Genomic DNA, 70,381 nt, shown 5'->3' with positions numbered 1-70,381 from the left:
CAGCCTGACCAACATGGAGAAACCCCGTCTCTACTAAAAATACAAAATTAGCCAGGCATGGTGGCGCGTGCCTGTAATTCCAGCTACTCGGGAAGCTGAGGCAGGAGAATGAACCCAGGAGGCAGAGGTTGCGGTGAGCCGAGATCGCGCCACTGCACTCCAGCCTGGGCAAAAAGAGCAAAACTCTGTCTCAAAAAAAAAAATAATAATAAATATAAAAACATAAAATGTCTTCCTCACTCTTCATGTGGACATTTTTCCAAAGTGCCTCAGAGAGAGGGAAGGGATGTCATTTCTGTTTGTCAAATATTTTGACTCTTAAAAAACAAAATAGGCCGGGCGCGGTGGCTCAAGCCTGTGATCCCAGCACTTTGGGAGGCCGAGACGGGCGGATCACGAGGTCAGGAGATCGAGACCATCCTGGCTAACATGGTGAAACCCCGTCTCTACTAAAAATACAAAAAACTAGCCAGGCGAGGTGGCGGACGCCTGTAGTCCCAGCTACTCCGGAGGCTGAGGCAGGAGAATGGCGTGAACCCGGGAGGTGGAGCTTGCAGTGAGCTGAGATCCGGCCACTGCACTCCAACCCGGGCGACAGAGCAAGACTCCGTCTCAAAAACAAAACAAAACAAAACAAAACAAAGCAGTTTGTCCACCAGCTCAAACTTCCCATTCTGCCATGGCTCTCCACTGGGGTGTGCTCCATTGGGGTGTGCCAGGGAAGTGACCTTTTTGCGTTGTCTCCCAGGGAGGGTGGCATCCTCAAGTCACGCATTGTCACCTGGGAGCCCTCAGAAGAGTTCGTCAGGAACAACCATGTCATTAACACCCCTCTTCAGACAATGCACATCATGGCAGACCTGGGGCCCTATAAAAAGTGAGTGGCGCTTCTCACTGCCAGCTTAGAGCCTCATCCTTTTCTCCTCTCACCAGCTCTCCCCTTCCTGTTAGTATCATCCTGGGTTATAGGGGAGGGAGGGACGGACTTTTTCTTCCTTTTTTTCTTAGTTGCGAGTGAAACTTCTCGCTGCCAGCTCAGATCCTCATCCTCTTTTCCTCTCACCAGCTATCCCCTTCCTCTTATCATCCTGTATTAAAGAAGAGGGAGGACTTTTTCTTCCTTTTTTTCTTAGTTGTACTTGGAAGAAAGTTTTACCATGACAGCTCTCCCTATAGCCTCTGTTCTCTCCCCTGAAGTGGGCTCAGTATCTCTTCCTCTTTCCCTGGAGGACCATTGACCTCAACCTTGGTGTTTTCCTGATTTCTAGGCTTGGCTATAAGAAGTATGAACACGTCCTGTGTACTCTGAAGGTAGATAGCAATGGTGTGATCACAGTAAAGCCTGACTTCACGGGCCTCAAAGGACCCTACAGGTAAGGAGAGGAAGAAAGGGGTAGTGGAGACTGACATTCCTTCCCTTGGTTGCACTTCTTGTCCCTAGTCAACTAGACTGTCAGAAAGTCCTTCATCCGTTCTAACTTTTACATTCCCAGGCAATGGTTCGTATTCTGTTCCAAGTCATGGGCCTTAGGGAAACCGGGAACTCCTTTCTCAGAAAATGTGCACCTGCACTAATTTGAAAGGGATCACTTCAGTGGTACATTTAAGTGACAGTGATTCTCTGTGCTGCTGAATGTAGGACCTGACCAGAACAGAGTGGGGTGAACTCAGCCAGGCTTTTCCTGTGGGCTGACTGTTCCTCATCTCTGTATCTTGGAAATGACAGAAGTGTAAATTAGAAATTATCTGGACCAACCTGTCCATTTTTCAGGTGAAAGAACTGGGTGGCAGGAATGTTGTGCCTTACAGTTTGACTATAACTTCAAGCCAGAAATGGGCCCAGAACCTATACTGTCTGAGTCTAGTCTGGTGCCCTCTCTGCTTTATCCTTTTGTTTCTCTTTCCTGGTCATCAATACAGCCATTTTTATCATCATATACTTCAAGTGAGGTATATGGCCCCTGATCGCTTATCCCTGGGCTGGGAGCTATCCCCAGGCCCATCTCTCATTATTAGAGTCGCTCCTTTCTGTGGCTTTGACCTTACAGGATCGAGACGGAGGGAGAGAAGCAGGAGCTGTGGAAATATACGATCGACAATGTTTCTTCCCTCGCACAGCCAGAGGAGGAGGAGCGGGAACGGCGAGTGTTCAAGGATGTGAGTGCGAGTTCATTCCAAGTATCGAAGGGATGAGCCTCAGTGCCTGGAGCTGAGACCGTTTCTGGACTTGATGTCAGCAGTTGCTTGGGAAAAGCCTTGCCCTTCATAGCCCCTTCTCACTTAGGCAGCATTGCTGACATATCAGAAGTTTTTGATCATATTATAATAATAACAATAACCATTTATTTGAGCACTTACCATGTTCTGTGCTAGGTACTTTATATACCTTATTTCCTTTAGTCCTTACAACAACCCTTTGAGGTGAACACTTTTCTTATTACCACCTTATAAGTGGGGAAACCGAGATTGAGGAGCTAAGTAGTCTGCCCAAGTTTACCTAGCTTGTAAGCACGAGAGTCAGGATTCTGCCCTAGACCAGCTGACTCCAGGGCCTCTGCTTCACAGTAAAATGGCGGTGGGTCAGGTGCTTGTGCCTCCAGCTCTTGGTGATCCTTCCCACTATTGTTTTTCTTCTTCTTCCCATTCAGAACCGAACTTTGGTCTAGCCTGGGTTGCATCTTGAGTTTTGGTTTGGTTTGTTTCCTCAGCTTTATGGCCGGCACAAGGAGTATCTCAGCAGCCTCATAGGCACTGACTTTGAGATGGTGAGTAGCTTGGCTTCCTGCAGCACTGTGAGCTGTGTTTAGCCGGAGCATTCTGACTGTGGATGGGTTACAGCACTTCTCTTAAAGGCCTCCAAGATATACTCTACGGGGTGAAAAGGAAGGCAAAGAATAGCACATATAGTCCTTGTTATGTGTTTTGCAACATTGCATGTTGATAGAGAACTGTTAATGCCGAGAAAAAGGCCTGAAAGGCTACACATATGCTGTGGGTGGCTTTTGTGGGGAGGGTGGGATTAGATGTGGTAGATGGGTAGTGGGTGGTGAGAGGGATATATCAGGGAGTTTTGCTTTTTATTCCCTAAACTCAGGTAGTTTTGAATTTTTATCAGTGGTAATATATTTATGTATTATTTTATAATTAATTTAGAAAATAAATATAAGGATGAAAAATGTCTTCTTCACCTTTCATGTGGATATTTTTTCAAATATCCCCATAGAGAGGCAGGGGTGCGATTTCTGTTTGTCACATATTTTGGCTCTTAAAAAATATAGGCCCGATGCGGTGGCTCATGACTATAATCCCAGCACTTTGTGAGACCAAGGTGGGAGGATCACTTGAGGCCAGGAGTTTGAGACCAGCCTGGGCAACATAGTGAGACCACATCCCTACAAAAATTAAAAAAAAAAAAAATTAGCAAGGCATGTTGATACATGCCTGTAGTCCCAGCTATGCATGATGCTGAGGCAGCAGGATTGCTTGAGCCGAGAAGTTGAGTTTGCACTGAGCTATGATCACACCACTGCATTCCAGCCTGGACAACAGATCAAGACCCTGTCTGAAAAAAAAAAAGAAAGTGGTTTAGTTCAGCTATTCTGTTGTGCTGTTCTTTGTCTTTTCTCGTTCTAAATGTTCCATCTCTAGACCTGGAAACAAGGATAGAATTACTGGTCTCCCTCTCTTTCTCTGAAAAATTAACCTTCACTGTTTCCATATTGCATAAGCAACAGATATTCAGTATTTAAAAGTTAGATAAGACAGATGCACAAATAATTAAAACAGAAAACTCCCTGGTTTCTTGACCTCAGCTATGTAAAGGGAACCGGGTGTTCTGGCTTCCTATTGCACACCACAGGGCAGTTGCTGTTGCTTGGTTAATTTCCCATAGTGCATTGCCCTTACTGCCATTTAAATTATGTACTTTCCCCTTACATTATGTATCTTAGGAATGAAGGAAACAGATCTGTGGAGAAGTGTCACGGTGGGGAGAAAGTGCAGTAGCGACACCCAGGGTCTGACCCCCAGTGTCAGGTTGTCTGCAGATTTGTAGATGGGGCTGGAGGAGAAGTGCCAATTCCCTTCAGGCCTGCTGATCCTTTCCCACTTCTCTTCACCTTAGACTGTCCCAGGTGCCCTCCGGCTCTTTGTAAATGGAGAGGTAGGTAAGTGTCTTGCTAGCATAGATCTCTTGATGCTAAGGCACGTGCCTAGATGTAGCTGTGAATAGTCTCCTCCACCCTGGTAGAGGCCTTGTCTGCTGTACTTGGAAAACTCAATGGTGAGTCTTTCCTGGAAATGCAGAGGGTTCCTGGCCCTCAAAAGACTTGCTCTCAGGGTGTGTTGGACCCTCAGGACTGGGTTGGGTGCTGAGGGTGGTAGGATAAAAAGCTAAAATAGCTTCCTGTTTTCTCTCTTAGTTTCAGCCCAAGGCTATGAGTATGACAATCTCTACGTCCACTTCTTTGTGGAATTGCCAACTACTCGTAAGTAATATTCTTAAGTCTCTCCTTTTATACCCATTCAGACAGATCTAGAGGCATTTGGTCAGGCTTCCTTTCCCACTCCTCTGCTGAAACTCTTACTATTCTTGTCAAGGTTGTAGATCACATCCACTTTGCCAAACCCAGTGGAAACTTTCCTGCTTTCACCTCGCTTGACCTTCCTGAAGCATTTGCCAGAGCCCACTGTGCTGCGTGACACACTTCTCTGGCTTCTGGCTCCACATTTCTCTCTCTTATCTCACTGGTGGCCCCTCACCTTCCTTGGGTAATGCCTTCTCTTCTGCTGATCTTACACCGTGAGGGTACCCATGGCTAAGCCAAGGCCTTCTGTTCCTCGCTGTCTGCAGTCTTCCTGGGTGACGTCATCCATCCCATGGCTTAATACCATCCATATGTCTCACACTCCCAGGTTTCTGCCTCCAGCCTCAACCTTTCCCCTGGACGCCAGACTCGTATCCAGTTACTTCTTTGTCATTTCTGTCTAACATGATCAAAGAGAACTCTGGATTCCTCCTCTTCTTTCAAACCTCTCCTCCCTGGTCTTCCCCATCCTAACAGAATGGCAGTGTCATCTACTGAGTTGCTGATGCCAAAAACCTAGGGGACATCCTTGATCCCTCACTTTCCCTAGCTCCCTATAGCCAGCCAGTCTGTCAACAGTTCCTGTGCATTCTGTCTTCAAAAGCTGTTGTGAACCTGTCTGTTCTCTCCAGCACCCTACACCAAGCCACCACCGTCTCTTGTCTAGGCCAATGCATTCAACTTCTGACTTATCCCCCTACTTCCTGCCTTGCTCCCATTTACAGTTCATTTGCCACAGACACCAAAGCGAAGTTGAGTTTTAAAAAATGTAAACAAGTTATGTCCCTTTTGAGCTGAAAACCCCCAAGAGCTTCCCCTCCCACTTAGAGTAAAATGTAAACTCAGTACCCTGAGTGAGCCGGCCTCTGCCTATCTCTTCCTTACAACATTCCAGTCATTCTTCCCAGCCAGGTTCATTCCCCTCTTAGAACCTTTTAAGGGCCATTTCCTTGGTCTGAAAGCCTTTCTGCCATATCTTCGCATGGCTGGTTCTTTCTGAGTTTAGGTCTCAGCCTGTGTCGCTTCTGAAAGGCCTTCCTTACCACCCGGTCTAAATGAGCCTCCCAGTCACTCAGTCCCTTCCCGTTTTGTTTGAATAGAGCACTCATCACTGCCTAATAGTCTCTTGTTGGTTTGTGTTTTGTCTCCCTGCTTCCCCCAGAATGTCAGCTCCATGAGAGATGGGGATCTTTTCTATCTAGTTACCAAGATACCCCTAAGATATACTAGCACATAGCAGGCACTCAGGAAATGGTAAATGAATGATAGATTATGTGAATAAATGAATAAAGAAACTTTGTCCTTTTCTGAACGACTTGCTTTGCTCCCAGGTAAGCTTACTATATTTGTTCTTTGGCTTTCAGACTGGTCAAGCCCAGCATTCCAGCAGCTCTCAGGAGTAACACAGACATGCACCACCAAGTCCCTGGGAATGGTATGGAGAATGAGAGCGGGTATCTGGAAGGGAATGAGATCTGCTCCTGGGATGGCATTTGAGGTTTTGTTAGGCCAAGTGCTGTGCACCCTGGGGAGGATTCCGAGTTGGGTGACTTGTATGTGGGTTCTGCAGGGCTACCTGGCCCGGAGGTCCTCTCTGCCTTTTTGAGCATGGCAGCAGCTTGTATTTGGGTGTCCCTTTGCATCTCAGACTCCTATTTCCCACCTGGGTGATAATTTTTCTTTTTCCCTTGTGAAGATAACCTTGTCATTGGCCACAAGGAGAACAAATTCCAAGGGATGGCTTGCCCACCCTATGACACTCCTTTTTATAGGACAAGGTGGCTCACTTCTCCTACCCATTCACGTTTGAAGCCTTCTTCCTCCATGAGGATGAATCTTCTGGTGAGTAGCTCAGCAGTTGATCCTGGGCCTTGGTTCCCCTCAAGCAGTGCTGTCTTGGTGAAGGCCCGCCTGTGACCTGGCCGCTTCTCTCATTTCTCCCAGATGCACTCCCGGAGTGGCCTGTGCTCTACTGTGAGGTCCTCTCACTGGACTTCTGGCAGAGGTACCGTGTGGAAGGCTATGGGGCTGTGGTGCTGCCTGCCACTCCAGGTAACTGCTTGTCCCCGCCCTTCTGTGGCTCACATGCCCTAGGCCCTAAGAGCAAGACTAACGCTCGAATGCTTCTGGTGAGGGGTGGGGATAGCTGGGAATGAGAAGCATTTGGCTTGAAAGAGTTCCTGTTCCTCTGAGGACTTTCTGCCCCACTCCATTAGAGACAATAACGTGGCCTTGGCACTGACTTCCTGACAGTCTTTCCATGTGCTTCGTGCTCCTCTGATTGGACTCAGGGTGAGAAGCTGTATGGCAAAATTGGCTCATAGCATGTGTGTATTGAATGAACCAGCATTCAGTTTGGAATAAAAGCATCTGCCTTTTACTGTGTGCCAGGCATGGTGCCGTACTTCTCACTTAATTCTCCCAGCCACTCTGTGAGGTGCACGTGGTGTTATTTCCATTTTACTAGATGAGGAGAATGAACTTCAGAGAGGTTACGAAACCTGTCCTGGGTATGCAGGTAATAACTGGCAGAGCAGAAATTTGAATTTCTCCCTGATTGACTTCCAAACAGGTGCTATGGGTAACCATGATAACCTTCACCAGAGGCCAGGTCATCACCAGACCAGGTGTTTTAGCGAAGTCTAGGCCTGTGTCATTGCTGGGGAGTCAGTGAGGGGCCACATGCCCTTTCTGGACCTGGCCCCAGTCTCCTCTTCCCTTGCACAGGCTCACATACCCTAACAGTCTCCACATGGAGACCTGTGGAGCTTGGCATGGTGGCTGAGCTGAGGAGGTTTTTCATTGGCGGTTCTCTGGAACTGGAGGACCTCTCCTATGTGCGGATACCAGGATCCTTCAAGGTGACTTTTGTCTTTGGAGCGACTTCATGCTGGGAACTTATGGTCCTGTCCTTCTGTTCTGTAGGAGGTGGGATCTGGGTCAAGACGCCTTAGTTGTGCATTGCTTCAATATTAGCCCCTTCCTTCCTATGGCTTAAGCTGGAAGTCATGACCACATTTTGAACCAGGTTGCAATATCTACACTGCTATCATAGGAGGTCTCTGGAAAATAGTATAGTTAGAGATTTCCCTTGGTCCCCATCAGAATAACAGGCTCTTTCTTTCCCCTGTCACTGAAGGCCTCAGTAATCAGATGTGGGAAGGATTCACAGTAAGCATGTAAGACCGCTGCCTCTCAAATGAGGTTGGAATGTTCCCTGGTATAGTTGGGGGAGCCCAGTAGCCCAGTATTAGCCTTGAGGTAATAGAGTCTGGGTGATGGAATAAGGTTTCCCCAACAGAACTGCGCTTCCCAAGAATGGGAATAAGAATGGGGGCAAGGCCAGCATACTGCGGGGGTGTCTAGAGACTGCAGAAACCTGATGCTCTCCCAATGGCATGCCGCAGGGGGAACACTTGAGCCGCTTTGGACTCCGCACAGAGACCACAGGCACTGTCACCTTCCGCTTGCACTGTCTGCAGCAGTCCAGGTGAGGGACCTGGCCCTCTGTCTTGGGACACCTTATCCCTGAGGGGTGGAGAACAGCCGTAACCATGTGGCTGGCTTTCCTGCAGGGCCTTCATGGAATCGAGCTCCCTTCGGAAAAGGATGCGGAGTGTGTTGGACCGTCTGGAAGGTTTCAGCCAGCAGAGTTCCATTCACAATGTGCTGGGTATGTCCCCTCCCCAAGCCACCCTGGGTCAGCATGGGCCTGTTTCTCTCTGCAGTGCAGAGAGAAATACCATATGGCAGCCAAATACCATATCTCCTTTCCTTACAGAGGCCTTCCGTCGAGCCCGGCGCCGCATGCAGGAGGCCCGGGAAAGCCTCCCGCAGGACCTAGTGAGCCCCTCTGGAACCCTGGTCTCCTAGCTCACAGCAACCCTGGGCCACAGTGCAAGAGGACAAGATGGGGGATATTTGAGGCCAGTGCTCTCCTGCCTCTTCGTCTGTCTGATCAGAGACCACGTTGGTCTGCTGAGAACCAGAAGAGCTGGGAAATTCTCAGCTGGCCCCTCTGACTAGCCTTCTGCAGGGTCTTCTCCCTACCCTGAGGAAATAAAGCCAGAGACCCTGTGGCCCACCCCCGCCTTCATATTTGCAGTCACTGTAAATGGGCATCACAGCAAGGCAGGCTTTTTGGTCTGAAGCTGTTTGGGGTGACCCCATAGTGAGTGTGGCCTTGACTCACTTTTCTGGCTTGTCTCATAGTAGCAGGGGGATGCAGGGATCTGCTGTTCTCCAGCCTTTAAAAATGGAGCCTTCCTTCTTGCAAGACCAAAGAAGAAGGAAGGTGGACGGTGAGAGGGGTCTTAAATCCCCAGCCTGTGAGTCTCAGCCTCCTCTTTCCAGGGCAGCCTCATTCTACTGCTTAGGGCTTGCTGAGGTTGAGATATGTGTTATTTCTGAGTAGGTGAAGGTTGAAGGCAGTGCCGAGTCCTTTCTGCTAGCTGGATGGTATCTTTTACTGTGTTCTTTTTGTTTTCTGGGTTTTTTTGGTCCATAAACCCCTTTTATCTTGACTGATGTTCTGTTGGCTGTTTGTCTGCTCAGGTTGCTGGTATGGCTGGGGTGTTCTTCTTAATGTCAGGCCCCTACCATGTCTGCCCTTCCCCTTTTCTGCCTTTCCCTACTCCACAGTGTTTCTTTGGGCTCTCCTAATTCAGCCCCCAGGAGAGGCTGAGATGGTTGTGCCAGCGTGCGTGTTAGCAGCACTTCTCTTAAACACCTGGAGCCAAGCATGGAACGGAGGTCACGTCCTCCCTAGCCCAACACAGAAACAGCAGCCCCTGCCCTTAGCAGTGCTTTATTGGTAGAAGCAGAGCATGCTGCCCAGCCTCAGGCTCAGAGGAGGACTGTGGGGTGTCTGGAGGCGAGGACTGAGTGGTCTCTCAGTCACAGTGAGGGAGGGGAGGGAGGGCTGGGAAACAGTAGAAAGTGCTATAAACCCTCCAGCTGACTTTTCTTGCCTGGGGTGCAAGACCACATAGCTTGGCTCCCAAGCCTTTGCACGTGGCACTGATTCATAACCTAATACCTAAGAGACTCCCATGGCGGGAAGGTCCATTGCTGCTAGGAGTCCCCAGCTCACTCCCGGCTGGGGAACCCAGCTCTGAGCTGTAGCCAGCAGAAGCGTCAGCAGGCTGCAGTTGCTCCAGGGGGACAAGGCAGCTTCATGGTCCTCCCCTTCTCCTTGTCTCCAAAAGTTGGAGGCTTGGGATAGACTCCTGTGGAAGTAACAGAACGGATAAGTGAGGAATTTACTGGACATTTAGAAATGGAGCTGTTTTCGGGTATTAGTGTGTGTGACCAAACTGAGGATAGTTGGATGCTCCTAATTTCCTCGCCAAAGTCCTAGGGCCTGGGATTGACTATCAGCCCAGAAGCTAGTACACTGGGAAGCCACTTGGAAAGAGTACTGTATCCCTCATGACAAGTTCTGTTTTCTCTGCTTAGACACCTAAGAGGACTCAGCCATCCATCCAGGGAAGGATATGAGGGCTTAACCCAGCCCAGGGTGCTGGAGGTGGCCTCCCCTTACCTGCAGAAGCCTCATTTCCCCCGCCAGGCTGACAGGTTCAACCTGGGGATACAGCTGCAGCTCACAAAGCCCCGGGGATAGATGTTGGCTCTGAAGATGTCCCTTGAAACCATGGTGATACCGGTATTGTCACATATAATTCGAGACAAGGAAATTCTGCTCAGGGCCTGGCGCTGTCTTTTGGTGAAAACACCTCGTTTCTGCCACCAGAACCTACCAGGCAGTCAAGAGATGTGGGTGAAGGTTGGGGAGGAATTACCTTGTAATGAGCACCTGTTGTGTGCCAGGCACTTTACATGCATTATTCCATTCAGTTCTCACAAAAATTCCTGCAAGATTGGAATCTTAGAAATGAAACAAATTCAGTGGCCAGATAAATTGCCCAGTATTCAGTGCACAGTAATTTAAGTGGCCAGGGCTGGATTTGAACTCAGGCAATACCAACTCCAAATAAGGAGTCAGGTCTTAAATCACAAACTCACTGGAGGGAAACCAGATTTAGCCCTTTCTGCTCATGTTTTCTGGGATCTACCAACCCAGAACAGCGAGGCTGCCAGGCTACCTCCTGGGTTTAAGATGACTCTGGCTCAGGCAATATGGGCCTTGCCTGGGTCAGTGTCTCTCTTCCTTTAACCCAGCTTTCCAGAGAGGAGCCTCCTGATTTCAGATCCTGTGAACTTGGAAGAAATGATACTAAAAAGAGCAGTGATCTTCAGTGTTTAGTCTTGAAATGCTAGTGTTTTTCTGCTCTGCCTCTTGTGCTAATGTCTTTTATGATAGGGTCACTGACCTGTCTCCGTCTCGGGCTCTCCTGAACTGGTTCTCGAACAGACAAGCCAGAAGGGGCCCCACTCGAGCCCCCGGCAAAAGAGGCTCAGCGATGGCCCCAATCCAGATGTCAATGTTGTCAGGTGTTCCATACAGATTCAGGAACTTCCTTGCCAAGTCCTGGTTTTTCAGCACCCGGCTAAGCTGCGCCAAATTCCGGGGCTGGGAGAGCCCACAGAAGCGCCTCCAAGCATTGTACCCTGCAGGGGAACAGGGAGAAGCAGTTTGAGTCTTGCTGACCTCCCATTAGCTTCTGCTTCTCTCCACCAGTCCTCTGGGAGGAAGCTGTGGCCAGTCAATATTGGGCAGACCCAGAAGATCCTGCTGGCAGAAGAGGCCCTAAACCTTCCAAAGACCAGGTTTCTGTCCTCTGATTAAAAATGTGAGTGGACAACCGTGCTCAGTGTGCATCAGACTAAGGAGTGTGTCCTAACCTAAAAAGCTGTTTTAACCCAAAACACATAATCACAAATCCAACACTTAATGATATTATTACTGGGCTCGAGTGCATTCATTAGACACAAGTAAGACGGTACCCACAACATAAAAGACTCTCCATCAGGTTTGTAGAATGAATGAATGAGTGAAAGAATAAATGAATGAACAAACCAACAAATGGAGAGCGTGGATAAAATTCATCTACTCAGAAAAGGACGACACACTATGATTCCTTTGATATGAGAGGTCCTGCATAGGCCAATATAGAGACACAAAGTTAAATTAAGAGGTGATTGGGGCTGGGGTCAGGATGGGGATTGACTGTTCTTACAAGGTTTCTTTGGGGAGTGGTGGAAATGATGTGATATTAGATCATGGTGGATGGCTGCATAACTCTAAATACACTAAAATCATTGAATTGTCCATTTCATATGGGTGAATTTTATGGTATATCTCAATAAAGCAGTTTTTAAAAAGTTTTCAGAAACTTCCAAAGACCAGCCGTACCAATTTGTCAGCCATCAGGATCCCACACAGGGCCAAGCCACATCATAAGATGTGACAATCAAGGTAGGAGATAGCTTGGCCATGTCCCAAAGGGATACCAGCCCAACATCATCCATTGAACCACAACTCACACACACCATCCCCCAGCAGAACACATGAAAACCACACAGGGTTTTACCATACTGAGCACTGGGGTGAATATCTCAGGACCCTCACAGCACCTTTGTGAGGTGCTTTTATGGCATGCTAACTATATCTGCTATGTTTACTAAAGTTGAGCAACCATGGTCTTCAGGGTCACTTTACTGTTCAGTGGAGCTCAAACCAGGTTGTCCAGTTCCCAGTTTGATGTTGGACTTGGGAAGGGATTAGAGGAGATTGTAAGCTAGTGTCAAGATAATATTTCCCCGCACAGCTATTGCGGGGAGCAGAAACTCGCAGTGTGGAAACTTGGGTGGCTAGCGATCTCAGCTCTCCAGCAGGGAGCGCCCACAGCTCCTTAGCTGCCAAGAGCACCCAAGTTTAAGGAAGGAAAGAAGCTCAGGTTTCTCGAGTGCCTGCTGTGCTCTACCAGGCGCTGTGTGAAGTGGGGTGGGCAGTAGGAGGTGCCACCACTGCTTCACACATGGGCAGATGGGCCTTCAGGTTCTTTCTAGACAGGGAGGTAGGAGGTGGGAAGGAGAGAGGAGCAAGGCAGTGGCCAAAGCCTTCCCCTACTGGGGTTGAACAGGGGGAAGAAAGGAGAAATTGTAAATTTAAATTCAGATTTTACTACTTCTTATTTATGTGACCTTGGGCAAGTTACTAGCTGTCTCTGAACATAGTTCCTCATCTATAAAATGACTGTAATCATTGCTTCTCAAGGTGATTGGGAAGACAAATTAATGTACGTGAAAGTGACTAACAAAGTGCCTACATATTCTTCTTTCCTGGGATAAAGTCATTTGTGCCCTCACCAAACAGCCACTGCAGCCTTAGTTTTATTCCACCTATTCCCTGCCTCTAAGACTCTTTGCCTTTCTCCACTTAGAGCAAGGAACGTTTCTGTAGCTCTGAAATTTTAGCCTTCCTCCTTGGAACTTGCCAGAGTGTTGGGAATGGAGCAGTTCTTCCCTGCCTTTTAAGCCTATTGCTTTTTTTTCTACTTGGAAATTTCAAGCCTCCCTTTTTCAGCTCCTGGGCCTAAGTCCTGGTCCTGTGGTGAACCTAAAGCTGGAGCCCCTACAGTGGATGGGGAACCATGGCAGGACAACAAGCGGAGTTCCAGGGGTGCTTTGGGAAATCGACCTTGGCCTTGCATGGCTTTGCACCCCTGTACATCCTGTAGATAGTCCCAGTCAGAAAGGAGGTACTAGGGTCTTCCCAGACCCCTGGAGCAGCTTGGCCTGAGCAAAGCTGGGAGAAGAGGCGGACAGCGCCCTCACCTGGAAGGCCATGGTCCCGGCTTCGTTGCATGTTGAGAGCTGCCAGGTCCAGCCCGATCCTCCTCACTTGCTGAAACAGCCGGTCCCGGAGCTCATCCACTAACATGGCATCCTGACGGTTCAGCTTGGCAGGGGTGGCCATGAGTCCCCGGAGGATGGGGTCGATGCCACCTGGTGGCAGGGAATGTGAGCAGTACAGATTGGACCAGCCTCTGGGAAGCTACTTGGGTTATCACATGATGCCAAACTAGCCCGGAGCTGGACAAGCCAGTTGGGTATGTTCAGTAATGTTTGTCAGGAAACAGTTCTGGAGAGACATGAAGCAGCTGGAGCTGGGAGACACTTCTTAAGGAGTGGAAGGTGAGCTCCCCATCAATCTGACATTAGTCTCCACCCCTTTAAAAAATCCTCTCATTCCACAGAGGATGGGAGGCCCGTGACTGAGGGTCTTGCTGGCACCTGCCTTGTTTCCACTGTCCTGGGGAGATTTTAGCAGTGGCTTCTGCAGCAGCCTGGCTTCCTGGCAGTAAGCTTGTCCCACCTAGGGGAGGGCATGCTCCCCACCCTTACCCCCATTTGCCCCCTGGAAAACCTGGTCACCTTCATACACGATCCGCCAACTGGCAAAGAAGGCAGAGCTAAGTGGGACGTGTGAGTTGGGTGCAGAGGCCCGGTACTGTCTGTCCAAGCGGAACATGAAGGGCTGGAGCATGGTGTGGCCAAAGCGGAAGGCCAGGGTGAAGACATTGGCCACTCGTGGGTCCACATTGGAGCAGTACCCCCTGTAGGGTCCCAGGGTTCTCCTGGCCCGGGCCTTGCCCAGAACCAGGGGCAGAAAGTCTCGGTAGGTGATGATCTGGAAGAGAAGACAGGAGGAACATTCCCTAGAGGCCACTCACCCACACCCTTGCCTTTTCAAAGGGTGGCTCAGACATATTCTTTATTGTCATCATGTCAAATGTGACAATATTAATTTCCTATTAGTGGAGATACAAAGCCCAGAGAAGGTGAGTGACACAGACAGGGTCACACGGAGTTAGAGGCAGAATCGGGGGAAGAGGACAGATCCAGGCACACTGCCAGTCACACAGACCCAGCTGGTTTTAGGCACATCCCCAAGGATGTGTTAAGGACTGCTTCTCATGCCAAGCTTGTCATCTGGGGGATGCTGGGATGCAGAGCTCCTTACCTGGACCATGGCCCCCACGATCTTCCGAGCCTCATTGTACAGCTTGTCTCCAGTCCACCGGGGATTCAGGCGTCTCAGCTCAGTGGCCAGCCGGTTGTGCTCTCGCATAAAGAGAGTGTGCATGGCTGCCAGTTTGGGGGTTTCCGTTGATCGGGTGTCACCTTGAAAACCCCAAGCTCAGATTTACTGCAGCCTTTCCCAGAGCAATGTCTTTCTACTAGGGCAGACCCAGGGCTGGGGACTGGAGAGATGGGGTGGGCCACACTCCTGGCCCTCACTGGACCTCCATCTCTTCAGCTGTGCTGAGGCTCCTCATCGCCACTCTCCTCCCTAACACAACAGGTCAGGAGCGGGAGGACCAGGGGTTCCTAGGAGGCTTGGGTTAGGTGGGAAAGTACAGGGCAGCTGCTGGTCTCAGGCAAGGGCTTCTTTGCCTAAGGATTCTACTCTATAAGACAACCAGAGCCATAGCCCGGACCAGCTCTGGGCAAGGGCACCTTGACTTTGGGACTGCGAGCCCACTTGTCCATGAGCTGCATCTGCCTACATGTTCTCTGCCAAGGGCTGGTGTACCTTTTTCCATCTTTGGGCTTCGTATAACACTGCTCTCCCCCGTGAGCCAGAGGGAAAGAGGAAGAGAGGGAGGGTTGGGCAGAGACTGTTCTTAGGAACAGACCTTCTACTACAGTCAGGGAAGGAAAGTTAATTCCATCATTTGCTTGCTTTTAACTAAACCCTTTTGCACAAGGTCTTAGTTCAGTAGACCTCTCCTGAAGGCACACGCTGTTCTTCCCAGGACACACAAATATACAATCCTTCAAAAGAGGGGCTGGGGCCGACTCCCTGTGAGGAAAACAGTGGAATAGAGTGGACTGGACAGAGACCTGGAAACAATACCGACTGTGTTCTCAAGTGGACTCTGCCATTTGAAACTGTGTGCTCTTGGGCGCATGATTCACCTTCCCTGAGTCTCAGTTTCTTATCGTAAAATAAGACCAATAATATTTCCCTCCTTTCAGGGCTGTTGCAAGGTTTAGAGATGACACATTTAAATATCTTAATAAGGTTGGGTGCGGTGGCTCATGCCTGTAATCCCAACACTTTGGGAGGCCAAGGCAGGTGAATCACCTGAGGTCAGGAGTTCGAGACCAGCCTGGCCAACATGGTGAAACTCTATCTCCACTAAAAATACAAAAATTAGCCAGATGTGGTGGCAGGCACCTGTAATCCCAGCTACTCGGGAGGCTGAGGCAGGGGAATCACTTGAACCCAGGAGGTGGAGGTGGCAGTGAGCTGAGGTCGCACCACTGCACTCCAGCCTGGGCAACAGAGTGAGACTCAGTCTTAAAAAATAATAATAATAAAATAAATAAATATCTCAGTGAGAAATGACTACCATTATTTTTGTAACCATGTACACGGGGCAAAAGACCCTGAGGAGAGTTCAAATTATGCTTCCAGAAGAAGGTATTAACTGTCTAGCAACAGGTGGGGACAAGGAGGAACTAAGGAAATTTATCCCAGAGAAGAGGAAAAACATGGAGATGGAAGTAACAGCTACTTTGAGGTATTCCTGTGTGAAAGAGAGACAGTGTCTTTTCTGAGGTTCCAGAAGCATGATTAAGGGGAATAGGTGAATATTTGATCAAAATAAGGAGACCTTTCTAACAGTCGGAGCTGCCTGTGGCTGAGCTGGGGTACCATATAGGTGGCGAGAGGCTTCTCACCAGAGAGGGTTAAGCAGTTCTCTCTGGGCACACATAGGGAGCTTGGAAAGGGACTCCAGCATCCTGATTCTGTGATGACTGTGCACAGATCTATGCCTATTGTGTGCCTAATACTGAGGTCCCAAACCATGTACCTTCACCACATCCCACCATGACTTCCCAATCGGGACCCCAGGGATGGCTGTTTCCTGGGAAGACACCACCTTCCTCCCAGTCTGACCTGCCAGGAAGCAGGGGATGCGCGCCGAGCGGTTGGTGAGGAGACAGGGGTCGTCACGCAGGTTGTCGAAGGGCAGCAGGGCCCGGCCGTTGTCTTGGAAGCGCTGGTTGACGGCCAGCAGCCCCAGGTAGTTGGTCCGGTTGCGGAGCCGCAGCGAGAGGGAGACCTCGCTGCCATACACCATGCTGGCGTCCACGAAGGAGGTGAGCGCGTTGATCTGGTTGCGGACTCTGTTTTTGTTTTGGGGGCATGAGGGTGCCGAGCGGAAGAAGGGGATGCAGTCACGCTGGTTCTTGATGCGGGGGTCATTGGGTGGTATCTGAGATGGAAGAGGAGCCAGTGACATGGGGCGCCCTCAATAGCAGACTCACTCCTCTCCCTCATGTCCCACCTCTCTCAAAACCTTGTTTAAAACTCCCTTCCTCCAGGAAGCCCTCCTTGACTCACCCAAGCTCATGCTGCTCACCCCTTCAGTCTGAGTGTCCTTAGCATTTTGTTTCGTGGAGTCTCAAAAGGTTAGGAATGAATGAGGCTTTGGAAACAATCTCGATCCTCATTTTACAGCGAGGAAAACAGCCTCAGAGAAGGGAAGTGACAACTAGTTAGCAGGAAAGGTGGGATTAGGACTTAGTTGTCTTGACTCTTAGGCCTGAGCTTCTTTAATTCGACAGACCTTTTCTAAGCCCCTTTCTTGCTTGGTGCTTTGGAGGCTATGAAGGTCAAAAAACACAGGAAAGGTTGCAGGAAGCTGGCAGTTCAGTGGAAAAAGACACACAGATAGAGTTAAACTAGGTTGAAGTGGCATCTGCTGTGCTTGATAGAAAAGCCATATGTGGGCTGGGCGTGGTGGCTCACGCCTGTAATCCTAGCACTTTGGGAGGCCGAGGCAGGTGGATTACATGAGGCCAGAAGTTTGAGATCAGCCTTGTCAACGTGTGAAACCCCATCTCTACTAAAAATACAAAAATTAGCCAGACATGGTGGCGCGTGCCTGTAATCCCAGCTACTCAGTAGGCTGAGGCATGAGAATTGCTTGAACCCAGGAGGCAGAGGTTGCAGTGAGCTGAGATTGCACCTCTGAACTCCAGTCTGGACAACAGAGCGAGACTCTGTCTCAGAATAATAGTAATAGAAAGAAGAAAGAGAAAGAAGAAAAGAAAAAGAAAGAAAACAAGAAAGCAAGGAAGGAAGGAAGGAAGGAAGGAAACAAGGAAGGAAAGAAGGAAGAAAGGACGAAAGCAAGAAAGAAGAGAAAGAAGAGGAAGAGGAGAGGGGAGGGGAGGCCATATGTTAAAAGTGTAAAAGGAAGATCTGAGAAGGCTCTCCAGAGGAGGTGCCCCTGAGCCAGGGATTGAGGAATAGATAAGATTGCTAAGGAAGAGGCCATCCAGAGGCCCTCACATGTCATCCCTCATGAATGTGGCCCCACCTATTAAGGGCGACTGTGTGTGTACATGTGTGTATGTGAGAGTGTGTGTGCACGTGTGTCAACCCTATGTCCCTAGCTGAGACTCTGCTCCCTGGATTCTATCTTTTCTTCCCTAGTACCCCACACTGTCCTTGCCTTCTAGCCTGAAGATTAGGACCCTACTCACAGCCCAAGCCCAAGAAGTTGGCAAGAGCTGCAGGGCCCTTAGACCACTCTGGGAAGGAGAGAAGGGCAAGAGCTAAGAGGCCCTTAGGTGGCCAAAAGCAGGGGCCCAGAGGCTTCCCCTGTTGGATTCAGACCCATGGGTCAAGACCTGTCTCGAGGGCTTCCCACCCCATGAAGCCTGACCTGAGCCTCCTGGCAGATTGCCCTACCCCCACCTCTCAAACACACAGGGTGCGGGCTCTCTGCTCAGCTGTGTTTCTTGTGTCTCTGTCTCATACCCCAGCTCCACAGGCAGCTGCTTAACGATGGTGCTCCAGTCTTCCAGATCCCCACCCCCAGCACCTTGCCTTTGGGGGAGGCCACACAGGGGCGTGGGGGATTGGCTGAGGGTACCTTGATGGGAAAGCAGGGGGGCAGCTGGGCACAGGTCTTCTCACAGTCAACGCCCTCAGTGAAGGCCACTCTGGCTGGGGACTCCGGGGAGAAGTCCAGGTCGTGGTCAATGAACTGGCCCCACTGCATGAACATGAGGGCCCGGCCACGGTCGGAGGTCAGTCTCTCGCTGGGGAAGCGCACAATCTGGTTGGAGACAGCCCGGACCTGGGGGGGAAATAACATCAGCACGGGACATGGGCTCCCTGACCCCACAAGGTATTACAGCCAACCCAGGACTCAGAGAGCAGCAGCTGCCCTGCTGGAATTGACAGCCTCTCCTCTCTGCCCTCCATGCCCTCTTTGTCCCTGGAGATGTAGCCACCTCCTGCTCTGATTCCTAGAAGGATGGTTTCTGGCTGGGCTCCTGAGGATTCTGGTGGTAAAGAGAAGGAGAGGGGCCAGGTTGACTGGCTCAGACCTCACCAGCTCTTCCAGAGGGGAAGGCAGATCAAATAGATAGATCAATTTATAGACTGATAGCTACCCAGACGATAGCACTGATTCACAGGTGCACGGGCTGGTTACCAGGTGATGGATAATGCATGTAGGGAGTACTGGGTCAGTGGATGGGAGGATGGATAGAAGAAAATTAATTAATAGATGTTGATAGATGGTAGACCACTATATTGATATATCAATAAAAAACTGATGACTTGATAAATGTGAAACAGATCAATAGATAAAGTCAGATTAAGGTATAGAGCTGTTTCTGTTTAGCAAGACTGGACACTAATTTTCTCAGAAAAAACTCTACAACACCGTAATGGTTACCATGAATAGAGCACGTCCTTTATAGCTGTTTATACCAAGGACTTCCATATTCACACAATATTCTACGAGGTAGGTTTTAGGGCCATTTTACAGATGAGGAAACTAAGCCTCAGAAAGCTGTATTATTTGCCACAAGTCACTGCGCTGGTCAGTGGAAGGGCCTGGGTTCAAGCCGTGCCTGGCTGACTCTAGGCTGTGTTTTACTCCCCACATTGAAGAGATCAAGCAACCTCCCACGCCCTCAGCCCCAACTCACAAGAGGGAGGAGGAAGCCATTGCGCCTCCTGCCGGGGGTCCAGCCAAAGGGGAGCGACAGCCCATCCTCATACTCGGCCGGCAGCCAGCGAGCCAGAGCCTGGTTGGAGGCCCCTAGCCAGGGTCTCCTCCTGCAGCCATGGGTGGGGTAGGTCAGCAGGGGGCAGAGCCTGGAGATGGCTCAGCATGGAGGGAGAGGGTGGGTGCAGGGAAGGAGGGGTCCCCAAGCAGGGGCAGCCCCCCGCACATACTTGTTGCATCGTCCCCCCACCTGCACATACTTGTTGTTGCATCGTCCAGTGATGGTGCGGTACTTGTTGCTGCAGCGCTCGGCCTGGTCCTGGAGAGCACAGCCACTGGCCTGGGACAGCAGCCGCAGCTGTGATTCTGTTAGCACATCTGTGGGAAGGCAGGTGGGCAGGCCTGAGTTGGCCTGCTCTGTACCTCCCATACCTTTACCCTCTCTCCTCCCCACACCCCAAGCCTGTGCACCCTGCCTCCCTCTCCTGGCTTCCTTCTACTCCAGGCCAGGGCAGGCCCAGGGGGCTCAGTGAGGATCAGAGTACCAGTGACATTGAAGGGTCCAGACCGCTGGGGTTGTAATTTCTCTTCAAGCAGCCCCAAGGCCACATGCATATAATCTGCGGCCCGAACAACTGTCCTGGTGGCTGCTACCGGTTGCTTGAAGTAGGACAGGAGGTCCATGGGGCTGGCTGAGCCGCTGCGAAGCCGCTGCTTGATGCTGCCCAGGGGAGGAGAAGTGAGGGCTGGAGACAGAGTGCAGACCCACCTAGCAGAGGCCCAGTCCTGGGGGACAGTCAGGACAGGGCAAGCGGACAGAAAGATGGATGGAAGGGAGGCTCTACCAACAGGAGAGGTTCATGGGGTCCAGAGGTGGGTGATGAGTGAGATGACCTTGGCTGGGGCCCATGCCCCTCACTGATCCTCCCAGGCCCATGCAGCCCCCAGACCCAAGTCCACCTCTTCTGAGTCCAATTGTAAGCAGCATCCACCAGCAGCTTGGCCTCTGCTATGCAGTCCCGCAGGACCAAGGTCTCCACTGCCCCAGGAGAGTCTGTTCAAAGAGATGGGGACTCAGGGTTCAGCGAGCCACAAGACCTCCATCAAATCCCAAGTGCTTCCCCTTCCATTTCCCTTCCCTCCTCCTTGGCTGTCTAGGGGCTATTACCTGTGTCAGTGCCCTCACAGGGCTGGGCAAGGATGAGTGTGGCCAGGACCCCTGCCAGGGCGGGGAGCAGATGCATGTCTGCAGTGAGGCTTCACCAGCCGGGATGTGAGTGACATTCACAACCTGCGAGGGAGGGTCCTCTGCTCCCCTCTCCCTGTGAGGACCCCCAGCTGACCTCTCACCTCCTCCTGCTCTTCTCTGGACGTAGCTTGGAAGGGACTTTTATAGCCCATTCTAGGGTAGGGGAGGGCAGCTCTGGGCCTCAGAAACCCAGCCTCTTGGGTGAAGTTCTGGAACTTCCCTCTGGTTTTCAGGGGAGTTTTGAGACTGAAACCTCCCACCCCACCCCCTGCCAGCCTGGGGACATTCTTCTTGCCTACCCTTCACTCCGTTGCTACCCTCTACTACCAAGTCCACTGATGCACTTCTCTCAGGGCCCAGAGCAGTGCCTGGGACACAGGTGTTGATCAATGGATATTTGTTGGCTGACAGGAGCGGTGCACCTCAGTCACCACTGCCTGGCTGCATGGCTTTGGGCAAGCCACTTTCCCTCTCCAGGCTTCAGTTTTCACATCCCTAGAATGAGAGCTGGGCCAGATCATTGGAAAGGTGCCTCTCCTCCCACAACAGGGCAGAAACTGAATCTGCCTTACTGTTATACACACCCCCAGACCCAGCTCAAAGCCCAGCATTTAGTAAGTGCTTAGCAGGTGTTTGTTGAATGAATGAATGATCTGTGATAAATGATTTGGCTCCTTTCCTTATCCCCTAGCCCTACTCACTCCCTCCAAGGTGCCAGGGAGAGTATGAGGCTGTGGCCGAGGCAGGGCCTGGCAGTGAAATTCCTCATGGGCCATTTTGGGGACACAGTGAGATGTCACAGGTGAAACATCCAGCTGAGTGAGCTGCTGTGGAGCCTAAAAGTGAGCACCCACCGTGGGCTTTATTCTCTTGGCGTTTCTTCATTGCCAATCAGTAGTAGGTTTACTCTGAGAAGTAGGTTTCAATTCTGAGTTCCTACTGGGCTTGGTGAGAAGTAGCTTCTTTAGAGGCAGTGTGTTGCACCAGGGTCTGATTGGCCTGGGTTGAATCCAGCCCTGTCACTAGCTTCATGACCTTGGGTGAGCCTCCATTTCCACCTTAAGTGCAGAATGCATCCCAGTCGGCCTTCTGACAGGGCCCATCCTCTCTGCACCTAAGCCTTCCTCCTGCAGTTTCCTGCCCTGGATGAGCCAAGTTCATCCTTTGCCTCTGACCTCATCCCGGCTGCCTGGAGAGCGCATGCTCATCCCTGAGACAGTTCCAGAGTCCAGCAGCCTGCGTGTCCTCGCCCCTTCTTCAGGAGGACACGTCCATTCCTTCCTCAGTGTGGACCCCATGCCTGCTCCAGACTCCCAGGGAGGCTGTTCCAAGTATCCTTTCTCCTCCCCGACCCCCACACCCTACTGAAACCCTGCCCAGTGCACTCCACAGCCTCCTCCTCCCGCAGCAACGCTACCAGTCCAACAGTTGCTCTTGAAACAACCACTTCTCTTTGGCAACCCCTTTCACAAGCTCCAGTTGATGGCCTGAGCCCTCCTAATCTTATCTCCTTATCTTTAGCAGAGGCCCCTCTCCTGTGACAGGGGGCCTGGGTAGAAGTCACTGTGTAGTAGCTGAAAGCATACACTGGGTTCCTTGATGCCGACCCACTGCGTGACTGGGTAAATCACACACCTCCATGGGCCTGTTTCCAAACCTGTGTGATGGGGACAGGGAACCTCATGGAGGAGAGAGATTGTATAAATCACAGAGCGCTCCTCAGCTGTGTGTCACCTCCCGGCCCTCAGGGAGCCAGGTGCTCCCTGGGTGGAGCCAGGTGGAATGCATGTACCCCAGGTTGGAGCTGGATGGGGTGTATGTACCACAGCTTGGAGCCAGGGTAGGGTGTATGTAACCCAGGTTGGAGTTGGGGTGGGCCGTGTGTACCCTAGGTTGGAGGCAGGGTGGGGTGCATGTACCCCAGGTTGGAGTTGGAGTGGGGTGTATGTTCCCCAGGTTGGAGCTGGGATGGGATGCATGTACTCTAGGTTGGAGTTGGAGTGGGGTGTATGTTCCCCAGGTTGGAGCTGGGATGGGATGCATGTACTCTAGGTTGGAGTTGGGGTGGAGTGTATGTAACCCAGGTTGGAGCCAGGGTGGGGTGCATGTATCCTGATTGCTGTACTTCCAGGGTCCCCAGCACTCAGAGTGAGCTCTGCTCTCCCTGCAGAGCTTCTTCAGCAATAGTGAGCAGGGCAAAGGTTTCTCCACAGCTATGGGCTGCTGTGGGTTATTGGGACAAGCCTGAGACAGAACCCTGGGCTCTAAGCCCAGCTCTGCCATGCTGGCTGAGCTCTTTAGGATTTGGGCCTATTGATTGCTCAGGATGGTGAGGAGAGGCTGCTGCCTGGCTGTCCTGGACTCTGACTCTGGATGTCTCCTTAGTCTACTTTCTGCCACGTTTCCCCCACAGGACCCTGCCCCTAGGCTCCAGTCATCCTAACCTTCCACATATAACCCTCACCTTTTCTCTCCTTCCAAGCAGCTCCTAATTCTGCTGGAAGCTTCCCCTTCCTCGTAGGTCCCTCTGGGAATCCATTTCTGAATCACCCCACAAGCTGGGCTAGGTGCCTAAGCCACAGTACTTAGGAGGCAGGAGCTCCTTGAGAGCAGTACAGGGAGGTGGCTACAAACTGACCTGGGTCCCCATTCCAGCACCGTCATCCACTTGGGCAGGCTCCTCAACCTCTGAGCCCACCTCATCACAGTCAAATCCACTGCACCCACTGCCTCCACTCTTCAAGCCAATGGCAATTGCTGCCCTTGACAGACAGCCTCAAGGGACCTCAATAAAGGAAGCAACAATAGAGCAGAAAAACAAGATATGTTCAACAACACTTTTGAGCACCCGCTATGTGCCAGGCATGGTGCCTCTGAGGTAGACTAGGAAAACCTCCATTTGACTGTGAGGAGTTGGGCTCAGAGGTTGAGGAGCCTGCCCAAGTGGATGACGGTGCTGGAATGGGGATCCAGGTCAGTTTGTAGCCTGCTACAGTTTGAGGTGATGTACAGAACGAAGAGCCTTAAGGTGGGCACCAGGTGGGTCCTGAGGCCATCTCCAGTGCAAGGCTGACCAGGTGGTTGGTTAAAGCGGGTGCTGTCCAAGGGAGGTGAGGATGGACAACCCACTGGACATGGAGGCCACCTGCTGGAGACATCACTTGGGACACTTCCCAGGGCTGGGCGTGTGGGAAGCCTGGCTCCCTTCAAGGTCTGTGGGAGCTCTTCCCTCAATAAGTGGAGTCCAGAACCCGCTGCTGGGCCTGGGCCAGGCTCCCTACAAGCCTGGGACCTGGTTGCACCTCAGAGGCTGGGGAGTTGTGTGGGAGAGCTCTTCCCCAGAAAGGGAAATGGGCAAAAGAAATGTCCAAGACTGAGCCACGCAGGAGGAAAGGTTTCTAATGAGACTCATCAGAAAGACCGCTCTTGGGGTGACAGGAGAAGACAAGGCTGCTTGGAGACTGGGAATGAAGAGGACAGAGGAAGTAGAGGTGTTTTTGGCAACAGGGCCCTGACCAGCCAGCCCTCTGGTTGCTGCTGTCCTTCCCTCCGTGGTGGCTGTGGGAGTATGAGACCTTGTGAGATTTGGCACCACTGGCCCCGTAAACATCCAGTCTGCTCTGCTGCAGTTGCTCCTAAGGAAAGGGAACCCGCAGGGATTCGCACAGTCTGGCACCTGCCACTTTCCTCTCCAGTGTCCCATCCCCTCACTCTCTATTCCTCTGCCCTCTGAACCCACTGGCTTTCGGTCCCCAAAACAGGCTTATTTCCTTTCTGCTTTGGGTCATAACCATGAAGCCTCCTCCATCTGTTTGCCTGACCAACTCCCATTCATCCTCTGGGAGCTTTTCTGTCCCACCTCCATAGTCTGGTCCTTCCCATTCCTTACTTTTGTAGCCCCTTTCCTAGACAGTAACATCATTAAACACATATCTCTAGGGTTGGATTCGACTGAGCTCCAGTCCTTGTAGGTCTGTGAGTGTCACAGAAAAAAGGTATGTGCCTGTTTTGATGCTCACTGTAACCTCATTACCTAACACAATGCCTGACAGAGGCTGAATATGTATTTGTGGAATGAATACATTTGCTGTCACCTTGCCTTTCATGGTTCTTGGGTCAGGGAATAGATTGTACCTGTACATCCATCAGGATCCAGTGCCTTTTTTCAGGGGCATTCTTCTTCCGGGTCCAGGCCAGCCCTGGGTCAGTGGATGCTGTGGCAGGCCTGGCCCTGCCTGGTCGGTATCCACACCCTAGACCATGAGGGAGCTTTCCTTCCTGGGCATCTTTCAGCTGCAATACCCAAGATCCTCCACACCTGCCTACCCTCCACTGGCCAGCTCTAAACCTCAAGCTTCTGCTTTCACAGGAACCGTCCATGGTGGAGCTGCTGGCCACAGGCCTGATTAGATCTCTTTATCTGCTCAGCTCCAACGGCCCCCACCGAGACAGCAGGGACTGGCCAGAGTGCAGGGCCTGAGGGGCCTGCTTCTGCACCCAGGGCTTCCTGAGAATGAGGTCCTTGGCCCTATTTTCATGAGAACACTGAGGGTGTGTGGGGAGAAGGGTTCTGGATCAAACTGCAGTGGCCCCACACTGTACCAGAGGCGGAGGCAGGCCAGGAGTTCGTGCACATGTGTGCATGTGTATATGTACACATGTGTACATGTGTGGTCCAGAGCTGGGGACTCTCCTGACCAAGGAAGCTCTCAGTCCTCTGCCTTTAGCAAGGCTGAAGAAAACTCAGTTCGGGGACTTGGAGAGCTGGCCTGGGAGTCTGGCACCACTTCTGACTGTGTGACATAGAACAAGGGTTTGGCCTCTCTGATCTGCTAGTAAAGTAACTAAAAGCCAAGAAGAAGATTGCGGGGGCAGGAGGGCTCTCTAGTGAGCACTTAGGAAGTGCACAGGTCCACGCTAGAGGGCCAGCTAAGGGCAAGCACCTGTCCCCTCTCTCCTCCCTCCTGCCTTGGCTTGACGTGAGAGTTTGTACCTTACCTCCTCCATCAGACTAGGAGCTCCCAAGGGCAGGGCCTGGGGCATGGAAGAGAGTTTGTGGACTTGCAGAAGAGACAGACCTTGCTTTAGATCAATGAAGTAATGAGTGGGAAGGCTCAGTGGGGCATGTGACCCATGGGGCACTGCCAGTGTGACTGGAGCCCTGGTAGTGCTGGACTCTAGCAGGAGGGGGCACGGCTGACTGGGGCGATTCCTTGCCCCTTGCCCCTTGCCGTATGCCATCCCGGTGCCCTGTGCTTTACTGCTGTTACCTAAGTCTTTGTAACAACCCTCTGAAGTGGGAGCTGCTGACTAGGACTTGTTGGATGGTTGAGGCAGAGAGAAAAGAATGTGCCATGATCTTGGAGCCAGGAAGCAGATTGCAACCTGGGACTAATTCTAAACCAAGCTCCCAGATGCGACCCAATGGAGGGAAGCCACCTCCCAGAGGTTGGGAGGATGCCTCAGGCCTGAGCAGGCCAAGGCAGGCCTGGTGTCCCCTGCGTGGATACTGTTCTTGAGTGGAGTCTTACAGGTGGTGTTGGCTGCACCAATTGTACTGACTTTGCAGCTAGCCAAGAGGGGCTTCCTGGGACCCCCTCCTGGGTGAGGCACGTGGGCTGGTTGCTCCTATCCTGAGGAGGATAGAAGCTACTTAGGAGCAGGGGAAGCAGGGAAGGGGAAAGAACACAAAAAATGCAGGGGCTGGCAGATGCCTGGGAGGGAAGGCTGCGCCCCCATCCCAACCTCCCTTGACTGGCACACTTTTTATTTAAAAAAAATTTTTTTTTTTTTTTTGGAGAAGGAATCTCATTCTGTCACCCAGGCTGGAGTGCAGTGGCAAGATCTCAGCTCACTGCAACCTCTGCCTCCCAGGTTCAAGCCATTCTCCTGCCTCAGCCTCCTAAGTAGCTGGGATTACAGGAGCCCACCACCACACCTGGCTAATTTGTATATTTTTATTAGAGATAGGGTTTCACCATGTTGGCCAGGCTGGTCTCAAACTCCAGCCTCAAGTGATCTGCCCTCCTCAGCTTCCCAAAATGCTGGGATTGTAGGCATGAGCCACAGGGCCTGGCCTGACACACTTTAAATACAAACCCAACACAGTCTCTCCACGAGAACAGGCCCACGCTGCTGCATTTTTGCCTCTTAGCATCTCAATACACCTAGAAAGAATGAAGGCCTGAAGGTTACAGGGATCTAGACACTCTGTTGAATGAAACAGTCTCTTACCTGGGCATTCAGAAGGCTCAAAAATGCAAAACAGCAATTTAAAAAAGTATGCAGTGCCCCACCCCCAAGTCCCCAGCCACAGCTTCCTCAGTGTCTCTCTGACGGTGGTGGTGAGCATGGGGGCGGTGATCTTGGCAGTACCAACCCCTCGGCAGCCCTGGAGATGGTTGCAGCCAGTGCCCAATGTCAAGGGCAGGAATTCCACTAGCTGGGGCTCTTTGTGCTAGGGAGGGCTGCTCTCTCTCTCCACTCCTCCTGTTCTGCCCCCGACAGTGTCATCTTCTGGTAGGTGTCATGGGAAAGGGAGAAGAGGCTCCTCTCGCCCCTCCTCACTGTCCCTGGAGAGTGCATCAGCCAGCCATGAATGTGCCACTTCGTGCTGCCTATAGTCCCCAGAGCAGGCTCTCCTGGGTCTGCCACCCATGCTGGGCTCTGGGCGAGAGCTGGCCTTACTTTTCGTTGTGTCTCTCTGGGCAGTGGTGATAGTTCTGAATGAAATCAGACCTCATGGACTTGAATTTAAGATGGGGCATGGAATTATTTCAGAAGAGATGGAGCCCAGAGCCTCCCCAGTGTTCCTCCCTGATGCTACCCAGTTCCTCAAAGCTTGTTGGGTTGGTGGGTACACTCCAGATCTGGAAGATCAGAGAAGTTTGACCTCAAAGGCTAACGCAGGGTTCACAATATTATGTGTTTGCTTACTCTTTTAACAGATATTTATGGAAAGCCTCCATATGCCACAGCCCATGCTGGGTACTAGGTACATGGTGGTGAGCAACAACAGGCACCTGATGGAGAAGGACGTGAAACAAACACTTTCCTGCAGGTCTTAGGTAAATCCTCATATAAACGCAAGAGAGTATCCCTACACCCGTGTTAGGAGACTTTCCCGGGGTAACACAGCCAGCTAGTGCAGGAACTTGTACTTGAATCAGGTCTCCTTCTCCAAGTCAGATTTTTATCCTGCTTCATTAGGCTTGACTTCTATAACCCATTCTCTGCCTAGCAGCCAACATGACCTTTGTAAAGCATAAATTAGATTATGCCACCACTTACCACCCCAAACCCTTCAATGACTTTCCATTGCACATAGAACAAAATTCAAGTTTTTAAAAATGACCTGGCTCCTGTCTTCATTTATGGTAAATTAAAAATATATCCACAAATTCTTTGACATGCCTCACTTAAAGTGTGAGGTCTGACTCCTTTTTCTTGAATGTGGGCTGGAGTTGATAACACACTTCTTTCTAACAGAATGTAGTAGAAGTGAGGCTATGTGACTTCTGTGGCTGAGTGGTGGAAAGGATACTGTTGCCACCTGGCTCCTGTCTCAGGATACTTTTGCTTGGAATGTGGCAACCATGCAGTGTGGAATCCCAAGCCACGTGGAGAGATCAGTTAACAGTCCCATCTAGCACCCAGCTGACATCAACATCAACAGCCAGATTGAATCACCACATGAAACTGCAAATGATTTTATCTCTGGCCTTTGAATCTTCTGGCTGGGGCCCAGGAAAGACATCATGAACCAGAAATAAGCTGTCTGCTGTGCCATTGGAGTTGCTGGTCCATGGCATCCATGAACGATGGTAAATGATTACTTTCTTTTAAGCTTCTAAGTTTTGGATTGATTTTTTTCTGCAGTGGCAGATAAATGATGCAATATTAGACTTCACCTCCTCCCAAGATCCTCTTTGCTCATTACACACCCGTTACAACAGCCTCTTTTCTTTTTCCTTTAACACCAAGCTGATTCTCACCTCAAGACCACTGCACTTGGTGTTTCCTCTGTCTGGAATGCTTGCCCTTCATTCAGATCTTTACCTGACAGGGTTCTTCTCATTGCCCAGGTCTTTGCTTAAACACCTCCTCCTCAGAGATTGCTTCCCTGACCACCTTTCATGATGCTGCCCACCCTACCAGTGACATGACTCCATGCATCTGCTCCACAGTTCTTGTTAGAAGAAATTATTTTTCCATTTGTTATTTGTCAGTCTCCCCCATAGACTATATACTTTATGAAGGCTGAGCCCTTGTCTGCTCAGTTCAATGCTGTATCCTCAGTATTTAGAGCTGTGCTTGGCACCTAGAAATCGTGCAAACATTGTGGGTAGAACTAACACGGTGGTGTGTGGCCTCAAGGCGCAGGAGCTGTTACAACTGAGGCCGTCCCCGGAGAGGCTGGCCATGGAGCTCACTATACGAATGGGAAGAAAGATCCTGATGTAGGAAATGTGGCTATGGGAGAAAGCAGAATTGTGTCTATCTAGACGCCAAGACAGGGTTAGAAGAGGGCAATGTCCGTGAGAGAAAGAGCAGAGAGGGCAGGCATAGGCAGGGGACGCCTTCAGACTGCAGCACAAGCCCAGCGCCAGTGAACAGGAGGGAAAAGGAGTGAGGAGTGGGCGGGAAGAGTCACAGACCGTGGTGGGGCTCTGAGAAAGCTCCAGCCAGACGAGTGAGGAGCCCCGGCACAAAGACAGCCAGAAATGGGGGGCCCTTCACCCACTGCCGTGCTCAGTCATCAACTGGGGCTGCCTGGGATGTGTGTGGCCTTAGCTCCAAAGCTGAGGCAGCCCCTGATGTCACCCTGTCAGCTGATCCTGTCAGCTAACTGCCTTCCTTGTGGGGACATTGGAGTGGCACCCCTCCAATTTGGGAGGCCTCTGAGAGTGGAATGTGGTGGGTGGTGCAGGACTCTGCTCTCTGACACTTCCTCCTTCTTTCCAGCACCTCTTGCCTGGTGTCTGTGTGGGGAGGAGGAAAAGAGAAAGCGATGTCTCCTTCCCTCTGAGCTCTCACTGCAAAGCAGCCAGCCTCCAGGTCTTCATGGCTTTTCTGTCAGTTGTGGGGTCAGGCCTAAGGGCCCGTGGCCCCATTTCCGAGTTTCTGGAGGGCTGTCCAGGGGCTCCCCCTGTATACTCCCTGTCTTCACAGGCTGGGCTCCAGCTCAACCTCCTCCCCCTCAACCTTAACCTCAGTGGTCACTCGCAGTCTTGTTGCTCGATTGACACCTGTTCAGTGAGAGGGCACAGAGCCCCTCTCTCCATTGCTCATGCTCCCCTCTATTGGCAGGCCCCTGGGCTTCAACCCTCCAATTCTGATTCTTTCCTTGCTTTCTCAGATCCCCTCTGAATCACACACACACAGCTCGTGAACGGCAGGGCAGTGGGAGCAAATCCACAAGGCAAGGAGGAGTATTTTATCTCTAACATTGCCTGGGCATGGTGATCATAAAAATCCATTCTAAATAATTGTTGTTTTTACATTCACGGAAAAAGAACCCCCTATGGGCTGCACAGAATTTTACAGATGGTGCTATAAAAATGGGTATGGATTAGAAATTGCCCTTGGGGTCTGGTTGGTAAAATTAAAAAAAAAAAAAGAGGATTTAAGTTTCCAATATAATATACAAACATTTTCCCACCTATTACATTGCCCAAGTTGAAAAATTTTTTTTAAAAGAAAGCAAACAAGTTGTCTCTGGTGCTGTGTGAGAGAGCTGTCCGTTGTGCTGAAGAACACTGAACAATGAAACTTGAAGTCTGCAGTCTCAAATTGTGGCCCCCAGATAAGCAATATGAGCATCACCCAACAACTTTCTGGAAATGTATATTCTCAGGCTCTACCCAAGACCTACTAAATCTGAAACTCTGCATTGGGTTTCCAAGTTTTAGCAAGCCCTCTCAGTTGATTCTGGTGCATGCTCACACATGTGAACCAGTGTTCATTTTCTATAGGTCCGTCCAAAATTTGTTTCATGAGGATAATTTTGTCCTTTCTGATCTTGACCTGATAATCCTACATTTCCGAAATCTCTGTGATTTTCAATTTCCTTGGCAGACCTCTCTAATGGTAAGTGTTTTGAGAGTCTTAGAAACTTCTTAACAAAGTTAAAATAATTAGCTGGGCATGGTGGTGTGCACCTGTAGTCCCAGCTATTTCAGAGGCTAAGGTGGGAGGATTACTTGAGTCCAGGAGGTCAAGGCTGCAGTAAGCCATGACTGCACCACTGTACTGCAGCCTGAGTGACAGAGTAAGATCCTGTTATTAAAAAAAAAAAAAAAAGGTGAAGTTTGAAATTTTTTTCCATACATAGAGGTTCAAATCAGCATTTTATTGCCTCACTCTTAAATGTAGCTAACCAAAGATCACTGGGAGTTTAAGAAAGGTCTCCAACACAAAAGAATAAATAAATAAGAAGAAAACAGAAATGACATAGAAAGCAAAAGAAAACTTGAGAAAAACCTTCAGCTTATGTAATTAGTATCATTTGAGAGAAGCAAGAAAATATAATGTCCACAAGATAAGAATAGAATGGCATAAAAAGGAGAACATGCAAGAGTTCTTGAAAACTAAAATTTGATTTAAAAAATACAAACTTTAATAAAAATATTGGAAATTAGAGTTGAAGAAATCTCCTCTTAATGTAGAACAAAAATACAGTGTGAATAAGGTGTCCACGAGATGTGGCCCAGCATGGGCTGCCAGAGTCTGGCTGTCCACTCCTGTGAGCTGCCCATTGTGGGTGTTAAAGCAAGGTGAAGAGGGTATCCCAGCAAGGGCTGACTCACTATGGGGAGTCAGAGCATGGGAGGGCTAAGAAATGCATCCACACAGAGGTACAATTGAACATCAGGTGTTGGAGCTCAAGCAAAATAAGGAGGAGCATGGAAAGTGTCCTAATGTGGGATGCTGAAGCATGTGTGGGGTAAGAAAAGTGGCTGGAAAGGGTGCTGGCCTGAAGCAGGATATCAGAGCCCAAGTGGAGTGAAGAAAGTATCTGGTGAAGGAATGGAAACAGATATGGAGCTACTAGGAAAGACTGGTTGCATAGAGAGAAGTGAATTAAGTAAATTAATATGTTAAATACGATGATGTCATAAAAATAGCAGTCTGGGAATCCAAGGGCTCATTTCTCCATAGAAGTGAAAAAAGATTTAAAAAAAAGAAAAGTGATCAGAACCAACCTTGTTGGAATTCTGGAAAATTGTCAAATAAAATAGTCAAATAACAACTAAATGAACTTTGTTTCAAAAGATGACTGAAACACAATAGGAAAACTTCGAACTTATAGTTGTTCCACACTCCTCCCAGCTTGGTGGTCTTGAAGATGGCAATGTATGTTCCTGGTGTGAGTCCCTGGTTTCGGAAGGAGCAGAATGAACCTTGTTCCCTAGGATTGTATTGTCTGTTTTGAAATGTTTGGGGGTTCCCTGAAGGACTGATGTGAGAAGTTTGCTTTTGTTTTACCTAACTCAGAATTCACTCTGGCCAGAAAAGGTGCTACATAAAAAGTATTCCTCAGAAACACTGAAAATCAAATGAATAAGCCTCTACCACCTGGGCAAAAAATTACAGCTGGGGCGATCAAACACACACCAAAAGCTTGGGAGGAAAAGTTAGGAACAGAGACACTTTGGTGAACAAGAACTTTGGAAAGTTCCTGTACACACTATGAAATCTAGAGTGCCACATTCTGCATATAAGGGCAGGATGAAAGCACAGACTTGAGACAGTCCTCTGATATAAGTTCTGGCTCATCTTTAGGCTCAATGCAAGCAGAAAGTGAAGGCTAAGGCAGAGCTGTAAACATCCTTGTTAAGTGTTGAGGGAGTATCCAAACACAGAGCCAATCTGGAAAAATTGGGATAATATATTTTCTTTCTTTCTCTTTTCTTTGTTGTATTAGTTCATTCTCACATTGCTGTAAAGAAATACCTGAGACTTAGACTGGGTAATTTATAAAGAAAAGAAGTTTAATTGGCTCATGATTGTGCAGACTGTACAGGAAGCATGATGCTGGCATCTGTTTGACTTCTGGGGAGGCCTCAGGAAACTTACAGTAATGGTGGGAGATGAAGTGGGAGCAGGCACTTCACATGGCTGGAGCAGGAGGAAGAGAGAGTGAGAGGGAGGTACCACACACTTTTAAATTACCAGATCTCATGAGAACTCACACACTATTGTAAGGACAGTACCAAGGGAGGGATGATGCTAAACCATTCGTAAGAAATTTATCCCCATGATCTAATCACCTCCCACCAGGCATCACCTCCAGCACTGGGGATATAATTCGACATGAGATTTCATGGGACACAGATCCAAACCATGTCATTTGTATCCAGGCACTTAACAAAGTTACTGTAAAACCATTAGCTGACTATGAACAAAGGAAACAGAGATTTCAGAGGTCATATTTGACAAAAAAAGTTTTACCAGTCACTAAACAAACAACTGCAACTCACAGCAAGAAAAAACAACAACTATTAGGGAGGGGGAAGAAAATTATTTCCACTCCTACCACATTATAATATTTAAAATGTGCAGTTTTCAACAAAATATCATGAGACATGGAAACAAACAAGAGAGTATGGCTCTTTCAAGGGAAGAAAAGAAATTAGCAGAAATTTCCTGAGAAAAAACAGACATTTGACTTAACTAGACAAAGACTTTACAGCAACTTTCTTGAACATTCTCAAAGAACTAGAGTGAACTATGGATAAAGAATCAAAGGGAAGAAGAAGAATGTTTTACATAGACAATATCAAAAGAGAGAGAAATTGTTTTAAAATAAGAAATAGTCTGGAGCTGAAAAGTACAATAAAAGTAACTGAAATGAAAAGTTCACAAGACAGTTTCAATAGCAGGTTTTGAGTAGGTAGAAGAAAGAATCAGCTAGACCTGGTGGCTCACGCCTGTAATCCCAGTACTTTGGGAGGCCAAGGCAGGTTGATCACGAGGTCAGCAGTTCAAGACCAGCCTGGCCAACATGGTGAAAGCCCATCTCTACTAAATATACAAAAATTAGCTTGGTGTGGTGGCACGTGCCTGTAGCCCCAGCTACTCAGGAGGCTGAGGCAGGAGAATTGTTTGAACCGCGGTTGCAGTGAGCCAAGACCACACCATTGCACTCCAGTCTGGGCAACAGAGTGAGACTCTGTCTTAAAAAATAAAAATAAAAATAAAATCAATGAACCTGAAGATAGGTTAATTGAGTTCCAAGATTTCTGTTTGACATTTTGGAATCATTTCGATCTCTTTGTTAAATTTCTAAATTGCTTTTCTGTGCTTTCTTGGAGATCAGTGAGTTTTCTCGAAACTGCTATTTTGAATTATTGGTCAGAGAGCTCACAAATCACCATTTTGTTAGGATCAGTAACTGGATTTTTGCTTTTTCCTTTTGAGGAAGTCATGATTCCCTGTTTGCTGTTGTTTCTTGTGGGTATGTATCCATCTTTGCACTGAAGGATTATTTATTCCAGTTTTCTCTGTACAGCTTGTTTTGGTTTTTATTGAATACATTTGTTTATTGAATCTTCACTACTAGGTCACTGCCTCCTATTTGGCACTAGGTGGTGCCTTAAGCCCAGGTTCACCTCAGGACTAGTGAATGGTTGAAGCACTCCCTGTCTCAAATCAAGGAGATCCCAAAGAGATTATTCTGGCAGTGTGGGAAGGCTGGCTAGGGGTTTGTGCTCACGGGACTTGAGGAACATGCCTCCTACAGCATGGTGCTGCTGGACAGCAACTCTGAGTTGGTGTCTCCTTTGACTGAGTTACAGAGCAGAATTTCTCTGCCTTTCTTCAGAGACATTTCTTCTTTCAGGCAGTCATGATGCTATCTGTGGATTAAGGCAAGAACAGGTCTCTTACCAGGGAACCAGGGAGGTAAGGAAGGTGGTGGGCGGCCTCAATTTCAGTTTTTCCAGTGTAGAAACTGTAGTTGGGAGGAGATTTTTTGGCACTTGGTGCTGGACAGAATGGGGATGAAGGATGTCCCAGATGTGAAAGTCTGATTCTCCTATTAGCTGCTTGGAGTTTTTTCATCTCTCTGTGGCCCCAGGAGCTGTCTCATGCTTATACTTGAGCTCTGGGTTGTTTCTGGTGTAGATCTCAGTGCTATATATTTGTTTTTAGCTCTGTGGAAATGGGGGAGTGAATCAAATTTGCTCTATGCTGGCATTTCGGAATCAGAAGTCTAGAGATATTATAGGTCAATTGAAATCATCCCGTCTAAGGAGCAAAAAGAAGAATAAAGGAAAATGAACATAGGCTAAGAAGCCTGTGAGACACCATCAAGGATACCAAGACACACACATAATGAGAATCCTGGAAGAAGAGGAGAGAAAGGGGCAGTAAAAATAGTTTAGGCAATAATGGTCACAACTGCCCAAATGTGATAAAATACATTAATCTACACATCCAAGAAGCTCAAGGAACTCTAGTTAGAATAACTCAAAGAGATCCACACTAAGATATGTTATAATATACAAGGTGCTGGAAACAAAACACAGAAAGAATCTTGAAAGCAGCAATAGAAAAGTGACTCATCACATACAAGAGATCCTCACTAAGATTAACAGCTGATTTCTCATCACAGAGATCAGATTCATAAGATGATATATTGAAAGTTCTAGAAGGAAAAAAATTATCCATATAAATTCAATATCTGGCAAAAATGTCATCCAAAATCGAAGCGTAAATTAAGATATTCCCAGATAAATGAATGCTGAGGAAACTCAATATTAGTGGACCAACTCTGTAAAAAAATGGTAGAGGGAATCCTTCAGCTATAATAAAAGACTACTAAATAGTAAGTCAAAGCCATATGAAGAAACGAAGAACACTGGTAAAGATTATATAGGCAGTATAATTATATTTTAGTTTGTAACTCCTCTTTCCCTCTATGACTTAAAGGACAATGCATAAAGCAATAATGATAATCTATGTTAATGGACACACAACACATAAATAAGTAATTTGTGATAATAACAACATAAATGGAAGGGGTTAGAACTGCATAGGAGCAGGGTTTTTTTTAATATTACTGAAACGGAGTTGCTATTCATTAGAACTAGATTGATATGAGTATAAGATGTTAATTGGAATCCACAAGGAAATTATTAAGAGATTTTTAAATCTACTGAAAAGGGAATAAAAATGATATACTACAAAAGCAATTAAACAGAAAGAAATCATTAATGGAAGAATTGAGAAATAGAAAAGAGATAAGACATACAGAAAACAAACAGCAAAATGGCAGAAAGAAGTTCTTCCTTATCAGTAATTATTTTAAATATAAATAAATTAAATTCTCAATGTTAAAAGATAGACAACAGATTGGAAAGAAAAACATGGTACAACTATGTGCTGTCTATAAGAGAGTCACTAGATCCAAAGACACAAATGGGTTGAATGTGGATAGTGGAAAAAGAAATTCCACACACAAAAAGGAGAAAGAGATTGAAAGATTTCCCCTTAAGATCAGGAAAAAGACAAGGATGCCCACTTTTGCCAGTTGTATTCAAGTTCTATTCAGTTCTTATTCCATTATACTCAAAGTTCTAGCCAGAGCAATTAAGCAAGAAAAAGATATCAAAGGCATCCACATCAGAAAGGAAGAAGTAAAACTTTATCTATTTGCTGATGACATAATCTTACATGTAGAAAATCCCAAAGAATCCACAATAAAACAAAAAGCTAACAAAAACATTCTGCAAATATTTAACATATAAGATCAACATGCTAAAATCAGTTATGTTTCTATACACTAGCCATGAGTAATCCAAAAAGCAAAATTTAAAAAGTGATTCAATTTACAGTAGCATCAAAAAATAATAAAACAGTCACAATAAATTTAACCAAGGAGGAGTAAGACTTGTACACTGAAAACTACAAAACAGTGCTGAAAGAAATTCAAGGCCTAAACAAATGGAAAGACATCCCATGTTCATTGATTGGAATACTTAATATTGTTAAGATGGCAGGACTCCCTAAAGCAATCTACAGATTCAGTGCAATCACTATCAATTCCCAACAGCCTTTTTTTTTTTTTTTCCAGAAATTGGAAACATGATCCTAACTCTCATATGGAATTGTAAGGAATTCAGAACAGACAAACTAATCTTAAGAAGAACCACAAAGTTGGAGGACTCACACTTCCCTATTTCAAGATGTACTATAATGCTACAGTAATAAAGGCAGTGAGGTACTAGCACAAGGATAGGTATGTAGACCATTAAAATACAATTGACAGTCCAAAAATAAACTCAAAAGTCTATGGTTAATTGTTATTTGACAAAAGTGACAAAATCATTCAATGGGAGAAAAATGGTCTCTTCAACAAATGGTGCTGGAACAACTAACTGGACATCCACATGCAAAAGAATAAATTTGAGCCATTACCTCACACCACATACAAAAATTAACTTAAAATGGTTCAAAGGCCTAAATGTGAGAACTAAAACTGTAAAACTCTTAGAAGAAAGCATAAGGGTATATCTTCATTAACATGGATTTCACAATGAATTCTTAGATATGATATAAAAAGCATGGGCAACAAAATTGATAATAGATAAATTGGACTTCATCAAAATTTAAACTTTTGTTTATTGAAGAACATTATCAAGAAAATAAAAAGACAACATAAAGAATGGGAGAAAATATTTGTAAATCAATATCCAATAAGGGTTAAATATTCAGACACATAATTAACACTTCAAATCAACAACTAAAAGACAAACAACCCAAATTTTTTAAATGGGCGAAGGACTAGAACAGACATTTCTTTAAAGAAAGTAGACAAATGCCAACACATGAAAAGATGCTCAACATCATTAGTAATTAGCAAAATGGAAATAAAAACCATAATGAGATACCAACCACTTCACACCCAATAGGGTGGTAATAATAATGATAATGATAATATAGGTTGAGTATCCCTTATCCAAAATGGTTGGGATCTTCTGATCCCAGCCATGAAACGTGTTTTGGATTTAAAGTTTTTCTGGGTTTTTGAATATTTGCACATACATAATGAGATATCTTGGGAATAGGATTCAAGTCTAAATACAAAATTTATTTTTCACGTACACCTTATACAAATAGCCTGAAGGTAATTTTACAAAGGATTTTAAATAATTTTGTGCATGAAATGAAGTTTTGACTGTGACCCATCACATGAGGCCAGTGGAATTTTCCACTTGGGGTGTCATGTTGATACTCAAAAAAATTCAAATTCTGGGGCATTTTGGATTTTAGATTTTTGGATTAGGGATGTTCAACCTGTAATAATCATAATAATAATGAAAAATAACAAGTGTTAGCAAGGATGTGAGGAAATCAGAACCTTAATGCATTACTGGTGGTAATGAAATATGGTGCAGCTCATGAGGGAAAAAGTTTGGCAGTTCCTCAACAAATTAACTGCAGAATTACCATATGACTCAGCAGTTCCAGTACTAGATATATGCCTAAAAGATTTGAAGACAGGCACTCAAACAGTTTACACAATTGTTAGTAGCAGCACTGTTCACACCAGGTTAAAGATAAAAACAACCCAAATGTCATTCAACAGATGAATGGATAAATCAAATGTGATATATTCATATAGTGGAATATTATTCAGCCATAAAAAGGAATGGAGTATTGATACATGCTACAATGTAGATTAACCTTATTAAACACTATGCAGAGTGAAAAAAAAGCCAGGCACAAAATGTCACATATTATATGATTCCATTTACATGAAATGTCCAGAACAGATAAATCCATAAAAATCGAAAGCAAGCAGATTAGTGGCTTCCAGGACCCAAGAAGTGGAGGTGGGGGACTGCTTAAGGAGTATGGGGTTTTCTTTAGAAGTGGCAAAAATGTTTTGGAACTAGATAGGGGTGATGGCTGTACAACATTGTGAAAATACTAAAGGCCACTGAATTATACACTTGAAGGTGGTTATTTTTGTATGAATTTCATCTAAAAAATAAAGATATTAAGAATTATGGGAGTCAGCTTGCTCACCACCAGAGAAAGGAGTTACGTGTAGAAAGTGGAAAGCAGAATGAATTCTGTGGTGGTGGACTGGAATTGGAAGTATCTCTGTGAACATATGGTTAACAATACATAGAGAGGGTCGGGTGCAGTGGGTCACACCTGTAATCCGAGCACTTTGGGAGGCCAAGGCGGGCAAATCACCTGAGGTCAGGAGCTCAAGACCAGCCTGGCCAACATGGTGAAACCCCGTCTCTATTAAAAACACAAAAATTAGCTGGGCATGGTGGTGCACACCTGTCACCCTAACTACTCGGGAGGCTGAGGCAGGAGAATCGCTTGAACCCAGGAGGCAGAGGTTGCAGTAAGCCAAGATCACACCATTGCACTCCAGCCTGGGTGACAAAAGCAAAACTCCATCTCAAAAAAAAAAAAAAAAAATTACATAGCTAGAGAAAATAAATATAGATTGATTGTGTTAATGTATGTTCATGTGCACACGTGTGTGGATAGATACACAGCAATGAGCACACTCGGCACCTAGATATTGACTTCTAAATATCATTCTCCACTAAAAGGAACCAAGACTGTTTAGAGAAATCATTCATTCCAGACCAGGAGCACAGAAAGTAAGCATGGGACATATCATTGTGTCACAAAGTAAGGAAGTGTTAAAAGAGTAAAAAGAACACAGAAGCCAACCTGAAAAGACTCCTACTGGCAAAACCTGGGACATATTGTGCAACAAAATAAATAATAATAATGGATTATAACTCAATGAATAAAAGAGGAACACATGAGTTTGTACAGATATAAGTAAATAAATAAATAAATAAATGGAAACTGATAAGAAACCAGATAGTCTCCAAGTACTTACCCACAAAACGTTTACTAATATCCAAGGGAAAATGAGTCACCTAACAGGTAAGAAGCCTAACATTTCCTTAGTCTAGTAACCAAAGGGATGAAACATCAGTCATGGCACAAAGCAAAATCACATACCTCATAGGATGCAATGAGAAAAACACTGCGTAATTTCTATGATATCCCTGACAAAGATGCATCGGCAAAATCCAATCATCGTAAAACATAAGACAAACCTAAACTGAAGAACATTTTACAAAATAACTTATCTGTAATCTTTGAAAGTGCTAAGGTTATCAAATTTCAAAAGAAACCCTTACAGACTAAATGAGTCTAAAGAGTTATGACTACTAAAAGAGACAAATGATTCTGAACTAAATTCTCTCTCTGTAAAAGACTTTACTGGGACATTTGACCAAACTAGAATAGGATCTGAAGACTGGATACTAGTAATGTATTGACACTGTAACAATTTTGATGACTACATGGCAGTATTGTAGGAAAAATGTCTTTTTAGAAAATGTACATTAAAGTATTGAGTGGTGGGTATCAGACTGTTGACTTACCCTCATACCTTCAGGGAAAAAATAGTACTTTATACTATATTTGCAATTTTTTTTGTAAATTTGAGATTTTTAAAGTTAAAATAAAAGAATTGTGTAGAAGAATATCTTTATACCCTCTGGGTAAGAAACAACTTCTTAAAATTAGATCCCAATAGTATTTTATACTAAAATAAAATATTGATATGTCTGATTACATTAAAATTAGTGCCACAAATAGAGAAGACAAACCACAAACTGGGAAAAGGTATTGTAATAAATATAACTGACAGTAGATTAGTCACTAAATTATATAAGAACTCCCCCATCAATTAGAAAAACCCAATAGAAAAATGAACAAATGACATTCATGAGAAACCAGAATACAATAAAAACATGGAAAGAAATATTAGAGAATAGAGAAAGGCAAATTAAAACTACAATGAAATACCATTTTTTACTCACTAAATTGGCAAAAATTATGAGGTCTCACAATATCAATTGTTAGAAGGGTGTGAATCAATGAGAACACGTAAACTGCTGATGAAATTGTAATTTTGTACTACAACTTTGGAAAACTATTTGGCACTATTTTGTAAAATTAAATCTTTTGAAGACCTTATGTCTTAACAATTCCTCTTTCAAGTATACGAACCAGAACACTTCAACATAGCAACTAGAAACAACTAGAGGAAGTTTTTAAAAAGCACTCTTTGGGCCGGGCGCGGTGACTCACGCCTGTAATCCCAGCACTTTGGGAGGCTGAGGTGGGCGAATGGCTTGAGGTCAGATGTTTGAGACTAGCCTGGTCAACATGGAGAAACCCTGTCTCTACTAAAAATGCAAAAATTAGCTGGGTGTGGTGATGAGTGCCTGTAATCCCAGCTACTAGGGAGGCTGAGGCAGGAGAATCACTTGAACCCGAGAGGCAGAGGCTGCAGTGAGCTGAGATTGCACCACTGCACTCCAGCCTGGGCAGCAGAGTGATACTTCATCTCAAAGGAAACAAACAAACAAAAAAGCACTCTCCAGTAGCCAAAACCTGGAAACAACCCAAATAAGTTTATTCTTATGGTGGAATATTCTACAGCAGAGCAAATGAATGAATTACAGCCAAACATGAACATGTGGAGTTTAGAAACATAACGTGGAGAGAAAAAAGCAAATCCCAGAATATTATGTACAGTATAATATTTTTATAAAACTGCAAAGTAGCAAAACAATATACTGTTTATATAAAAAATGTGATAAAACTATTTTATACAAGCAATGAAATGATGAACATGAAATTCAAGAGAGTGATTTCCTCTGGATAGGAATCCAGGTGAACGTAATAGAGAGGACAATACAGGTAAATGCAAGTTATTGGTAACTTCTGGTTCTTGAGTTGTGTAGTGTATACATGAGCATTCATACATAATGACATAATGTTTCATAATGTGCATGCATTCCCCATGATCTTTTATTTACAATTAGTATATTATATTAAAATGTAAATATAGAGACAAAAAGCTTGAATACACGATAATTTCATATTTGAAAATAAAATACAATCATTTTTAAAAGCTTGGAAGATAACATATAGTTATATGATTTACTCATTTTATCATAAAATTTTTTGTTTTGAATCTCATAACAAACCTAGAACATTTTAGGGACAGATACTAATTTAAGAAAGTTTGGTAAGGGAGAAACCATGAGGCCAAGAGAAGCTGGGCGGCTTATTCAAAGTCATCAGTTGGGTCAATGATGGGTCAGGGCCTCTAATTTAGAGCTTAAGCCTCCAAATTCTGTGCTGTTCCTAACAAGCCAGACTCACACCAAAAGGGAGTATTGGGAAGAGAGCTCAAAATACTGAAAATAGAAATGTTCTCACAGGGGAAATGCTGTCAACAGGAAACTCTCTACCAAGAAGGGGAAAAGGAGGGCGTGGTTTTCAGGGGCCATGTGAACAATTTTCATTGTTGCACGTGTGTTAAAACTCTTTATCACAAACCGTAACCACCAAAGAGGATCCTTTCTTTTTTCCTAAAACACCAGGTTGCTTAGTTTCAAAATTCATTCCCTGCTACGATGACTCTCAACACACTATGAAGACAGCAGATGTAGTAGCTCCCTCTCCACTTCACAAAGGGAAGACAAAGCCAAAGAGAAGCAACCTACTCTTGTCACTGTCAAACCAGCCGGTGTCTCCCTAATCTTCTCACTGCTGCCTGCATGTCCTGGTTCCTCAGGGTATAGATCATGGGATTGAGCATGGGGGTCACGACTGTGTGGCCGATGGACACAACCTTGTCCATAGTGAATGGGGTGAAGGGCCGGCCATAGAGGTAATGCTTGGAACAAAGATCATGGAAACCACAATGATGTGGGTGGTGCAGGTGGAAGCTGCCTTCCTTCTTGCCTCCCCTGGATGTGACCTCAGCGTCACCAGGATGAACAAGTAGGAGGTCAGGAGGAGGAAGAACAAGATGATATCCAGCAGCCCACTGTTGGAGATCATGAGGAACTCCAGGAGGGAGGTGTCAGTGCAGGCAAGTCTCAGTACTTGGGGAACATCACAGTAGAAGTTATCCAAAATGTTGGGGCCACAGAAGGGTAGTGGGAGCATCAGAGCCAGCTGGACAATGGAGTGGACAAAGCCTCCCACCCAGGCAGCCACCACCAGCCCCACACAGAGCTGAGTGTTGATGATGGTGACATAGTGCAGGGGCCGGGAGATGGCAATGAGGCGGTCAAAGGCCAGCACTGAGAGGAAGAAGACCATGGCACCTCCCAAAAAGTGGAAGAAGAAGATCTGGCCCATGCAGCCCTGGTAGGAGATGGTTTTCTTCTCAGAGAGGAGGTCCACTAGCATTTTGGGCGCAGTGACTGAAGAGAAACAGAGGTCTAGGACAGCCAGGTTTCGGAGCAGAAAGTACATGGGTGTGTGGAGCTGGGAATCAGAGGTCACTGTGATGATGATAAGGATGTTTCCCATAACAGTGGTGATGTAGACAAACAGGAACATTAAAAACAGGAAACACTGGACCTCCCAAGTCTGCGAGAGCCCCAGGAAGACAAAATCTGATGCCCATGTGAGGTTTCCTTGTTCCATCGTGTTTTCTCCATACTCCTAAAGAAAATGAACCACAGACACAGATCCATGAAGTCACTACTTTCCCTTTCAGGGCTCAGGGGCTCAGAACCAAGGTTTTGGGCCCATATCATGAGCATCCTATGTGTAGACTATGATACTATGTGCCGTCCTAGTAGCTAGGTGCTGTCTCTGGGGAGTTTACAGGTGGGTGCTGGGATACACATTCCTGAAATCTTGACGTTATCCAGAGATATATGCAACCTGCCTTTCAAAGATTCATATAGTGGTGGGAAGACACTTGGAGTCAGATACATCTGAAGTTAAGTTTCAGGTCTTTTGTTTCATTGTGATTTGACCATGAGTAACTTACTTAATCTTTCTGGGCCTCAGTTTTCACATTTCTAAGGTAGAAATAAAAATACCTGCTTTATAGAATTTTCTGAGGGCTTAAGTAGAATGATAGATAAAAAGTTCCTAAAACGGTGCATGGAATAATCAATGGCAATTACTCACCTCTGTGAATTCTCTTAATCTAAAGATACCCTCTCTTCCAGTCTCCACTAAGATTCTTTGCCAATTATTTTTCACATGACATTTAACACATCATCATGTTAATGGCTTTTCCTGTGTCTGTTTTTTCCCTCCACAATTCAACTATTAAGTCCAGAGGCTATATCTGGATCTCACAATTTATTTGCGCCCTGCAGTACCCATTCTTAATGATAGTCAACCTTAAAAAGCACGTGGTGTTGACTGCTGGGTGGGTGAATAGCTATCGGGTGTACAAGTTCAGCACAAGGAAGACATCGGATGCAGCTGGATGCCTGAGACATCCAGTAGTTCTTCTGCCCATCACAGTGGGCAGCCCCTTATGAGTGAGGCATATGTGGTGTATATGCTGAGACAAGAGGGAGAAAAGGGAGGGAGAGTCATTGGATTGAGAAACAGATGATGAATATTGTATTAAGGGGACTCAGCTTCTGAATGAAACAGGAATTTTACAAGATGTTACTGAATCCAAGGGTGGGAGACCAAGGAAGTTATTGAAAGAAAACAAATAGAAATAGACAAAGGAATAAAGGGAAATGAAGAAATAGAGCAAGTGGAGGTAGGGGAAGTGGAAAAGTGCTGGGGAGATGGAGAAAATGGGACTAAAGGGACAGAAGAAGATGGAGGAGCTGGGCGAGGTGGCTTATGCCTGTAGTCCCAGAACTTTGGGAGGCTGAGGCAGGTGGATCACTTGAAGTCAGAAGTTTGAGACCAGCCTGGTCAACATGGTGAAACTCCATCTCTACTAAAAATACAAAAAAATTAACTGGGCATGGCGGCACTCACCTGTAATCCCAGCTACTTGGGAGGCTGAGGCAAGAGAATCGCTTGAAGCTGGGAGTTGGAGATTGCAGTGAGTAGAGATCATGCCACTGCACTCCAGCCTGGGCAACAGGGTGAGACTCTGTCTCAAACAAACAAACAAACAAAAACCAAAAAAAAAAAAAAAAAGCCGGGCGCGGTGGCTCAAGCCTGTAATCCCAGCACTTTGGGAGGCCGAGACGGGCGGATCACGAGGTCAGGAGATCGAGACCATCCTGGCTAACACGGTGAAACCCCGTCTCTACTAAAAAAATACAAAAAATTAGCCGGGCGAGATGGCGGGCGCCTGTAGTCCCAGCTACTCGGGAGGCTGAGGCGAGAGAATGGCGTAAACCCGGGAGGCGGAGCTTGCAGTGAGCTGAGATCCGGCCACTGCACTCCAGCCTGGGCGAGAGTCCGTCTCAAAAAAAAAAAAAAAAAAAAAAAAAAAAAAGGAAAGAAAAGAAGAAGATGGAGGGTGACAGGGTAGGGGGTCAGTGGTCTCCTCCCTCCCCCTGCCCTGTCTTAATCTCTTCTACCCTCTCTTACCTGGCCTATTGCAATCTATTATCTACAGTATTAGAGGCTGTTTTAATCTCATTTTGCTCCTTCAGTTTACTTCCACTCCAGGACACCTTCTACACAGCTATCCATGAGACCTCTCTGACTCAGACGTGGTCATATTCCTCCTAGTTATAATATTTGATTGGCTCACAGTTTAAAACTCAAACTCTCAGAAGCCACCTAAAATGTTTTGTGGATAAACTCAGGGTGGAAGAACATACCTACATATGTGCATGCAACTCTCTCTCAGCATTTCATACAAGACTGTAAAATATAGCCTCCCTATACCTTTCTAATCAGTATCGCTGTAACCTAGGAACCGACTGCTGTTCAAAGAATTCATAGCTTCTGTGTAGGCTGTCTATTTCATTATTTTCATATCTTTGGTAATAAATCCTGTTTCCTGAAATGGCTTTTGCTACCTTCTCAACCTAGAGGCAGTAAGAGAAATATCACTTTCCCTTTGACTCCTCCCTCCATTTCCCTCATGCAGAATTAATTCCTCATTTCTCTGTGTTCCAATAGCATTTGATAAATACCTCCATTATAGCATTTATCATTTTTTCTATTGCTCCATTTAACTAGATTGCAAATTAAATAACTTAGTAAGCCCAGAGTCTATGACAGCATCTCTGATTTAGCACTTGCTCAGAAATGTTCACCAACTTAATATATTAGCAGGTAAATGTGACTTTGTTTTATATGACAATGTTGAGAATCTTGTGATTTTCCTCATCCTTGATATCCTTTGCTGTGAGCATCCTCCCTCTAAGTCTCATAGGTAAAATTCTGTGCTTTGTTGTTTTCATATGTAACCAGAGGCATCTGTTTTCAACATCACATTCCCCCTGCAGTTTTTCTTGAGTCTCTGCTGATCCTTTAGACTTACTACCATCAGGTCTATGTCACTTGTTTATTACTCCCACCCTCTAGCAGGTGTTGCAAGATCTTTCTTACAGCTGATCTATGTGCAGCTGAGGAAACACTGGTCTCTCACCTCCCTTTAGCCCAGAATGGGGCTTCAGCCTACATCTTCTTGGAGACCCTTTGCCTCAGCCTCACAGTTTCCTAGCCCCTATCCTTACTTCATGTATAATACCATGAGTGAGACCCCAGGGGAAGGGGGAATATCCTTAGGGAGAAACTATTGGACAGGGCTCAGGAAGCTGAGCTGTGCTCATTATCACTGGGGCCAAGGGAGCAATGGGAGTTGTTAAAAAGTTTCTAAATGTCTCAAAAGCACACACTCTTTGAGAGGTCTTCCTTGGGGGGCCCAAAGTACCAAGCACATCGAACATTTTAGAGATTTGAGAAATGGATAATATTCAGGCCAAGGTCCAAAAGGTCAAGAGGGTCTTCAAAAAAAAGGGAGACTCTGAAAGTTTTAGAGGAACCTATTTCTTAGACCAGTGACTCTTACCCTTGAGAGAATTACCTGAAGGCCTTGTTAAAAGGCAGACTTGTGTTCCCAGCCCGGAATTTCTCATACAGTACATCAATGGTAAGACCAAGAATTTGCATGTGTAACAAGTTCTCAGATAATGCTGATGCATCTGTTCCAGGGACCAGACATTGAGAACCAATGACTTGCTCATCAGCACAACAGACAGTTCTCTTTTGTGGCGTCGTTAAGGTAACTGGTTTGATTTCTTCTCCTTTAAAACTGAATTGATGTTTACACAGGCAATGTCATGGATGGGAAAATGTTTGTATACTAAAATGAAAACTTAATTACCCCATAAATCTTGTTCTTCATCTTGTCAACCATGCCCTCACATTTGATTCACTACCCATATCAACTATACTCACACCATATACAAAGTGCTTGCATTCTTCACATGTCAATTATTACACCCTTTAATACAAGGATTGGCACTAGAAACCCATATATTTTCTAATTATGAGAAACTGATTAAAAATTGGAATTAACCAACATTGTAACCTTGATGTGCTATAAAATCTGTGTGATTTCTTACAGCTCTCTGATCCACATGAGGTTCTCAGGTTGATCTGAATTCTTTCATTGTAAATGTTTATACTTGGCAAAATAAAGAATCTGCCTCTGGGGATAAGAGCATGATAAGAAGTTCTTATACATACAAGAGACGTCAATTTTTAAAAAACACAAATTCTTCCCATTATTTGGAGCTTTAGTGCACTTTAAAATTGAGCTACTCAGAAAAGTAGTCTAGATTGATGGTGGGAATGGGCAGGCCTTGTTAATGTTATTGACTCTCAGATGGGTGATTCTGAATTACCTGGATTAATTCTTTATGATTCCGATTTAGCTTTCAGTAATAAAGACCTGGTAGATTCCAGTTTATGTATTTCCCCAGTCAAGGTACATGTAGGTGTGTAAAAGGTCCATCAAAGCTCATCTTTACTGCAACCACTAGCCAATATAATGGTTGCCAGTGTATGAATGGCCTGGATGGAGTAATTATGCTAAAGACTCAGTCATGGAAAACTGAGCTGAGAAAATTATTTCCGTATGTATCACATTCTTAAGAAAATAAATGTTTGTCAGACTTAGCTACTATTATAATGTCAAGCCATTAAATGGATACAGGACACATGTAGAAGAAACATCATGTAAATTCTCATGCAGGAAGCCCACCATCATTGATAATTAATCATTCTCCCTTTGTGATGGTCAGTGTTATGTGTCAACTTGATTAGGCGATAGTTCCCAGTTATTCAATCAAACTCTAATCTAGGTATTGCTGTGAAGGTATTTTGTAGATATAATTGATGTCTATAATCAGTTGACTTTAAGTAAAGGAGGTTATCCTAGATAATCTGGGTGTGCTTGATTCAATCAGTTGAAAGAACTAAAGAGAAGAACTGAGGTTTCCTTGAAGGAGGAAAATTCTGCACGTAGACAGCAACTTCAGCTGATGGCCTGCCCTACAGATTACATACTTGCCTAGCCAGTTTCATATCATGTAAGCCAAGTCTTTGCAATAAATGCCTCTCTCTCTCTCTCTCTCTCAGAGAACATAGCCTCAGCAAGAGATGCCTTAAAGGCATAAATTCTCATAAATATAGCCACATTCATTTTAATGGGTGCATATTCAACAAATTCAATTAAGCACCTGGTGTTGTGGAATAACCATGTGTAAGATAAATCTGGAAGAAATTTTACTTATATTCCTTCCCTTTGTGTCAGTGTTGTAGATTATAAGCAGCTTTTCTGTGCGGCTTATTACCTTTAGAATTGATATTCTGAATCATATGAAAGTAAGATTTTTATAAACTAAAAAGTGGCCCAAGACAACTTTAAAAAAATTAAATGAATAAATGACTTCCGGTTGTAAGAAAACAAAGGTTTTTCTTTTTCTCTTCCTCACTGGAAACAGAAATCCCACCTGCAATAAAATTAAGACATGTTTACAACTCAGATGACAACAAAACCCAAAATGAACCGTGAAGGACTATCAAGTACTGTGAAGAGAGAGAGGCTTCTGCCCACGACAACTCCTGGACAATGCTGGCAGAGTTGGCTCCTAAGCAGGTGGTATACGATGAAAGATAAAACAACCACCCCTGTGTGGATGGACCAGATCCGGGCACACAGGCTGGCTGGAAGAGCTTCCTTAAGTGATATTTAACACCAAAAAGGGATTGAGAGGCTGGGCTTATGCCACATTTATAACTGCACTATCCACTAAGATAGAGAAACTCTGGGCTATGGGCACCCCTGCAGCTGCTGATCTTTACCAGCTGAAGAGATAGGCTAAATTCGCACACACACAAACACACACACAGACACACACAGACACAGACACACACACACACACGCCTCTATCATTCAGTGTTCAGCGCTGCACTGTGAGCCCAGGACAATTAACCAGAGCACTCCCTGGCCTGTCTTCACTACCATCACCACCACTTTTTATTTTAACACATAACTAGTTAAACAAATTGCTTCTTTAAGAATGTGTAACAATTAAAAAGCAACTCGCAGAGTCTATAAAAAATAAGTCAAAAAGGAGGAAAGAAGGCAGGTGAAGAGCACAGAACAGAATAGAGAAGAAAATTTTTATTGACGAGTTTTTCAAGAATGTAGATGACTCAGAAAAAAGTGAACCAAACTTCTATCTATTAAGAACTGAGAGCAGAATAATTAAATCTTAAGAAATAAATGACAATATGAAAACAGAAATGGAAAATTTAACTGGCAGAGATTAGGAAAAAAGAATAGGAAGAAAATAAAATCATCACAAAAAAATGGAAACAGTGAAAATGAGAATAGTCACTGCTTAAAATACAGTAAGATATCTGAAAGACAGGTTTAAGAGAACTAAACAAAATGAATGGAAAAGGGTACATGTTTAAAAGGATCAGTAAGAAGTGTGTGTATATATGTTTGTACATGAAATATAGACAAAGAATATCAGTTTAATTAATACTTGGATGTCCTTGAAGAAGACATATAAATAATTAGAGCAAAAAATATCCAAAGACATTAATTCAAGAAAATATTCCTGAAAATGAAATAAATGGAATCAATAGATTGAAAAGGCAGATTGTGTGCCAGGAAACGTGATAAATGTCAACCAGTGCTACAACAGAACTGAATAAAGTTACAGAACTCCAAAGATAAAGAATCCTAAAAGCTGCCATGGTAAAAGATGAACCCGTCTATAAGAGGAAGGCTGGCTTCAACTTCTCAATAGCCCTAGAAAACAGAAGAACTACAGCTACAAGGACCTGAGAAAAATAAAAAGTATTATCCAAAGATGCTTATTCAGTGAAATTATCATTTATATATAAAGACAACAGATAAATAGTTTCAAACATTTAATTCAGAAAATATAGTTCTCATAAATCTTTCTTGAAAAACCTACCTGGGGACAAATGCCGGTCCATCAAGATATTAATAGAAATGCAAATGGCCTCTCCATATGGCTACTTGGGTTTTTTCCTAGCATAGTAGCTTGCTCCCAAGAGTGGGCATTCCAAAGAGAATTAATTGGAGTCTGTATTGCCTTCTACAACCTGTCCTCAGAGATTACATGGTGACACTTTCACCAAGATCACAAGCCCTTCCAGATTCAAGGGTAGGAAACAAAGATCCCATTTCTCAATTTAAAAAATGTGAAATTCATATTGTAACGAAGAGCATGTGAAATGGAAGATATTGATGTGGTCATCTTAGAAAAATACAATATACCACAAACATATCTTTAATTTCCAAGAATTTTTTTCTCATCCTCTTATTGTACCTTTCTAAAATAGCATCCTAATCTTGTCTTGTGAATACAATGACTTATCTTTTCTGGATATTAATGACAGGATTTTAAAACGTTTCCTGTTCTGTGTCTTGACTGTATCAATGTTAACATCCTTGTGATATCATACTATAGTTTTGTAAGCTATTTCTACCTTAGCCTGTTTGCACTGCTATAACAGCCCACCATAGACTGGGTGGCTTATACACAACAGAAATTTATTTCTCACAGTTTTGAAGGCTTGGAAGTCCAAGACAAGATGCTGGCTGATTTGGTGTCTTATCAAAGTCCACTTTCTAGTTTATGGATAGCTGTCTTCTCACTGTCCTCACATGGCAAAGGAGCAAGGGAGCTCTCCAGGGACTCTTTTATAAGGGCACTAATCCCATTCATAAGGCCCCTGCCCTCATGACCTAATCGTCTACCAAAGGACCCACCTCCAAATGCCATTCCACTGGGGATTAGGTTTCAACACATGAATTTTGGGGAGATATAAACATTTAGCACATGGCAGTTACCATTGAAAGAACGTGGGTAAAGAGTACATGAGATCTCTATTATTTCTTACAGCTTCAAGTAAAGCTACAGTTATCTCAAAATATAAAGTTAAATTTGTAAAAACTTAGAAAGTTTTCTTCTATTGAATTTCTTCTGTTTACTTGGACTTCTCTTTTTTTCAGTTTTGTTTTGTTTTTGTGTCTGCCTTCTATATGGGAAATTTTCTTCATCTGCCTAGTGGTCTCCAGCTAAACATTGGTATTCAAAATCAAACCACTAAAACACTGATTGGAAGCACTATGTACCTGAGTAGGGCTTGAGAACTCGAAGACCTCTCCTAGGACTATCATGTCAGCTGTTTTGTCAGTTGGAGAAAATAGCCTGGGACTATTTATTTGGGGCTGTTTAGTATCTCCAAGTAAAATCCTTCCAATTTTTCTGTAAGGACTTAAGTATTGGAATTCTGCGTTAGGGTCGAAGAGAAGACTTGAAGTAGGATATCCTCTTTTATCTGGATGAGCACCTCCAGTTCCCCTTAGTTTGCACTAGGCCCACTTAACTTATTCATGTTACTTGTCACCTCCTCTAGTCATTTGATTTTATGATCACTGCCCATGACAGAGTTTTCTTATCAACAAGATTTTTCACTCAAGCCAATTGTGTGTCTTCGTGCTGCCAGAGGCTTACACCTACATGGCAGACACTGTTGACTGTCATTCCCAATCCCCTTTTCCTGGCTGAAGAAACCAGACATTCACCTTCCCATTCCTTTTTGCAGACTGGGGTGACAATATGATGCAGTTCTGGTCAACTGGGTCATATGATAATTCTGCTGGTGTGGTTCTTTTCTCCCCTGGTAAAAAGAAAAAACAGCACATGGATGCCTTTTGTTATCCTTCTTGCTGAATTATTTGAAATAAAGGTGTGATGCCTGAAGCTTTGACAGCCATATGGCTACCATGAAAGAAAAGGCAAGGAATTGAAGAGCAGCCAACCCAGAGCCCTAAAATGTTTAAGTTACTGAATTAACCAACTCTGGAATTGTTTATCCTTTAGTCTTCTATTTAAATGAGATGATTTCCTCTCTATTTAAGCCACTGTCCCTTGGTTATTATGCTACTTGCAGCTAAAAGCATTGTTATGGATGTATGTTTCAGAGGAGAAAATAATTTTTTCCCAGAGAAATTACAGCCCAGTGCAGCAGTGTCATATAGTGAGCATCACACCTTAAGAGGGATGTTGCCATTCAAGAGTAAATACAGAAGAGATGGCCGCGCGCGGTGGCTCAAGCCTGTAATCCCAGCCCTTTGGGAGGCCGAGACGGGCGGATCACGAGGTCAGGAGATCGAGACCATCCTGGCTAACACGGTGAAACCCCGTTTCTACTAAAAAATACAAAAAAACTAGCCGGGCGAGGTGGCAGGCGCCTGTAGTCCCAGCTACTCGGGAGGCTGAGGCAGGAGAATGGCATAAACCCGGGAGGCGGAGCTTGCAGTGAGCTGAGATCCAGCCACTGCACTCCAGCGCGGGCGACAGAGCGAGACTCCATCTCAAAAAAAAAGTATATATATATATATACAGAAGAGATGCCCGGGGTGGTGGAATCAGCAAACCTGTCACAAGAGGAACAACTATAGGAAGGCAGACGTTGCACGTGGAGAAGAGACAAATTGGAGGATGTGAGAAGTATCATTTGATATTTAAAGGATCTTAACGTGAAAGAGGAAAATGCCATTCTAAGGGGCCACAGAGATTAAATAAAACAGAGTCCATTTTACCCTCCCCTCATTTCCAAAGGTTGAGTGTGAATATGGAGAAATGTGTGAAATGGAAACAAGGAGGAAGAAGTGAAAGGATAAACTCAGAGTCCCCATGATGGCTTCAAGTGAAACCAGGAAGAGCCTCTGACTTTCTTTTTTTTTTTTTGAGGCAGAGTTTCACTCTTGTTGCCCAGGCTGGAGTGCAGTGGCACGATCTTGGCTGAAACCTCCGCTTCCTGGGTTCAAGTGATTCTCCAGCCTCAGCCTCCTGGGTAGCTGGGATTACAGGCGTCCACCACCATGCCTGGCTAATGTTTTGTATTTTTAGTAGAGATGGGTTTCACCATGTTGGTCAGTCTGATCTCAAACTCTTGACTTCAAATGATCCACCCGCCTCAGCCTCCCAAAGTGCTGGGATTACAGGCATGAGTCACCGCACCTGGTCTCTGACTTTCATTTCTTGGATGGGATGGTTGTTGGGAGAGAAGGGGGAACAAAAGCTTCTGCATTATCTTCTTAACTTTGGGTCCATATTACACATTGCCTGAGACTTTTACAAAATGATGCACACCCTAAGGAAGATGGAAGAAATAAATATACAGAAATTGACAGAGGGAAAGTATAGGAAGCTGGAAAAATGTTAAAAAAAGGAAAAAGTAAAAATGCTTCCTCTCTCTGTCAGGTACCCTTCAGGTGCTGGGAGGATTTAAAGATGAATAATGCATGGCACCTGCCCTCAAGAAGCTCTCATTCCACTTAAAGAGAAAGCAGAAACACATGAAGTAGTAGCCTTGGCACTGAATTCACTACCCCAGATTTGGAACACTAGTAGGCATGGCCCTGCCCTCTCTGGCCTTGGTTACTCAATTATACTATGCCATCCTCCTCTCCACCATACTATACAAATGATGGAAAGATTGTGTTGGGTAATGTCTTATTCTGTTTGTGTGGTTATAATGAAATACCACAGACTGCATGATTTGTAAATAACAGAAATTTATTCTTTTGCAGTTCTGGAGGCTGGACAGTCCAAGATTAAGGTGCCAACAGGTCCGGTTGTCTGGTGAGGCCTGTTCTCTGCTTCCAAGATGACACCTTGTTGCTGCATCCTCCAGGGGGGAAGAATGCTGTGTCCTCATATGGCAGAAGACCAAAGGGCTAGCGAGCCTATGCTGCATGAAATCACTTTTATAAAAGGCCTTAATCCCATTAATAAGGGAGGAAGCCTCATGGCTTAATCATCTCTTAAAGGCTTCGCCTCTTAACACCATCACATTGACCATTAAATTTCAATACCTGAATTCTGAAGGGGACGTATTTAAGCCATTTCAGTTAAGTAGCACAGTGTGAAGATTATCCAAGGAGTATTTAGTAAAGAAGGAACAAAAACAAAGGGCAAATGCTTTTTGGGGAACTATTTAGACAACGCTAAAAATGAGATAACTTTCTTTTCTTTTCTTTTTGCAATAAAACAAATGTTTAATTTAATTCAGAATAAGAGATAATAACTTCAATAAAAAATATAAAATTGTACAAGGCATCCTTTCAAAGGGGTAAAGGCATACTGGAGGGAGGGGAGACATGGAGAGGACGGTGAAATATCAGGGAGCTTAATGGGCTGTTTGGCAACTCCATTTTCACCAAGTCAAAACATGGCTTTATTTTCTGCCCCCAACATGTTAAAAATTATTTCAAAGTTTCTAATAAGTTTAGCACACACGACAGGTACACACACAGACAAAGCATATTTTTTTTTCTTTCTGGATCTACTAATTGTTCAAGAATATTTAGCACATAGGTAATGATTACAAGGTACTCATTTTTTAAGCAGAAAATTACTATACCCCCGCACCCAAATCACCTTTGCAATCTGTGAGGATGAAGTGTACCTACTGTTTCTCAGAAACCATCAATTCCTCCCAGCAGGCTTTAACTTTTTACTCTCCAATTATCTGAAATGAAGTAAAGCAACAGCCTTGAGAAGAATTAGGAAATATTTCTAATTTTCTACGTCACCTCTAGGCATTCTCAGGATTCTTCTCATCCCAATTATTGGTCTTACAAAAAAATTCTTTAAAAAGGTAAAACTGTGAAAATGTATGTGTGGTGGGGTGAGGGTGGGGAGAGATAGGAACAAACATGGTAGTACATAAAAAGGTTTCTTTTAATGCAAGCAAAATGCAGAAATGTGATGTGTCACCTTCACTTTGAATAATCTCTCCATATCTAATACTTTCTATGTGCATTGTGTCCAATTCTAATATTTGTTTTCCATAAACAGAAGTCAATAATCCCATCAAAATCATTGACTTTATCAAATTTTGCAAATAATTTGTCTCCCTCTTTAAGAAAATACAACAAATGGACTTACCCAGTCTCTTTAAGAAGGTGATATATAGAAAAAAAGCACATATGTATATAAATGTTGCCTTTTAAAATAATTTGAATTTTTACATCTACTGTATAAAAATGTATTATATTTTATTATATACATTTATACATAAAAACCATCAGAGCCTTTCTTTGTGAAAGGAGAAGGGGGCATCTGGAAGATTACACCAAGAAAACAAGGCTTGGTGCCTCCGCCTAAAGAACAAATTTCAACTATGTCGTGTGGCCCTGTCGGCCTAGCCGCTTAGGGTGGTGCACGCAGGGTGTGCAGAGCAGGAGTATTGGCTGGTCCTGCCTTCTTGGAGAGGGAGAGGAAACCCTTTGAAACAAACATCCATCACGGAATCTATTGATCTGGTCTTCCTTAGGACAGGTGGTACATGCTATATCCTACTGGCGTGGCATAGAGTCCCACGGGCGAGATGGGAAGCACAGGTCTATGGAACGGGTAGGATGCTCCGTATATGGACGCTGCCTGCGGGGGCGAGCTGATGGGGAAAGGGAGACTGAAGCTGGAGGGTAGCATGGGTTTTGCAGTCATTTTCAGCTTTTCCAATTCTGACTCCGGCAGTTTTCGGTTCCGGAACCAGATTTTGACTTGAGTCTCTGTGAGGTTCGGAGAGCTGGAGAACTCCGCACCCTCTGCAATGGAGAGGTACTGTTTCCGGCGGAACTTGCGCTCCAGAGCGAGGAGCTGGGACTTGGTAAAGCTGTGCGCGGCTTCGGATTGGTCTTGAGTTTTCTCAGCGTGCAGGTGGTAGGGCTCATATGTCTTGGCGGGGCGAATATCGACCGGGTTCCTGCATCCACGCCGCTCCGTCTTAGGGAGTTTTCCGACTTGACCTAGGCGGTCTCGAAGGGCTTCATAGGCTGCCCCGGGCTGTGCGCTTCCCCAGCGCGGTGCCCCGGTAGCGGCAGTGGCCGCAGGGTGGCCCCGGCCGAGGCGCTTTCGGCTGGGCGTCCCCAGGCCCCGGACCCGGCCCGACCCCCACCGCTGGGCCCTTCTCATCCGACGAAAACAGAAGCCATGCCTTCCCTGCCCTACGTAGCTCCCGACGCGCGACTCCGCGGGCAACCCGGGAGCGGCGACTCAAACTTTTTTGCGAGGGAGACGGGAGGGCGAGATAACTTTCTAAATTCCACAGTGGGGAATGAGGCAGGGAGGTGGGGAGTAGAAAAGAATGTAACTGTTCCAGAGTTAAGATGAAGCAGTTGACCATTCATCACAGATACTTCTCTATAGATGAAGACCTCTCTAGGTTTTCTCTTGTGGTTGCAGGGAACTCTGAGTTTCAAATCCCATTCCTATTTCTTGCCTCTAAACTTGGAGTCAGAAGAACCAGGTTCCAGGGCAAGCTCTGCCACTCACTTACTGTTCACCTTTGAGCAAGTCACTTCTCTCTGAGTTTTCTCATTTGTAAAAACTGTTTAATTTAACAACAATAATAATATATCTACTGTCAGTTTCATTAAAAGAATGAGATAAAAGTGTGGAAGTGTTAGGCCGGGCACTGTGGCTCACGCCGGTAATTCCGGCACTTTGGGAGGCCAAGGCGGGTGGATCACCTGAGGTCAGGAGTTCGAGACCAGGCTGGTCAATGTGGTGAAACCCCGTCTCTTACTAAAAATACAAAAATTAGCCGGGCATGGTGGTGGGTGCCTGTAATCCCAGCTGCTCGGGAGGCTGAGGCAGGAGAATCACTTGAACCCAGGAGGTGGAGGTTGCACTGAACCGAGATTGCACCACTGCACTCCAGCCTCGGTGACAGAGCAAGACTCCATCAAAAAACAAAAAAAAAAGGCCGGGCGCGGTGGCTCAAGCCTGTAATCCCAGCACTTTGGGAGGCCGAGACGGGCGGATCACGAGGTCAGGAGATCGAGACCATCCTGGCTAATACGGCGAAACCCCGTCTCTACTAAAAAATACAAAAAACTAGCCGGGCGACGAGGCGGGCGCCTGTAGTCCCAGCTACTCGGGAGGCTGAGACAGGAGAATGGCGTGAACCCGGGAGGCGGAGCTTGCAGTGAGCTGAGAGCCGGCCACTGCACTCTAGCCTGGGCGGCAGAGCAAGACTCCGTCTCAAAAAACAAACAAACAAACAAACAAAAAAAAGCGTGGAAGTGCTTAACACAGTACTTGACACAGCAGTAGGTCCTCAAGAAATATAAGTGTAATATGATTTGTTATGCTTTGTAAAGACTTTCCTCCATTTTTCACGTGGGAAAACAAAAATCCAGAGAAATTTGTCATTTGAAGTCAACTTACTTAAAGTTTACTCCCTGCAAATCAATAGGCACTTTCCTAATCTCCTCATGGCTGCTTTCATGTCCTGGTTTCTCAGAGTGTAGATCACGGGGTTGAACATGGGGGTCATGACCGTGTAGGTGATGGACACAGCCTTGTCCATGGGGAATCGGGTGAAGGGCCGGGCGTAGATGTAGATACAGGGAATGAAGATCATGGACACTACGATGATGTGGGTGGTGCAGGTGGAAGCTGCCTTCCTTTTTGCCTTTCCTGAGTGGGACCTCAGCATCACCAGGATGACAGTATAAGAGATCAGAAGGAGGAACCAGATGATAACTAGCAGCCCACTGTTGGAGATCATGAGGAACTCCAGGAGGGAGGTATCAGTGCAGGCAAGTCTCAGTACTTGGGGAAGATAACAGTAGAAGTTATCTAGGATGTTGGGGCCACAGAAGGGCAGTGGAAGTATCAGAGCCAGTTGGACAATGGAGTGGACAAAGCCCCCCACCCAGGTGGCTACCACCAGCCCCACGCACAGTTGAGTGTTCATGATGGTGACATAGTGGAGGGGCTGGGAGATGGCTATGTAGCGGTCATAGGCCATGACGGAGAGAAAAAAGACAGTCCCACCTCCCAAAAGGTGGAAGAAGAAGATCTGGGTCATGCAGCCCTGGTAGGAGATTGTCTTGGTCTCATGGAGGAAGTCCACCAGCATCTTTGGAGCAGTGACTGTGGAATAGCAGAGGTCTATGAGAGCTAGATTTCGGAGCAGAAAATACATGGGTGTGTGGAGCTGGCAGTCAAAAGTCACTGTGACCATGATAAGGAGGTTTCCCACAATGGTGGTGACATAGACAAATAGGAACAGAAGGAACAGGAATTTCTGGAGCTCCTTGGTCTGTGAAAACCCTAAGAGGACAAACATTGATACCTGTGTGGTGTTCTGTGGTTCCATAGGATCTTCCCCCACATGCCTACAGAGAAACCATTGAAACAAACAAACAAAAAAGAAAATTCAATCATTTTCCTTGGACAGTCAGGACTGAGTTGATTAAAGTCATTGTTGAGTGCCAATCCAAGATGTAGCTTAGGAAAGCCATCCTTGGGGAGGATGTTCCATATGTTTTCAATGGTTCCACAGACTTATTTCCCTGACCATACCCTACAGTGTATTAAAGGAATCTGGGTCTTTTTTCCCTTTGGCCATACTGTCCTCATCCACAGGTTTCATGTCTGGTTCTTTTTCATACCTGCTATGCCCAACATAGTGTCTTGTGAACCATAGGTTCCGTAAAGCTAGTTGAATCAATCAGTGAATAAATAAACATGTCAGCAAGTACCTGTGACCACAAACACCATCAACCTATGTGCATAAATCTTGATAGGATATACAGTTGAGAATAATGATTTTAGATAAACAAATAGATGCTTCTTTATGGTGGGAATTTGAGAGGCTGTTAATTGCTGGAGAAAGAGAGGTTGCATTAGAAGAAAATTGTTATGTACAAAATCAGAGGTAAATGTGAAGAAAAACAAGCAGATAATCTTGGTTGTAGTGAAGCTGGGATGATTAGTGTTTCTCAAACGTTTCTCCGTAGGTACTTCTCTAGCAGCATTTGTTGCCATGGGCCATCTCTGGGGGCAATTCAAAGAAGCCCAGGACAAATGCACTATCTCCTTGAACTCTCATGTTTTAACTTTTAAAATTTATGCAAATTTTCTGTTATACACATATCCCTAGACAATCTTTGGCAGAGCTTTTAAAATGTAACCATTATGGTTCGTAAAACTTTGACGAGACCAAAGCGTTATTAAAAAAAAAAAAAAAAAAAAAAAGAGTGTTGGCTGAACGCAGTGGCTCATGCCTGTAATCCCACTGCTTTGGGAAGCCAAGGCAGGAGGATCACTTGAGGCCAGGAGTTTGAGACCAGCCTGGGCAACATAGCTAGATTCCCATCTCTATAAAAAATTTAAAAATTACCCAGGTGTGATGGCATGCAGCTGTAATCCCCAGCTATTCGGGAGGCTGAGGTGGGAGGATAGTTTGAGGCCAGAAGTTTGAGACAAGCCTGGGCAACATAGTGTGACCCCATCTCTACAAAAATTTTAAAAATTACCTGGGCATGGTAGTGCATACCTGTAGTCTCAGCTATTCAGGAGGCTGAGCTGGAAGGATTGCTTGAGCCCAGGAAATCAAGGCTGCAGTGAGCTATGATGGCCATTGCACTCCAGCTGATCTTATCTCTAAAAAGAAAAAAAAAAATTAGAGCATGGAGGGAGACATGATTCTTTAGTAAGTGAAAGTTCTAGAAGACATTAGCTTGAAAAATAAACTGAGTTCTTGGTGTTAAAACCCATTCTTTTGGGTTATATCTTTCCACAAGTATTTTTTCTAATTGTTCAGAAAAATTTGTCCCAAGGCTCCATCCTGTAAAGACAATAGAACATAAAAAGATCTCTTTTCCCTGATTCCCATCTGGGCACATGGGCAGGGTAGCAGCAATTACACTGATGCTCTTACACAGGAATTGAATGAATATATTTGGAAAAATCTCGATAAACCTCTATGGACAAATGTAACAGGATTATCTCAAAAATTATCTATGAGGGATTTCAATACTCAAAATATTGTCATATTTGTCTTCACTTAAAATTCACATTTATCCTCAGATATTTGTGCAAAAATGATACTCCAGGAAGATGTGCTATGTTTGTTCTGTGGCTTCACAAACTCCCAGCCTAGGACTGTTTGAAAAATGTCCCCATGGGCAACTGAGAACCCTGGCAAGCTCTTCAACAGGAAATGATGTGATAAAACAGAGTTAGAATGGGCTTATCGCAGTGCACCAGGGCAGGAGGCTCTGAGACAGGCAAGGGTAGTACACACCTTTCCTGGAGCATTGTTGCAGCAACCACAACAGAGGGTAACACATTTTGGTCTCTGACTTTGTGTCCTTTCTCTACCACATGGTGTCGAGGTTAGACTGCATGGGCAGCCATTTAAATGGCACGGTTTGGCCTCTCTGGGAAAGCCCCTGACCCCTAATCCTTCATCCCCAGCTCCAACTCTCACACCTGATTACTGATTCCTGAAATGTTAACAGCATACTTCATTATTTTATCTTAAGATCTTTGTCCCTACTAAGATTACACCCACCATACTTTTTCTTTTTTTCAGACAGGGTCTCGCTCCGTCCCCAAGCCTGGCGTGCAGTGGTACGATCTCAGCTCACTACAACCTCCAACAGCCAGACTCAAGCGATGCGCCCACCTCAGCCCCCCAAGTAGCTGGGACCACAAACACACATCACCATGCCTGGCTATTTTTTTGTATTTTTAGTAGAGACAGGGTCTGTCATGTTGCCCAGGCTGGTCTCAAACTCCTGAGCTCAAGCAATCCACCTTCCTCTACCTCCCAAAGTGCTAGGATTACAGGTGGGAGCCACTGCACCCAGCCTACCACCCCCATACATTTTTATATGCTTTTATCAGTCAGAGATGAACACTGAAGTTTTTATCAATATAAAGAAAAAATGTATTGGTCTTGCCTTAAAATACTTTATTAAAGGGAAGAGGAGTATGTGAAGTAAGACTGGCAAACTGTTGGTAATAGTGGTAGTTCTGAAAATGGTGATTCTCTCTACTTTGTAAATATATACAAATTTCCATGATAAAACATAAGATGAAAAGCCTCAGAGATACTCTAGTTTTGATCCTGATGTCTTTGTGTTATTTGGATATTTTTACTTTGAATGAACTATGTATGAATCATGATGGAAGGAAGGAATTTTAAAATAAAATAACATGGCCGTGTGCAGTGGCTCATGCCTTAATCTCAGCACTTTGAGAGGCCGAGGTGGCCAGATCACTTGAGATCAGGAGTTCGAGAACAGCCTGGCCAACATGGTGAAACCCCATCTCTACTAAAAATACAAAAATTAGCTAGGCATGGTGGCGAGCACCTGTAATAATATAATAATAATTCAAACTTATCTAGAATTCACTAACTATCCAAAAAATTAAAGATAAAATATAGTAAGGAATAATTTTTTGAATTATATTGACAATGATCTTTTAAAAACTTGTAAGACTCAGCATTATTGAGAATTTAGGGCAATAGATAAATAACTGGGGGTACAATCTTTCTAGAAGGCAATTTGAAAATATGTGCCAAATCCATACATTATTTATACTCCCTGACCCAGTAATTTCTGTCTTAGGGATTTGTTTTAAAGAAACAATGAAAGCTAATTTTTTAAAATGTATGTTTAAGGATATTCATCATATTATTATAATATTGATTAACTAGAAACAACTTAAATGCATGACTATGAGGCGTTGGTTAAATAAAATATGGCTCCTCCATGTGATGAAATACTAGTTAAGAATAAACATATATCCTAAAAGGATGGGATTTTATTTTACCATGACATATGGGAAGGGCAGCAGTGATTGCACTGATGCTCTTATAAGGGATTTGAATGGATACAAGTGAAAAGATAGCTGTATTGATCATGTCCTTTGCCGGGACCTGAATGGAGCTGGAAGTCATTATCCTCAGCAAACTAACGCAGGAACAGAAAACCAAACACAACGTGTTCTCACTTATAAATGGGAGCTGAACGATAAGAACACATGGACACGAGGGGAAACAACACACTGGGGCCTCTCAGGGGAGTGGCGAGGGGAGGGAGAGCATCAGGAAGAATAGCTAATGGATGCTGTACTTAATAGTTAGGCGATGGGTTGATCTGTGCAGCAAACCACCATGGCACACGTTTACCTATGTAACAAACCTGCACATCCTACACGTGTACCCCTGAACTTAAAATAAAAGTTGAAGAAAAAAAATCTCCATCAACCTCTACAGACAAATATAAACAGGATTATCTCCAAAATGATCAATGAGGGGTTTTAAGACTCAAAGTATTGTTGTTTTAAAGAGAGAATTACAAAATATTTTGATAAAATGGACATGAAAAATCAAGATGTTACCAGGTATGAATAGTGGTTATCTCTGGTTGATGGGATTGATGGAACATATATTTTTTCTTCTTTACAAATTTTGTTTATTTCTTGTAATTTATAAATTGCCATAAAATGTTAATCAAAAAAAAAAAAAAAAAAGCAAAATAAGTATTATAATGAGACCAAGAAAGAGAAAAGGTAAGAGCTGAAAAACTTCTTAGCATGAGCACTGTCGGGGCAAAAGACGACCCCAGGTGTGCAAGAGGAAGGGTTTGGGGAAGGAGAAACCTCAGAACACTGAGGAAAAGGGAGAGAGAAAAAGAGGAGGAGATGCAGTGTGGGAAAAGGGAATGCTCTCCTGTAAAAGAGAGGAGAGAAGGAGACTGTGATTCCCAGGACTGTTGCAGAACCACCCGATCCGTCCCCTCATCATAACCAGTTCTCCTTCACAGTTCGAGTGTCACTGTAATGGCTAAATCCAGTCAGTAACCATGGGTTCTTTCAGCTCCATCTGGCACTGTGAGCTGCCTGTCATTATTATGAAATCATTCTTGCTACTTCTTTACTCTAAACCCAAATACCTCTCTGGCTCTCCTATTTCTGTCCGTTATCCCCTCACCCAACTAGACTTCTCCCTTGCATTCCACGTGTATTGTCACCAAGGCGTATGTGTTCCTCCTTTGAAATTACTGGCAAATTATTTTTCCTATCTGGCTTATTGCTGTGGGCCTCCAAGTGGGTTCTTGCCTCCAGGTTTTGCTCCATTTTAATCCACACGGTGCAACATAGTAAATACATAAACTTCCTCAACAACATCTTCCCCCTCTATTTCAAGAGGTTTTCAAAAATTTTCCATGGCTCTTTATTGTCTACAGGAAGGAATTTGCATTTAGTTAGGGCTTCAGGGGTTTCCACAGAAACAGGCTCCTACCTTTCTTTCCAGGTCCATCTGCCACTTAATAGTAGTAGTAGTAGTAAGCATTTATTGTAATTATAGTAATAGTAATAACTATGGTAGTAAGCATTTATTGTTGTAATAGAAGTAATTGTCATCAGAGTAAACGTTCTTTGAGTGCTTACTATGTGATAGACACTATACTAAATATTTTGCTGGCATTATCCTTTTTAGTCTCATATATTATTCCCATGTTTATAAGTATAGTAAGTACTATAAATTATCTCCATGTTACAGATAAGTAAATTGTGGCTTAAATAGGTTAAATAATTTGTCCCAGATCACATGGAAAATAAGAAGCAGAGCTGGAATTCTGAGCCAGGTCTGATGGACCCAGAATTTGCGCTCCTAACCACTATTCTCCTTCTACCTGCTCCCCTCTAAGAAGATTCAGCTTCGACCAAACTTATCCCTTCCTTGGTCCCTCAGGTCTCAGTGCCTTCATCCAGCCAGCACCTCACCTGAATTGCTTTTCTGTCCTGTTCACCTGTCTGAATTCTACCCTTCCTTCAAGGTTTAAGACTAACTAGCTCTTCCATAATGTTGCTGTGCCTTGGTACTTTTTCATGAGGATGACTCTGTCTCCTCACATGTGTTGTAATTTCAGTGCAAATCCAATAAGTTAAGTATTATACAGTACGTGGTACACACAGACCCTTTCTCATAGTTGGTTCCCAAAAAAATGTGTGATTGCTTAATGGTGGACAGGGCGCTGGGATGGGCCAGAGCGCTGTGAGAGCTGGGAAGAAAGAGAGAGTAGCCACTGGATACAATGCAGTTTAAAGGACCTCAGAGAGAATCCAAGAATCCTAATTCCCAGCATCATCAGATTTACAATCCTAGCATGGCCCAATTCTTTCCACAAACCATCAGAATCTTTGCAAATGCTTCCTCCCTCTACATGCATAGAAAATAGATTTAGAGGGATTCTAGACAAGAAAGAAAATAGACATAGGGAGGGACATGGATCTGTATGGGGAAAGGGGAGGATTCTAGACCTCTTCTGTTGTTACTCAATCTTCTATCCCATCTGTCTTTGCTCTTAGAAAATCAGCCCACACAGGACTAGGAGAGACGAGGGGAGAAGGAATAAGTGGGTTCCCAAATTGGGGGAGAATCTAGTCTGTGGTCATCCAGGGAGCATTAATATGTATTATTAAACACAAGGTTTAAAAAAAGAGAGGATAAGATGGAGGGAGAGCAACAGAGAAGGGATGAAAATCTGGAGTGAGAGAGCAGCAGACAGGAGAAGGGGGAAGATGGAGGAAGATGAGACTTAAAAAGGAACAGTAGAGGGTGGAAAGTGTGAGAGCAAGACCTGTTTGTGTTTTCTCCTAGGTGTGGGAAGAAGCTGTGGTATGTATGTGGGAGGTGGGGGAGAGAACAGTGTATGTCTATATTCCGCTCTCCCTCCCACCCTGTGTTCTAAATTCCACCCAGCACATAAGCCAATACAGACAAAAGTCTTAAAGCTAGATAAAATCAATGTTTCCCAAATCCCATTCCCCTTGCATTAATGCCCAATGACTTCCCCCATGCCTTCCCTCCACTCCGTGCTTATCTCACAAGAGGCTTTGTCGGGAGCCTCCTCAGTGCTGACTTGTCCATGGGAAGGACACTGGGGCCATCACCTTCCTCCAGCCCACAGTGGCCAAGAGGGCTTAGAGGCCCCCATCTCCCAGGTCACTCTTCTCCTGTAGCTCCATTCTTCTCCTGGCCTCTCTCAGACGAGGAACACATATAGGATTGGCCTTAAGGAAAGGGAAATTCCTTGGGGAGTAAAACTTAGGCTTAATTCATAAGATGAAGCCTGGCTCAGGCTGCTGAGGGCAAATGAGCAATGGGAGTTATTAAAAAGTTTGTGAGATGTTGCATCAGATACACGTAATTATTAGGAGACTGTCTTGGGGCCAACATTTCAGAGGTACTGATCACAGGACCAAGAGGAAGAAGGATAAGAACCCTAAAGAGAAATGAACTCCCAGGGAGATTTACAAGAACCAAATCCCTCGAGGTCAGCACCATGGGCAGTGCAAGGCCTCCACCCTCTCCTATCATTACTGTAGTTGGAAAAGTGAGTTATGTCCTAGGACACAGTTCAGGTCACCCCCTCTATAAACACCAAAGCCTTTTTCATATGTACAGTCATTAAGGTACCATCTCTCATCCCAATCTCTGATTTGCTCTTCTCTTAGCCAAAGTGAACTTCTCAATGTAAACTGGCTAAGTTCATCCTCAAGGTATAATTCAAATACCATAAGCTTCACAATTATTAAGTGATTTTAACCATTCAGTGGTTTTTAGTATATTTGCAAGTTTGCGTAACCATCACCACTATCTAATTCTGGAACATTTTCTTCATTCTGAAAAGAAATTTCACATCCTTTAGCAGTCACTACCCATTCTGTTCTCTCCTCAGTCTCTGGAAACCACTAATCTACTTTTTGTCTCTGGATTTGCTTGTTCTGGACATTGCCTAAAAATTGAATCATATAACACATGTATGATGATATATGGCTTTTGTGTCCTGCTTCTTTCACTTATGTTTTTAAGTTTCATCTGTATTATAGTATGTACCAGTACGAATCATATACAAGTCATTACTTTTATGACTGGATAATCTGACACTGTATGGATATACAACTTTTGTAAATCAATCAGCTCTTGGACATTTGAGTTCTTTCCACTTTTTAACTATTATGAATAAAGCTGCTAGGAATATTCGTGTACAGGTTGTGTGTGTGGATGTATTCTTTCATTTCTCTTTGGTATATCGCTAGATGTGGAATTGCTGGATTTTATAGCAACTGTGCCTAATCTTTTGAGGAATAACCATCTTACTTAGAATAGTGAGAGTGAAGTAGCATCTCATGATTGTAACTTGCATTTCCTTAATGATCAATGATGCTGAACATCTTTTCATGTGCTTATTGGACATTTGTATATCTTCTTTGGAGAAATGTCTATTCAAATCCTTTGTCCATATTTTAATTGAGTTGTTTGGTTTTTTTGGTTGAGTTGCCACCATTCTTTCTACATTTTGGATATTACACTCTTATAAGGTGTATGATTTACAAATATTTTCTTCAATTATGTAGATTATCTTTTGATATTATTAGTAATTTGCTTTGATGTATGGAAGAATTTAATTTTTATGAGGTCCAATATATTTATTTTGTTGTTGTTGCTCAGGCTTTCGGTGTCAAATTTAAGAATCCATTGCCAAATATGAATTGATGAAGAATTTCTTTTCTAAGAGTTTTATGATTTTAGCTCTTATATTTAGGTCATTGACTCATTTTGAGTTAATTTTTGTATATGAAGTGAGGTAGAAGTCCAACTTCATTTTTTTGTTGTTTGTTTGCATGTGATTATCCAATTATTTCCTCACTGTTTGTTGAAGAGACTATTATTTATTCATTAAATGGCCTTAGCACCATTGTGAAAAATCAATTGGCCAGATATGTTTTGGTTCATTTCCAGACACCGAATTATATTCCATTGGCCTCTACATTTATTCTTATGCTAGTACCACATTGTTTTGATTATTATAGCTTTGCAGTAAATTTTGAAATTGGGAAGTACAAGTCTTCCTACTTCGTTTTTCTTTGTCAGTGTTGTTTTGGCTAGTTGGGGCTCCTTGCAATTGCATATAAATTTGAGAATTGGCTTACTAATGTCTGAAAAAAAATAGAATTTTGATAAAAATTCTATTGACTGTAGATTACTTTGGGAAATATTTCCATCTTAACAATATCAAGCTTTTCAATCCATGAATGTGGGGTGTCTTTTCATTTATTCAGGTCTTCATTCATTACTTTCTTTCATTAGTGTTTTGTAGTTTTGAATGTACAAGTCTTTCACCCCTTGGTTAAATTTTTTCCTAGATATTTTATTCTTTTCAATGTTACTGTAAATGAAATTGATGATTTACCTTCCTTCTCTGATTGTTTTTACCAGCATGTAGAAACATAACTGATTTTGTGTGTTGATCGTAGACCCTGCAACTTTGCTAAATTTATTAGCTCTAAAAATTTTTGTGAATTCTATGGGATTTCCATATATAGAATCATGTCATCTGCAAATAGAGGTAGTTTTACCTTTTCCTTTATAATGGGGATGTCTTTTTTTCTTGCTTAATTGCTCTGGTAAGGACTTCCAGTACAGTTGTTGAATAGGAGTGGTTAAAGGGGCATTCTTGTCTTGTTTCTGATCTTAAGGGAATAGAGAAAAGCTTTCAGTCTTTCACTATAGAGTCTTTCACTATGAGCTGTGGGTTTTTCACAAAGCCTCCTTTTGATTCCTAATGTGCAGAGTGTTTTTATCATAAGAGAGTGTTAATTTTTTTTTCAAATGCTTCTTCTGCTTCTATTGAGATGACCATGTGACTTTTTCATTTGTTTTATTAATATGGAGTATTAGATTGATTGATTGATTGATTTTCTTATGTCAAACCACCCTAGCATTTCTGAGATAAATCCCAGGTGGTAATGATGTATAAACCTTTTAATGTGCTGTTAGATTTGGATTGCTAGTATTTTGTTGAGAATTTTTGCATTTATATTTATAAAGAATATGGTCTGTAGTTCTTTTCTTGTATCTTTGTCTGGCTTTGGTATCAGGATAATGCTGGCCTCATAGAATGTGTTAGAAAGTATTCCCTTTGCTTCTATTTTTATCTGTTTTACAAGAGCTTGCATAGTATTGCTGTTAATACTCCTTTAAATGTTTGGCAGAATTTACCACAAAAGCCATCTGGTACTGGACTTTTCTTGGTTGGAAGGTTTTTTAAACGCTGATTCAATATTTACTTGTTATAGGTCTGTTGAGACTTTCTATTTCTTTTGAAATCAGTTTTGGTAATTTGTGTTTCCAGGAATTTTTCCATTTAATCTAAATTAGCCAATTTGTTGGCATATATTGCTCACAGTACTCTCTTATAATCCTGTTAATTTTTGTAAGGTTGGTAGAGATGTTTCTGATTTTATTTATTTGCTTCTTCTCTTTTTTCTTAGTTTAGCTAAAGATTTATAAATTTCATTTATCTTTTCAAGAACTAACTTTTGGTTACATTGATTGTATCTATTATTTTTCTATTCTCTATTTCATTTATCTCTGCTCTAATCTTTATTATTTCTTTCCTTCTATTGGCTTTGGTTTTAGTTTGCTCTTCTTTTTTTAGTTTCTTAAAGTGTAAAGTTAGATCATTGATTTGAGACCTTTTTCCTTTTTTATGTAGGATTTTACAGCTATAAAATTCTAAATATTGCTTTCACTGTACCCTGTATATGTTGTGTTGTGTTTTTGTTTGCATTCACTTCAAAGTATTTTCTGATTTCACTAGTGATTTATTCTTTGGCCCATTTGTTGTTGGAGAGTGTGTTGTTTAATTTCCACATATTTGCAATATTTCAAGTTTTTCCTTTGTTATAGATTCCTTCATCCCATTGTAGTCAGAGAAGATACTCTGTATAATTTAAATCTTTGAATATTTATTGAAAATTTGTTATGGCCTAACGTATAGTCAATCCTGAAGATTGTTTCATGTGCACTTGAGAATGATGTACATTCTGTTGTCTTTGGGTGTTCTGTAAATCTCTTTTAAGTCTAGTCAGTTTATAATATTTTTAAAGTCCTATATTTTTTTATTGATCCCACTCCAGTTTTCTTTTGGCTACTATTTGCACAGAATATCTCTTTCCATCCTTTTACTTTAAACCTATTTTTGTCTTTGGATCTAAAATAAGTCTCTTGTAAGCAGCATATAATTGGATTATGCTGTTTTAATACAGTCTTTCAATCTCCATCTTTTGACAAGCTTAATCCATTTGTATTTCAAGTGATTACTGATAATAAAGGACTTGCTTCTGCCATTGTGCTATGCTATTTGCTTCCTATATGTCTTACATTTTTCCTCCTCAATTCTGTCAATATTGCCTTTATTTAAGGCAAAACTTACATTCAGGTGTTTTGGCTTTCTTTATTCAAGTGTACTATTTTGATGTTCTCTTTTTTCCTTCTCTTTATTTGTTTAAGTTATTTTCTTAGTGGTTACCATGGGGACTACAGTTAACACCTTAAATTGATGACAATCTACTTTGAAGCTAGTCTGAATCTAGTTTAATAACAACTTAGCTTCAATAACATACATTAACACTGCCTATATTTCACTCCTTCCCTCCACCTTTATGTTGTTACTTTCATAAATTACTTTTTTATATATGTGTGCATTTTAACATAAACTTATAATTATTATTTTATGCATTCATCTTTGAAACCACATAGGAAACAAAGAGGACTTATATACCAAAATACAATACTACTAGCATTTATATTTACTGGTATAAATATAAAAGACTTTTATATTTGCATAACTCAAAGCTAGTAAATAGATATACTAGTAAAAGTGATCTTTATATCTTTGTGTGGCTTTGAATTACCATCTATTATCCTTTTGTTTCAGCCTGTAAGGCTCCCTTTAGCACTTCTCCTAGGGCAAGTCTATTAGCAATTAACTTCTTTTGCTTTTGTCTGTCTCAGAATATGTTTATTACTTTTTCATTTTTGAAAGATAGAATTCTTGGTTGACAGTTTTTTTTTCCTTTCAGCACTTTAAATATATCATCCCACTGCATTTTGGCCTCCATGATTTCTCATGAGAAACTGGATGTTAATTCTATTGAGAATCCCTTGAATGTGATGAGTCACTCCTCTCTGGCTCCTTTCAAGATTCTCCTTTTGTCTTTTGAGAATTTGATTATAATGATCCTAATGTGGATCTCCGAGTTTATGCTATTTGGAATGCATTAATCTCAGATGTGTAGATTCATATCCTTTATCAAATTTGGGAAGTTTTTGGCCACTATTTCTTCAAAAAAAGTTTTTGCCCCTTTTTTCTCTTCTTCTTCTGGGACTCTCAGAATGTGTATGTTAGTCTGTCTGGTGACTCTCCATAGGTCTCTCGGGCTTTGTTCATTTTTCTTCATTATTTTTTTCTTTCTTCTCCTCAGACTAGGTAATATCATTTGTCCTGTCTTTGAGTTCACTAATTCTTTCTTCTGCCTGATCAAACTCCTATTGAACCTCTCTAATACATATTTAATTTCAGCTATTATGTTTTTCAGCTCCAGATTTTC

The 70,381-nt window shown here is 44.3% G+C and overlaps 4 protein-coding genes, 1 long non-coding RNA gene and 1 pseudogene across 8 annotated transcripts in view; 2 read left to right on the top strand and 4 right to left on the bottom strand.

Moving 5' to 3' along the window:
• Window positions 1-9,109, top strand: part of MKS1 (MKS transition zone complex subunit 1) — a 13,609-nt gene extending 4,500 nt beyond the window's left edge. The window contains exons 6-18 of one of the 3 annotated variants that reach the window (XM_033183628.1): window positions 749-877; window positions 1,269-1,373; window positions 2,049-2,157; window positions 2,709-2,765; window positions 4,124-4,166; window positions 4,422-4,487; window positions 5,951-6,021; window positions 6,359-6,428; window positions 6,531-6,638; window positions 7,314-7,447; window positions 7,994-8,076; window positions 8,162-8,259; window positions 8,368-9,109. In XM_033183628.1, the coding sequence (XP_033039519.1) occupies window positions 749-877; window positions 1,269-1,373; window positions 2,049-2,157; window positions 2,709-2,765; window positions 4,124-4,166; window positions 4,422-4,487; window positions 5,951-6,021; window positions 6,359-6,428; window positions 6,531-6,638; window positions 7,314-7,447; window positions 7,994-8,076; window positions 8,162-8,259; window positions 8,368-8,459 (1,165 nt within the window). In that variant the 3' untranslated portion in view covers window positions 8,460-9,109. The remainder of the gene's footprint in view (window positions 1-748; window positions 878-1,268; window positions 1,374-2,048; window positions 2,158-2,708; window positions 2,766-4,123; window positions 4,167-4,421; window positions 4,488-5,950; window positions 6,022-6,358; window positions 6,429-6,530; window positions 6,639-7,313; window positions 7,448-7,993; window positions 8,077-8,161; window positions 8,260-8,367) is intronic. The other 2 variants (XM_033183629.1, XM_033183631.1) reach the window with 2 other exon arrangements.
• A 265-nt stretch (window positions 9,110-9,374) lies between these two features.
• On the bottom strand, window positions 9,375-20,926 carry EPX (eosinophil peroxidase). The gene is made up of 13 exons (XM_033183627.1): window positions 20,706-20,926; window positions 20,498-20,591; window positions 20,083-20,258; window positions 19,798-19,915; window positions 19,518-19,647; window positions 18,449-18,655; window positions 16,462-16,780; window positions 14,515-14,675; window positions 13,926-14,181; window positions 13,326-13,496; window positions 10,919-11,156; window positions 10,129-10,341; window positions 9,375-9,814 (listed from the first exon to the last, which is right to left on the bottom strand). The coding sequence occupies exons 1-12, from the start codon at window positions 20,779-20,781 to the stop codon at window positions 10,140-10,142; spliced, it is 2,148 nt and encodes a 715-aa protein (XP_033039518.1). The 5' UTR covers window positions 20,782-20,926; the 3' UTR covers window positions 9,375-9,814; window positions 10,129-10,139.
• A 7,511-nt stretch (window positions 20,927-28,437) lies between these two features.
• Window positions 28,438-54,172, top strand: LOC117066502. 2 transcript variants are annotated; one of them, XR_004430363.1, is made up of 3 exons: window positions 28,438-28,609; window positions 46,754-46,824; window positions 53,695-54,172. It is a non-coding gene; the product is annotated as an uncharacterized LOC117066502 (long non-coding RNA). The 2 variants fall into 2 exon arrangements; XR_004430364.1 differs by lacking the exon at window positions 53,695-54,172 and adding an exon at window positions 48,014-48,130.
• LOC117066501 (olfactory receptor 4D2) lies at window positions 42,373-43,295 on the bottom strand. Its single transcript, XM_033181914.1, is given in 2 exon segments — window positions 42,373-42,533; window positions 42,536-43,295. Coding segments are annotated over 2 exon segments (921 nt in total).
• Window positions 54,173-55,438: 1,266 nt separating the features above from the next.
• Window positions 55,439-56,294, bottom strand: LOC117067992 (annotated as a pseudogene).
• A 989-nt stretch (window positions 56,295-57,283) lies between these two features.
• Window positions 57,284-58,292, bottom strand: LOC117066500 (olfactory receptor 4D1). Its single transcript, XM_033181913.1, has one exon. The coding sequence runs from the start codon at window positions 58,275-58,277 to the stop codon at window positions 57,348-57,350; it is 930 nt and encodes a 309-aa protein (XP_033037804.1). The 5' UTR covers window positions 58,278-58,292; the 3' UTR covers window positions 57,284-57,347.
• Between the last annotated feature and the right edge of the window lie 12,089 nt (window positions 58,293-70,381).

This window comes from Trachypithecus francoisi, unplaced genomic scaffold, assembly GCF_009764315.1.
Source record: "Trachypithecus francoisi isolate TF-2019V2 unplaced genomic scaffold, Tfra_2.0 Lachesis_group20, whole genome shotgun sequence".
Lineage (NCBI taxonomy): Eukaryota > Metazoa > Chordata > Mammalia > Primates > Cercopithecidae > Trachypithecus > Trachypithecus francoisi.
The sequence above is the reverse complement of the archived record's forward strand: the minus strand, read 5'-3'. Positions and strand labels throughout refer to the sequence as shown.

What these genes read in the sequence shown, in the direction of transcription:
- EPX (XM_033183627.1), bottom strand. Translation starts at nt 20,781, where the DNA reads ATGCATCTGCTCCCCGCCCTGGCAGGGGTCCTGGCCACACTCATCCTT. An exon ending in CTGTGAGGGCACTGACACAG is followed by an intron (nt 20,592 to 20,705) that starts GTAATAGCCCCT and finishes CTCTTTGAACAG; the next exon opens with ACTCTCCTGGGGCAGTGGAG. An exon ending in TGGACCCTTCAATGTCACTG is followed by an intron (nt 19,916 to 20,082) that starts GTACTCTGATCC and finishes GCCTTCCCACAG; the next exon opens with ATGTGCTAACAGAATCACAG.
- LOC117066500 (XM_033181913.1), bottom strand. Translation starts at nt 58,277, where the DNA reads ATGGAACCACAGAACACCACACAGGTATCAATGTTTGTCCTCTTAGGG.